The 70,190-nt window shown below is 35.7% G+C and overlaps 8 protein-coding genes across 10 annotated transcripts; 4 read left to right on the top strand and 4 right to left on the bottom strand.

Moving 5' to 3' along the window:
• Positions 1 to 20,529: 20,529 nt before the first annotated feature.
• On the bottom strand, positions 20,530 to 23,645 carry LOC111908453 (mitochondrial import receptor subunit TOM40-1). Its single transcript, XM_023904281.3, has 11 exons — positions 23,293 to 23,645; positions 22,412 to 22,493; positions 22,227 to 22,326; positions 22,025 to 22,120; positions 21,892 to 21,942; positions 21,666 to 21,731; positions 21,477 to 21,578; positions 21,321 to 21,389; positions 21,150 to 21,233; positions 20,943 to 21,038; positions 20,530 to 20,854 (listed from the first exon to the last, which is right to left on the bottom strand). The coding sequence occupies exons 1-11, from the start codon at positions 23,417 to 23,419 to the stop codon at positions 20,798 to 20,800; spliced, it is 930 nt and encodes a 309-aa protein (XP_023760049.1). The 5' UTR covers positions 23,420 to 23,645; the 3' UTR covers positions 20,530 to 20,797.
• A 2,712-nt stretch (positions 23,646 to 26,357) lies between these two features.
• On the top strand, positions 26,358 to 28,857 carry LOC111908437 (oligoribonuclease). Its single transcript, XM_023904264.3, has 9 exons — positions 26,358 to 26,521; positions 27,037 to 27,194; positions 27,289 to 27,408; positions 27,478 to 27,554; positions 27,664 to 27,745; positions 27,852 to 27,907; positions 27,999 to 28,085; positions 28,218 to 28,308; positions 28,576 to 28,857. The coding sequence occupies exons 2-9, from the start codon at positions 27,095 to 27,097 to the stop codon at positions 28,692 to 28,694; spliced, it is 732 nt and encodes a 243-aa protein (XP_023760032.1). The 5' UTR covers positions 26,358 to 26,521; positions 27,037 to 27,094; the 3' UTR covers positions 28,695 to 28,857.
• Positions 28,858 to 32,131: 3,274 nt separating this feature from the next.
• LOC111908439 (MLO-like protein 1) lies at positions 32,132 to 35,675 on the top strand. 2 transcript variants are annotated; one of them, XM_042898091.2, is made up of 14 exons: positions 32,132 to 32,541; positions 32,623 to 32,680; positions 32,813 to 33,024; positions 33,125 to 33,241; positions 33,332 to 33,401; positions 33,509 to 33,603; positions 33,729 to 33,803; positions 33,960 to 34,048; positions 34,138 to 34,187; positions 34,299 to 34,339; positions 34,460 to 34,669; positions 34,760 to 34,827; positions 34,915 to 34,975; positions 35,070 to 35,675. In XM_042898091.2, exons 1-14 carry the CDS (start codon positions 32,416 to 32,418, stop codon positions 35,274 to 35,276), a joined length of 1,479 nt encoding a protein of 492 aa, XP_042754025.1. In that variant the 5' UTR covers positions 32,132 to 32,415; the 3' UTR covers positions 35,277 to 35,675. The 2 variants fall into 2 exon arrangements, with proteins under 2 accessions (XP_042754025.1, XP_023760033.1); XM_023904265.3 differs by having other exon boundaries at positions 32,133 to 32,541; positions 33,332 to 33,392.
• Positions 35,676 to 36,883: 1,208 nt separating this feature from the next.
• Positions 36,884 to 38,351, top strand: LOC111908454 (uncharacterized). Its single transcript, XM_023904282.3, has 5 exons — positions 36,884 to 37,186; positions 37,295 to 37,373; positions 37,532 to 37,728; positions 37,921 to 37,993; positions 38,076 to 38,351. The coding sequence occupies exons 1-5, from the start codon at positions 37,037 to 37,039 to the stop codon at positions 38,228 to 38,230; spliced, it is 654 nt and encodes a 217-aa protein (XP_023760050.1). The 5' UTR covers positions 36,884 to 37,036; the 3' UTR covers positions 38,231 to 38,351.
• Positions 38,352 to 38,376: 25 nt separating this feature from the next.
• LOC111908455 (uncharacterized) lies at positions 38,377 to 40,206 on the bottom strand. The gene is made up of 6 exons (XM_023904283.3): positions 39,906 to 40,206; positions 39,790 to 39,824; positions 39,149 to 39,292; positions 39,010 to 39,060; positions 38,751 to 38,815; positions 38,377 to 38,651 (listed from the first exon to the last, which is right to left on the bottom strand). The coding sequence occupies exons 1-6, from the start codon at positions 39,980 to 39,982 to the stop codon at positions 38,541 to 38,543; spliced, it is 483 nt and encodes a 160-aa protein (XP_023760051.1). The 5' UTR covers positions 39,983 to 40,206; the 3' UTR covers positions 38,377 to 38,540.
• A 5,814-nt stretch (positions 40,207 to 46,020) lies between these two features.
• LOC111908457 (uncharacterized) lies at positions 46,021 to 47,884 on the top strand. The gene is made up of 6 exons (XM_023904286.3): positions 46,021 to 46,327; positions 46,697 to 46,795; positions 46,871 to 47,102; positions 47,196 to 47,287; positions 47,412 to 47,519; positions 47,643 to 47,884. Exons 1-6 carry the CDS (start codon positions 46,235 to 46,237, stop codon positions 47,802 to 47,804), a joined length of 786 nt encoding a protein of 261 aa, XP_023760054.1. The 5' UTR covers positions 46,021 to 46,234; the 3' UTR covers positions 47,805 to 47,884.
• A 128-nt stretch (positions 47,885 to 48,012) lies between these two features.
• On the bottom strand, positions 48,013 to 51,810 carry LOC111908456 (auxilin-related protein 2). 2 transcript variants are annotated; one of them, XM_023904284.3, is made up of 7 exons: positions 51,679 to 51,810; positions 51,014 to 51,578; positions 49,215 to 50,350; positions 49,031 to 49,119; positions 48,719 to 48,949; positions 48,455 to 48,631; positions 48,013 to 48,299 (listed from the first exon to the last, which is right to left on the bottom strand). In XM_023904284.3, the coding sequence occupies exons 2-7, from the start codon at positions 51,562 to 51,564 to the stop codon at positions 48,261 to 48,263; spliced, it is 2,223 nt and encodes a 740-aa protein (XP_023760052.1). In that variant the 5' UTR covers positions 51,565 to 51,578; positions 51,679 to 51,810; the 3' UTR covers positions 48,013 to 48,260. The 2 variants fall into 2 exon arrangements, with proteins under 2 accessions (XP_023760052.1, XP_023760053.1); XM_023904285.3 differs by having other exon boundaries at positions 48,719 to 48,808; positions 48,884 to 48,949; positions 51,014 to 51,793.
• A 12,387-nt stretch (positions 51,811 to 64,197) lies between these two features.
• On the bottom strand, positions 64,198 to 65,444 carry LOC128128413 (trafficking protein particle complex II-specific subunit 130 homolog). The gene is made up of 5 exons (XM_052767314.1): positions 65,323 to 65,444; positions 65,060 to 65,246; positions 64,706 to 64,983; positions 64,527 to 64,617; positions 64,198 to 64,407 (listed from the first exon to the last, which is right to left on the bottom strand). Exons 3-5 carry the CDS (start codon positions 64,967 to 64,969, stop codon positions 64,220 to 64,222), a joined length of 543 nt encoding a protein of 180 aa, XP_052623274.1. The 5' UTR covers positions 64,970 to 64,983; positions 65,060 to 65,246; positions 65,323 to 65,444; the 3' UTR covers positions 64,198 to 64,219.
• Between the last annotated feature and the right edge of the window lie 4,746 nt (positions 65,445 to 70,190).

Genomic DNA, 70,190 nt, shown 5'->3' with positions numbered 1-70,190 from the left:
TGTAACAAGATAGAACATGAAGTTCTTATGAAGACATGAAGCCTTTTGAAGACCTTGAAGTGTCCTAATAAGTCCTTTAGGAAATGACTTAATATTTGTTGTGGTGGCTCACAATAGATATTACTAGAAAATGAGTTTGTTTATACACTTTAAATGCATGTTTGTGATGATTATTTTTATTGTTATAAAATGTTGTATGTATGAAAATTTGTTTGCCATGCTAAAAACATTTTCACAAAAAATAACATCAAATTTCGGGTTTAGAGTTTTATATAAAGGTTTCAACATAAGATGTCCAAATTGAGTTTTTCGTTAAAAAGCGTTTTTGAATTTTTAAACTCTAAAGTAGCCAAAAATTTTAAAGATATAAAAGGTTTAAAATATATTTTTTAAACTTAATCTAAATTTCATAACTCAATAATAAAAGGTTGTTCAATTAACAAAGTTAGAAACCGGTTCCAATCCGTATAACATCGAATTAAAAGTGAATATAAATTTTAACCGGTAAAATTTTATATGAAATAAATTCAACTATATGTTTTTTGGAACACTTTAAATGTACCATGAAATATTTTACGCTTGAAATATTAATGTTACAAAATGTTTTAAAATGCTAGAATAATAAAACATTGTTAAAAGCCCTTATTTACAAAACTTCAAATCTACACAATCCATTTAAAAATCACTTGGGATTTTTGTGCAATTCATGTGGATTTTAGGGTCACCTTTTCAACTACTATGTACATTCAGGGGCCAGACATGAAACCCCGGAAGACATGACCATTTTGGAATAAAAGTTGTTCTGAAATCCAACAATCCTATACGGCCTTTCAAACCAGATTCCTCGTACCGCGAGTAGTTAAAAGTTATTATAATATAACTTTATATTTTATAATACTTAACGCATATATTGTTTATAGGTTCATAATAACGATAATGAACTCAAACATAAGCTATACTTAAAGCACGGTAAGCATAACTCTGCTTATAGGTGGTTTAGCGAGAAACCAGAATTTGCGCGGGCAGAACTTTGTCGCTGAATCTTTCTAAAAACATTCTTGTAGCGCTTCAACGCTCACCTTACTATACTAAAACTACAGAAAGAGAAGTCGAATCACGAGGGACCAAAATGCTCGGGAGATAAGAAGAGAAAGACTCTTGAATCAAGAGAATTGTAACATCCATAAAATTTCACAAAAAATTCAAACTTTTCGAACATTCCAAAAACCATTCATTGTTTACAAATTGTTTTCAAAATAGTTTATCATCAGAGAAATCCCAGAAATCATAACATAAAATGTGCGGAGGTGCACGATCAAGCATTTGCCTTCCCGCGATCATCCGAAGTACCTAAAACAATATCCCAAACTATAAGCCCGAAGCTTAGTGAGTTCCCCCAAAATACCAACGCCACATAGCAGAACGTTATCATAAACAAACAACATGCATATAGAGTCTTCAGTATGACTAGACCGCCTCGCCGACCTTCAGTCTATCTGGCCCACTCTCAGAACCTTCAGCATGACTGGACCGCCTCACTAGGCCTGTCTAGACCGTTCTCCGGGCCTTTGGTATGACTGGTATGCCTCGATGGGCCTTCCGTTTATCCAGGCCGCCCTGGGTGTGTTGGCCTAGAGCACAAAGCATGATTGCCTCAACCCACCCGCAAACATACAATCAGCACATAAATATCAAACTCCAGCTAGCATGTACAGTCAGTCATATAGATCTAACATATCACTAATCATAGCATCATCCTATATATCAGGATACAGATCTAACAGATCACTAAGCATTGCACCATCCTATATACTACGATACAGATCTAACAGATCACTAAGCATATCATCATGCGATAACCAATATATCAATCCAAAAAGGGCCAACATTAGTGCCTTCGACCCTGTTAGCATAGTGAGGAGAACTCACCTCATGAGTAGTATTGACTGTCAAGATCCAATTCTCGAATCACAGCTCTAAACTTAACTGCCTACAACCACCATGAGACTAAATTTATTAAAATCCCGAAATGTCCAAAATACCCTTAAAGTCAAACTTGGTCAACCATGGTCAAAGTCAAAGTCAACAGTCCATGTTGACCAAACTCGTCGAGTGCATTCTTGACTCGTCGAGTTCCTTCATGTCACAAAACATCGTGAAAAGCTCGAGTCAACTCGCCGAGTTACCATAGCAACTCGTCGAGTTCTTCAGCATCCAGAAAGCGGGAAAAACCTCACCAACTCGTCAAGTTATCCTATCATTAATGCATTCAGATGCTTCCAAGCGAGTTTAATGCTCCAAACTATAGATTTGGTCCCCTAGGACTGAGATACCACGTAAAGTTGCTAACTTTACGTCCATTCATGGCATCAAAGGGGCTAAAACACTCAAATAAGGCTTATCAAGTGACCTAGGGCATGAAGGATAGCCAATACTTGATAAAGATGACAACTTTTTGTCAAAATGGGGCATGAAACGTCCAGATCTGAAACCATGGGTTCATAACATGCTCAAATCCAAGAATGGTCCCAAAATAAGCTAATAATGGTCATAACTTTTAAAAGAAGAGATCTAGAAGAAGGGATGATCAAGATAATGACTTTATACCTCCAACTGGCTGTAACAACACTGAAAATCCCGGATCTAAAGCTTCTCCCTTCAACCTTGCACCACAAACTTCAAGCTCCTTTTAGAAAAGCACCAAGGAACACTCTTTAAGCTCACAAACACTCAAAATGGGGAAATATGAGCGATTAGGGTTTTCTGTGGACTGAGGGGAAGATGAGGGAGGCCACAAATGAGTCATAAGTTCTTTAAATAAGGTGCAAAACCCTGAAAATTAGGGTTTCATAAACATCTGTCAACTCATCGAGTTGGGACCTTCCAACTCGTCGAGTAGACCTTGAAAGATACACAGCTTAATATACTTCTACACGACAAGCTGGAGCCTTCTAACTCGTTGAGTTCCCCTGAAAATATAGATAATAAGCTTTTGAATTCATACCTGGAGATTGGGATGTTACAAGAATGGTGCAAGAAATATGATAGCCTAGAACCTCTTATTTATAGCAATTGAATTTTCAAAAACTACACTCTATAGATACTTAATGACCGTATAGTTATTTAAACGACTAAATACCCCTTTATAATACTATTTAAAATTGAATTAACAATATTTGTATTAAACTAATGTCGAAAGTTCTCAACACTAGTTTTATAACGACCGTCATAACTCGATTTTTTGTATATATTTTAGCAATCGTTTTCATTTACTTTTAGCATTTTTAATATTCTTTTTGCATTAAATCGTTAGATTTATTGTTTTAAATATTTTTATTCGTTTAAGCTAATTTTGTGTAGATTTGTTTAAGCAAGATGGTATTTTGGAGCATCTTTAAAGGCACATCGAATTCCTTGCAACCACAATTGAAGTCTCGTAGCAAAATCCGGAAGTGAAAAGAAAAACAACGCGATATAAATTAATTTTTCGGATTTTGACAGCTTTGCGCGGCTTTCTTCAAGCGATCAGACGGAAGGGCAAACGATGGCCGATTGAGCTGAAAATTTACAGGAGTCTTCACAACTCATCAATCTTCGACCTCACCAAAAAGAAATGGATTTAAACAAGTTTTGGTCGGGTTTTTGGCCTCGTGAGCATCAGAACAGGAAGCTGCCAGCTTTAGCTTTGGCAGCCAATTTTCAGATGTTAAATAGCCGAAGTGTATTTTCTAGCAGCCCAAATTTTAATTTCCAGCAGCCAACATGAATTATTTATTGGCCCGGTATGTTTGTGTTGGTGGTAGAAGGAAAGCAAGTCACATAAGTAGGGCATTTTTTGGAGTTAAGAAGAAAAGAACACAGTGAGTGAATAGGGAGAACAAAAACGACGCCTCTTTGGTTTCTTCTTGTCTTCTATTCCTTTTCTTTTCTTATTTTTGGAACATTGCATTTATGATTTCACAATCATAATTTGCTAATGAGTTATTTATCTTTTTAATTAGATTAGGTTAGGTTAATTTTTGTATTAAGGGTTATTGTCACGGTAGCCCAACAATGTTTAGTATATTAGTTTAAATGGTCCCTCGTGATTATTTTTTTCCTTTAAAGGGTACTAACTTGTGTTTTACCGGTTAATTTGGTACCTTTACCCATTTTTTAAGGTTACAGTGCCATGTCAGCTGCCAACTAGGCAGGTGAGACAACAATGACTCAGTGGTGAGTCGACTCATCGTTGCTAGGTGTGTTTGTGTGGATTACCAGGTGTGTTTGTGTGGTATCTTATAGCAACAAAAACCACCATTGATTCAAAACCTCCAAAAATCACAGCACCACTACCCCTTATTAGGTACACATAAATCGATGGGTTCTTGGCGATCATCTTCAACTCCACGAGATATGATTTTTGACGATGATTACGACGGAGACGAAGATGAAACCGATTTAGATGATAAGATGATTAGAGATGACCGGAGCACGTTTTCAGCTCGATGGGTTCTTGGCTAATTGGAGCGCGTTTTCAGCTCGATCCATGATCTCGCTGTCGGCATCGGACTGGATATTGAGGTCTTCCGTTAACTGGATAATCGTGTCAACAACTTCCAAATACTCAGCAGCTTCTGTAGACGACTCTTCCCATGGCGAAGAGCTCCTGGACGAAGGTTCACCGAGACCTGAATCATGTCGGAGGATAATCTTCTCTGCTGACACAAACCGATCACCGGCACCTCCCTCCATCAAATCGGTGATGTTAGACAACCGATTATCAAAACTAGAGAGAATCAAGATCATATCCTCGGTTGCTTTGGTATTGATGTTTAGGCTCTTGACAATTTGTTGAGCCGTTGCCAAGACTCTATCTTGCCCTTCTATGGTCGTCATCATCGGTAGTGGGTTTATTAATGGCGAAATTATTAAGTTGGGTATGTGTATGGGTGATAAATTAGGGTTCTAACGGAGAGGGAGGTGGAAAGAGTGTAGATCGACGGTTGATTGTGATAGTAAAATCAAGAAGCCATTGAAGAATTGATTAGCTCCACCGTCAAAGGTTATATGATACCGATTTCAAGCAACCTTTTCAATTTTATAAACAAGTTCAGTTCTAATAAACAAAATTACTCATCACAATGGTTCGTGAACCTTTGAAGATGAAGATGGCGATGGTTAGTGAAGGAAAGGAGCTACGAAACCGATTGGGGTTCGATTTCATCGAGGTAACATCAGTTTCATCTTCACCAGTCTTCATCTTCATTAGTTTCTCTCTCTAGATCTATTTAACAACTATTAAACAAGGGATGAACTTGGTTTTTAACCAAAAGATCGATATGGGTTTCTGTTTGAACCAAAAACAATGACGGGTTTTCCTAACCCTAGAAAAAGAAGGAATGCATCCCATCCACACTAAGCCTTTAATCGATCTTCACCATAACAGACTCTATGCTTGGTGTTCGATTCTACCGGAGTGAACATCAGGGCCATCGTTGGAGCCGAAGAAGACAACGACGGAGCCGGAGAAGACAACATCAGAGCAGGTGAAGATGGAAGATGGTAAGGGATTTGATCGGATTCGGGTTCTAAAGTAAGCATTACATTAGGTGTTACACATGGCAATTGAGTTGGCATTTAAACCTGCTGATTAGGATGGGTGTCACCGGGTGACCCCTTCAAATTTTCCAGAATGACCTTTTAAAACCTAAAAATACAAGTTTGTGCCCTTCAAATGCAAAAAATACTCACGAGGGACTATTTAAACCAATATACTAAAGTTTGTTGGGCAACAATGACAATAACCCTTGTATTAATACTTGGATTATGGATGAAGTTTTTGGAGCAACAAGAAGTGACGATTTCAAAAAGATTTGTTATCTTCGTTTCGTAATCGGTATTGGTATAATTTCTATCACTTTTATTGTTATTATTATTTGTCTAGTTAGTTTTTATTTTCAATGTTGGGTGAATTTATGGAACAATTAATTGATTAGGAATAGTTTTATGTGGTTTTGATGGCATGCTATGAAATATTTTCTAGTAAAACATCTGTTTATGTTCATATGTCTTTAATCATGAGTTTACATATATTAATAATTAATTGGGTAAATGACACAAAAAACACTCTTTTTACACAGAAATTCGATTTTGACACTGTGTTTTTTTGTGTGTCAATTTTGACACTGTGTTTTCCAATTTGTTACAATTCTGACCACTTGACCGGTTAACCAGGTTGCATGCTGACGTGGCATGATGACGTGTCAGTTTTGATGACGTAGCATGCTGACATGATATGCTGACGTGTCAAAATTGAATTTTTTTCTCACAAAAAACACTAAGTTTTCATTTTTTTTCGATTTTGACACTACGTTTAATTTTTTCTTTCAACTTTGACACTATGTTTTTTTGTTCCAAATCGAATATCATTTTTTCCAATTTTGTTCAATGTTGACAATTTTCTATTTGAAACCGTATAAATATTTTTTTAATACATTTAAACCGTATAAATATGTTTTTTTTTTCATTTAAAAACCATAGTTTTGTATAAATACATTTTTTTTACACTCAAACCATATTTTTATGTATAAATATGTATTAGCTATATAAAAATTATATTTTATATTAATATGAAACTTTAAAATATGTTTGAAGGTTTATAGGCGTGTAGTTTATCAAAATTTGGATATCAAGTTTGCAACCCATCAAATTTTTACATCTTATTAGAAGCTTATGGTTAGTTTGATTCTCATGATATAACTAATGCTTTGAATGTAAGAAAAAAAACACCTTGTATTTAAATAAAAATGTGGTTTTTAAACGAAAAAAATATGTTTATACGGTTTAAAATGTAATAAAAAAATATATTTATACGGTTTCAAATGGAAAATAGACAAAATTGAACAAAAATTGATAAATGATGTTCGATTGGAACAAAAAAAACATAGTGTCAAAATTGAAATAAAAAATTAAACTTAGTGTCAAAATCGAAAAAAAGTGAAAACTTAGTGTTTTTTGTGGAAAAAAATCAATTTTGACACGTCAGCATATCATGTCAGTATGCCACGTCATCAAAACTGACACGTCATCATGCCACGTCAGCATGTAACCTGGTTAACCGGTCATGTGGTCAGAATTGTAACGAATTGGAAAACACGGTGTCAAAATTGACACAAAAAATAACACGGTGTCAAAATCGAATTTCTGTGTAAAAATAATGTTTTTTATGCCATTTACCCTAATTAATTAGTTGGTTAATTTCTTGATTACGTAATAGATCTTCAAATTAACAAGCAAAAAATGGTTCTTGTGATTGTTTTTCTCACACAATCATGAAAACATTTTCTCCAACATGGTAGTGAAAGCATTTTGACTCCTCTTGTATTTGATGGCTTTTAAATCTTAATGCTAGTTAATTTTCATTAATTACATGCTTCATGGAAATTGTGACTTTAACTAAGAAAATGTGTTATGAGCTTCTCTAACCATTGTATTAACTAAGAAAAGTCTAGGTGATCTCAAGCTTCTTAGATTGCTATAGCCAAATTAGTATCCATTAAACCCATTGCACCACAAAATTATGATGATTAGTCAAATAGTTGAACTTGCGATCTATCCCGATATTGGAACGTTTTATTTTATAGATTTTGTATTTTCCATTTTTTTTTTATTTTTGTAAAATAGTTTTTATCGCATTTAACATTTTGAAAACCCCCCATATAATTTTATTTTTTTATTTCGTAGAAACCGAACGCATAGATTTGATTCGAACCAATCTCTGTGGATTCGATCCCTATTACCGCTACTACAATTCATTTTTGAATGTCGTCGTATTAAGGTTTTTTTATATTTGGTGGTCTCGACTCTCACCAGACCGCATCGTCGATACCTTTCTAATGATATATATATATATATATATATATATATATATATATATATATATATATATATATATATATATATATATATATACACGTATATATGATTTATACTTTATTTTAACTAGAAAAGTTTCCCCATGCTACGCATGGGTTGGAATGTTACAGATTTTTCGTAATTTTCCTTGTTTACTCATCTCAAAGTCAATAATGAAGGTAATTTGGTCATTTTAATGAAAAAGGAAGAATCAAATCGAACAAAATTTCGTCTACCCACCCCTAAGTATAATGAAGTTTGTTGAATGCAGTGTACTTTTACACATAAACTCAATGTACTTACAGTATAATGCCATAAAGATGACTTGAATGCGAATAAATTCACTTTGTATGAACTTCTGCAAACGAAATCTTGCCCTGCCAACATAAATTATTTTTCCATTTATCAACAACCATGACCATTATTCATCTCATTTTGTAACATGCGAGCCTAACCAACTAAGGGCAATTTGGTAATTTTGAAATTGATATAACTGGATAATTTTTTGTACCAGAGGTATTTAGTGGATTGAAACCAAGAACACTTGAAGAAGGCGATGCAGATTGATCAACAAATAACCACTACAATTAGCAAAACACAATTTAAATGATCAATTTAATCAAATACAAACACTTACACGATGCTTTTGTCATATATAAACATTTACATGAGGTTTTGGTCAAATATATATGACAATTTGATCAAACAGAAACATTTAAATGAAAAGAAAAATATAAAATAAAAACCAAGTCCAAGTTGCCTATGCTTTTATCAACCAAATTAATACAAAAAATTACATAAACCACCTCTCAACCATTTATCAATATGCAATATCTATATCATAAATAACTAAAAAATAAATAATCGGGATTCAACTATAGTATAGCACCACAAAGGAAAAGAATATATATATAAAAAAATCGATTACATGAAGATATAGAGGTCGTATTGTACCTTTCGATTGTCAACTTCAAATCAACCCGATTGTTGTTTGCCTTTTAATTAAGTTGGCATGTCAGGTCCATACCAATCTCACTTCTTAACTTCAAATGAAGTTGATCTGCCACTTTCAAACCAATACCAACCTGAAACATAAATACGAAAGAAAGAAATAAATACAAACTTATTATCAAACATTTTTTAGAATAAATGTGCAAATACAAAATAATGACTTCCTTTACTTAAAATAGCAAGATTATTCCAATTTTCTATTTTGAATCTATATGTCCTTACATGAATGACCAATACTCAATGATTCAACAAAACCACATATATGTGAACAAATTCTTCCAAAAGACTGAAGCAACTCAATTCATTTGCAAAAGAAAAATAACCACACAGGGGATCAATCCAAACAAAATCAAAAGTTCCACCATGTAACTACATCAATTTGATCACCCTCCTATACCACCAGAAGGAAAGTGATAGAACATAAAATTTGATTAAGTAAACAGGGCTTAAACCATAATTGTAGGTTTGATTCAACTTTACCAAGTAGAAACACTGTTGACCAGATTTTTCGTTGAGATTTTTTGTTGAGCAGCTGGTGTTCAAAACAAAAAACAAAAAAAAAGCACAAAAAACATAAATTTATATTCAATAATTGAATCTAATAATAAAGGTCAAATCCAAATAAATAGTAAGTTACCACAATATAAGAATTTCACACCTTTAAAATCAACAAGATTCAAAAACACTAAAAAATTGCGAAATTGAGAAACAAATGGTGGTAGGAAGAATGAAAAACTCACTTGTCTCTTAATCATGCCAAAACGTCATCTCCTTCTTGAAGCCCCGTCAATGGCTGAGTCGGAGTTTGGTGGCCACCTGTTTTCTTCTCCATGCTTATAGCTAAATGAAATGATGAAATTTTTATTGAAATTGATGAGACATCAGAAGCAGCGAGAAAGGCACTTGATTTGATTGCAGAAAATGGAAGTCAAAGCCGAAAGCGTATACACAAAGTTGGTCGTCTGTTATACCCCCTTCGATCGTTTCCCTTTTCTACGTCTGTCATACCCCTCGGATTGCTTCGATTTCGAAATCCAGACCTAATTCACCGAGGTTTTTTTTTCTAATAGAAAGGTACGTAGATGAAGCTAAAGTTCCTTAAAAACCCCTGATCCTAGAAACTTAGGGCAGCACAGAGCCAACTGTAGGATTGTTGATCGGATATCCAAAGGAGGGTATGAAGAATTGGAATCTGAGAGTCGACAGAGTTCTGAGGAACAATACATCGACCCCAACGATTGTTGTTGTTCGTCTTCCTGGTCATCGGCATACCCATCTAGAAGGCAGGTGAAATAGAAACGAAGGGGTATCAAATGGAGTGTAAAGGAGCCTTTAGCTTTTGTCGATTTTTGTTGGATGATATATTTGGCGGTGGCGGTGGCGGTGCAGCAAGTGAGGGAGGCGGTGGAGGTACCAAATCTGGTCTGCTTAAAAATTTAGGCGTGAGGGAAAAATCGGCAGCCCGTAAAAGATACGCGCCAAAACTGTAAAACAATAAAAAGAAGAGACGTTCGTTGACAAAAGCCGAAAATTGTGTGGCCAAAATCCTAAATAGTAAGACTTTAGAGCAAATTCCTAAATAGTAACAGTTTACTGTTCTTAAGTGTCCTCTCAATTTATTATATATATAAATACGTAAATATGCTATTATAAATTATAACTCGTTCATACGAACTCCGTTTTTAATGTTCTTTATATCCACACGTAGCTATCGACAAGATCTATAACTTTTGTTTAGACTTCGTCGGCTAATTTTGACTTTATTTTTCATCAATATTTTTATAAAATTAAATGATTTTGCTAAAATCATAACTCTCTCATACGGGTCCATTTTTGGCATTCTTTTTCTCAAAATTTTTATTTTAAAGAGTACTATAATTTTCTTTTTGTTGGTTTTAGCTAAAAGTCAACCATTATCTTCGTAGCTTTTTACGTCACACATTCCTTGTGTGCGACTGACTTTTATATCTTATAAAAATCATATCTAAATCATACGGAGTCGGATTTCTACGAAATTTATATTTTTGGGACCGGGAAGATGTGTACTATATATATATATATATATATATATATATATATATATATATATATATATATATGTGTGTGTGTGTGTGTGTGTGTATGTGTGTTTTGGTGCACTTCTTTTTACGATTTACGGACAATTCGACTGATTTTTCCTATTTTATTATATTATAATAATCATGAAACATATAACATTCACATAATTCTACTTTATTAAATCAAATAGGTTACAATTGTTGACCATAACTATTACTTTGGCTAAGATTTTTTTTATCGTAGATAATAAAAAAGATCATTTTTAACGTTTATTATATCTTAGTTGACTAGCCCGAATCTAAGAGTGTGACAATTGTTATGTATTAAATTTAATCATATGTGATTAAATACATTTAATCACATGTGATTATATGTATATAAACACATGATTTATATGGATAAAATCAAATTCTAACGTCTAATTCTTGGTACGCATTTAATTATAATTTATTTATTTTTGTAGAGCTACCCAACGAGTTGGGAGCCCCAGACTCGTCGAGTAGAAACGAGAATGGACGTGGGGTTTTAAGCAGTCTACTCGACGAGTTGAGAGCTCTCAACTCGGCGAGTAGGCGTGCCTGAGTGAAACCCTAACTTTGGGGTTTTGTACCCTATTTAAGCATCTTAATCCACACCTTATGGCCTCATTTCCATCCTCCAAGTCCAAAACCCTAATCCACGAAACCCTAGAGCATTTTGTGAGTGTGTGAGCCATTCTTGTAATTCCCAGTTTCTTGTACATATTTTAATTTAAGTTTTTGCATTTTACTATGGGCCTTGACAAGTTGGAGGCCCAACTCGTCAAGTAGATGTGAGGTTTGGGACGCGGGTGGAAGATTCTACTCGCCGAGTCAGAATCCCCGACTCGACGAGTATCCCTGTCTGGATGAAACCCTAAATGTGAGGGTTTGTACCCTATTTAAACACATTAAGTGGCCTCCACTCCAGCCTTCATCACCCTCAGACCCCATTCTTGAAACCCTGATCAGTTGTGAGTGTTCCTTAGCTATTTTGGTGTCATTTTTGTGATTTGAAGCTTGGAGAAGAAAGGGAAGGATTGGAGGTTCAAGGAGAAGGCAGTAGGTCCAGATTCTTGGTTGCATTTCCAGCTTGTTTGAGGTAAAAAGCTTCAACCTTGACTTCCCATTTGTTAGATCTTCTTTATGGCTTGAATCTTGTCTTTTTGGGGCATTTCTAAGTCACTTTCGGGTGTAGAGTGTATAGTAGAGTGATGACTTCAAATCTTGAACCTTGGAGGGTTCTCATGACATAAAGGTGCCAACTTTATTTCCATAAGAGCCCCATGCATCTTGTAGGCTTCATTTTGGACCTTTTGAGCTTGAAGACCCATGCATGGACATAATGTTCGTGATTTTACGTGTTATATCGACCCTAGGTGGTCATATCTACACTTCGGATGCAATGAGCTCAACTGAAACCGACTGTATGGGCATGGACTTTGTGGGACTCGCCGAGTTGTTCATAGAACTCGGGGAGTCAGGTAATGGTTCCACAACCTTTCCTATTTCTAAGGAATCCTGTTGAGTCTAGAAGAGGACTTAACAAGATGAACGTGATTATGGTCTTGAAGATCAAAGGACTCGACGAGTTCAAGGATGAACTCAGCGAGTTCAAGGCAATGTCCCGATTAACATGAAGATGAACTCGACGAGTCCAAGGAAGGACTCGACGAGTTCAAATGGAAAGTCTTGATTATGTCACAAGGAGAAACTCGGCGAGTTGGAGGGAAACTCGGCGAGTTGGAGGGAAACTCGACGAGTTAGATCGCAACGATGAGATTCTCTGAGTTATGGAACTCGACGAGTTGGTGGACCAACTCGGCGAGTTGAGCCAACTAGAAGTTGAATTTGACCATGATGTTGACATTGACCATTGACCTGAGTTGAAACTTGATTAGGGTTAGGAGTATGTAATGGTAATTAAGGAAGTTTGTTATGTGTAAGAGCTGAGGAGTTGATCCTGGCGTCGAGGGCAGTTCAGACATTTCACGGCATTGAGGTGAGTTACCTTCTAGTAGTTGTAACACCCATAAAATTCGAGCCAATTTAACTTTTTGAATCATTTGAAATCATTCAATTATTACAATTTGTTTTCAAAATAGTTTGTACATCAGAGTTCCTAGAAATCACAATCATCAATCGAGGAAGTGTACGGTCACGCCTTCGCCTTCCCGCGGCCATCTACTGAACCTGAAACAATTAACTGAAATTGTAAGCCCGAAAGCTTAGTGAGTTACCCCCAATATACCAACGCCATATAGTTAACCATATCATATAAACACATAAGAAAACAACATGCATAATGAGTCATCAGTATGACTAGACCAAATCCCGGTCCTCAGTCTATCTAGACCGCTCTCCGAGCCCTCGACACGTTTGGACCGCCCTCCTCGGGGCCTTCAGCCTATCCAGACCGCTCGTTGGGCCTTCGACCTAACTAGATTTACCCGGCCCGAGCCTGCAGTCTACCCGGTCCGCTCAGGGTGTCTTAGCCTACTGCACACAACAGGACCCTCCTCAACCCTTTCCCCGAACCAATAAACATGTGCACATAAATATCATGCGCTAGCATGCAATAACAGATAGTCATACATATCTAACCGATCTCTAACATAGAAACCATCCTACAAACAGGATATCAATCAAACAGATTACTAGCATAGCAACCATCCTAAACCAGGATGTAATCTAACATAGCAACCATCCTAAACCAGGATGTAATCTAACATAGCAACCATCTTGAAACTAGGATGAAATCTAACATAGCAACCATCCTAAACCAGGATGTAAACCATAAAGGGTCGGCCTTGGTGTCGTAGACCTTGTTGATCTAGTGAGGAGAACTCACCTTGTAATGTCGGACTGAACCACGAAATCGCTCCCGAAACACTGCCCCAAACTCCAACACCTATAACCATCAATGATCCAATTCATAAATACTCGCTTATCAATTATCCTCAAAAATCAAACCGGTCAACCCTTGGTCAAAGTCAAAGTTAACGGTCAAGGTCAACAGTCCATGTTGACCTCAACTCGTCGAGTACCCTTAGCTACTCGCCGAGTTCCTTGCATAACTCACCAACTCGCCAAGTCACTAGAGTGACTCATCGAGTTCCTAAGGTTTTCAGTCGTAAACTCCTTGGCCGACTCGTCGAGTCTCCCTTGAAACTCACCTAGTTCATACATGTCCAAAGGTTGGGAAAACCCTAGCCGACTCGCCGAGTCACTCATTTGACTCGTCGAGTCCACGACAATCTTCATCGAACTCGCCGAGTTGACCATGCAACTCGGCGAGTCCCTTCAGTCCTTCATCCATACAGAATCTTCTTCATGAAACCAAGGCTCCAAACTGTAGATCTAGGCTCCGAGGGTGTTGTTATCATGTAAAGTTGCTAACTTTACGTGCATGCAAATCTCTATGGAACTAAAACACTCATAACTAGCATTAGGAGAAGGTTTTGGACATGAAGGAGCGTCAAAGCTTCGTAAAGCTTGAGGCTTTCTGTCCACAAAGCCTAGGGGAGTCAAGATCTGAAACTTTGCCCTTGTGACAAGCTCAAACCTGAAAATGACTCTATCTTGCCCTAGAAATGACCATTTTCTTTCACAAAGGGGAGATCTAAGGAATGAAATGTAAAGGTGGTGTCTTTATACCTTAATCTTGATGCCACTATACTGGAAAAGGCTGGACCTACAAGCTCTTTCTTGTCCCAAGCTCTCAGCTCTTCAAGAAATGCTCTGATACACTCTCTTTTGGTCTCACACACTCAATAATAGAGACTAGCTAGCTATTAGGGTTTTCTCTGGACGTGAAGGTGACAAGGGAGGTTGGGAAGGAAAGTTAAGGACCTTTAAATAGGGTGCAAAACCCCTGAATTAGGGTTTCATCCTCTAGCTCCTACTCGTCGAGTCCCTTCTTGGACTCGACGAGTAGGTCAATTAAACACGTGGACTAACCCGCTGCTACTCCGCGAGTCAGGAAACCAACTCGTCGAGTAGACCTTGAAATCATGAGAAATTATAACTACAAATTGATACTCGGGAATCAGGGTGTTACAGTAGCGGTGGATCTACGGCCACAATGTTGGCCCACTGGTAGGAGTTGTATGTTAGATGATTGTCTTTGTTATAATTATATAGGTTGCTACTACATGATATGTTTTATGTGCTAGCATGATATAATGTTATGTGATAGTAACAGTGGGGGAATAGTCCATGTGACACGGTCGTAAGGACTTGAGGGTAGGTCGGGCACCCTAGAATTGCCTGGCATGGTAGATCAAGCACCCCAGAACTGCTTGACATGGGTAGGTCGGGCACCTAAGAAATGCCTAACAGGGTAGGTCGGGCACCCCATAAATTCCCGGCAGTATGTATGTGGTATAATGGGGGAACTCACTAAGCTTCGTGCTTAAAGTTTTCAGTTTTGTTTCAGATACCTCTTCTTCGAAGAGGAAGGAATCGACACGGTAGCAGCGCATTACTCACACACACATGATTTCCGCCTTATAAGATTCTTGGGATTGTACTCTGACATTATTACTATTTTATGTTATCGTTTGAGACACGTGACTATGTTTTATGAAATGATATGAATCTGAGATGTTTTTTAGTAAACTATTTTATAAGTTAATTAAAAACAAAAAATTTGGCCTTGAAAATTGGGATGTTACAATTCTTGAGTGATTTTGTGTGTTCTTCAAGCTAGAAGAAGAAGAAGGAGCTAGAAGGTTCAAGAAGAAGATAGTAGATCCAGAGACTTCCTTCCATCCTCATCATTTCCTGGTAATCAAGTCTCTAGCTTGACTATTAGTTCATTAGATCTATTTAGTTCCATTTTATGAGGGTTTTAGTTCAAGAATCTCGATCTTTGGGACATGGACGTCCCAAGTGGCTTACCTTCCAGATCTGGAACCATTAACGGTTTTTAAGACATAAATGTGCAAACTTTATGCCATTAGAGCCCCATACAAGCCTTGTGGACGTTATTATGGCCTTTTAAGCACCAAAAGGCCATGCATGGAAGTAAAGTCTGAGATTTTACGTGTCCACTGGGTGTCTTGGGCCTAGATCTCGATTTTCATGCTTTGGGTTGGAGTAATAAGGCTTTTGGACAAAGATATATGTCTTGATGAACTAGGGTTTTAGCTAAACCCACTAAGGAGTATTATTAGCGGGTTAAAGTTGGAAACTTTACCCTTAAAGGGGCATTTTCAGTGTGTAGAGGAAATATGGACCTTAGATATGGAGAGTAGGGGCTTAATCTGTTAAGATGGCCCAAACAGACAGAGGAAATCGTCGAGTCCATAGAGGAACTCGACGAGTTGAGTCGTGTTGACCCGTTTTAGTTTAGGGAAGAACTCGACGAGTCTGTGAAGGGACTCGACGAGTTGATTCGCCAAATCGCGACTGTGAGTAGCCATGGAACTCGACGAGTCAGGGGGTGACTCGACAAGTTAGATCGTGACTTCAGGGTTCTAGGACTCGGCGAGTTGATGGAACAACTCAGCGATTCGGGTCAACCCTGAATGTTGACTTTGACCAGAATGGTGACCTTGACCATGGGTAAAATGGTCATTTTACCCTTAGAAGGATTCTCAGTTTTTGACTAAGTGATTATTGTGATAATGATAGTCGGGGAGTCGTTGGAGTAGCCATCAGAGATTCCTCACTTGAGATTTCAGCAGCTAGCTTGAGAAGTGAGTTTTCCTTCAGTAGGAACGGGTATAAGGCACCAAGCCCGACCCGTTTATGTATGATAGTATGTTCCGGATTAAGGCCTGATGCCAGACGGGGCCCGATGTTGATTTATAGGTTTTTCCGGATTTCGGTTTGATGTCGGACGGTACCCGAATAATGTTAGTATGCTTGATGTCTTTGTGATTCTTGCATGTTTATGTATTTATATGTTTCCGATGTTGATTTATATGTTTTTTGGATTTCGGTTCGATGTCGGGACAGTACCCGAATAATGTTAGTATGCTTGATGTCTTTGTGATTCTTGCATGTTTATGTATTTGTATGTTTCCAGATTTTGGTCTGATGTCGGGGCGGTTCCCGAGGAATGTTTGCATGTTTCCGGATTTCGGTCTGATGTCGGGCGGGGCCCGAGGAATGTGTATGTGTTATAGCTACGCAGTTATGCTTATGATATGTGTATTGGTAGTTGTGCTCATATGTATGCTACGCTTTGCTCAATGTCAGGTGGGGCCCGATGTCGGACAAGCCGATTTCGGGCAGTGCCTGATGCAATAGGGCGGGGACCAATGTATGTGATATGTGATTGTGTGTTTATGTGTGGTATGTGGTAGTTTGGGGAGACTCACTAAGCTTCGTGCTTACAGTTTTTTGTTTTGGTTTCAGGTACTTCCGCTAGTAAGAGGAAGAGCTCGGGATGACTGCATGACACACACCACAACTTCTAGCCTGGGAGGATTCACTCTGATATTTTGACATATGATTTTGATACATTGATAGATGATATGAGATTTTTGAGATACATGATTTATGACATTTTGATACTTGTGGTTTTGTTATTATGATGTTGGATGAAACATGGTTTTCTTAGATGATTTAAAACAAAACTTTTGGACCATATTTTAGGGATGTTTCACAAGTCATATCTATATAATTCATATGTGATTAGATACATATAATCACATGTGATTATACACACGAGAACAGTTATTAAATTAAGATCACGAAAAAAAAGTATTTCCGATATAAATCATATGTGATTAAATATATATATAATCACATGTGATTAGATACACGAGACAGACTATTAAACTGAAAATGGGAAAATAAATATTATCCACATAAATCATGTGTGATTATATGTATCCAATCAAATATCATTATTTGGGCAAGATTTATTTTATCTCTTTTGATTCAATAACTTTTCTCTTGTATTTAATCACATGTCACTATATGTATCTAATCACATATGATTTATATGGACAAAAACGAATTTTGTCAATATAAAGCATATGTGATGAAATACGTATATAATCACGTATAATTATATACACAAGAACATTTATTGAATCAAGAACATGAAAAAAAAAATATTTTCCACATAATTCATATGTGATTATATATATATATATATATATATATATATATATATATATATATATATATATATATATATATATAATCACATGTGATTAAACCCACCACCTAACACCACCACCGCCCAGCCGCCCACCCTCCACTGCAATCCACCACTCACCCATCTACCCACCCTCCTCACACCACCTACCACCCACCCCCAAGATTTGTTTTTGCATTCTCAATTAATTAATTTTCTTGTGTTTTAAATCATATGTGGTTAAATACACGAAAACAAATATTGAATCAAATGTAAATAAAATGGGTGGTTGGTCTTGGATGGTAGGTGGCGGTGATGGGTGACAGTGGAAGGTGGTGGTGGTAGGTATTAGGTTTAATCGCATGTGATTATATGTATTTAATCATATGTGATTTATTTGGAAAATATTTGTTTTAACAAATCTTGTTTATATAAATCATATGTGATTAGATACATATAATCACACGTGATTATATGTATTCAACCATATGTGATTTATATGATTAAATACATATAAAAAAAAGAACATATAAATCACACATGATTTATGTCATTATATGTATTGAATCACATAAAATGTTAGCGGTTGTCGGTAGTGGGTAGTGGTCGTATGGTGGTGATGGGTGGTGAAAGTGGGGGTGTAATGGAGACATGTGGTGGTGGCGACTCGTGGTGGGTTTTGGGTGATAGTTGGTTTGTGGTGGTTGTGGGTGGTGGTTGTGAGTAGTGATAAGTGGTGGGTGGTGGTGGTAAAGGGCGGTGGGGGGTGACAGGTAGGGTGGTAGTGGGGATAGTAGTTATGGTAGGTGGTGGTGGTGGTGGTGATGGGTAAGCGATGGCATGTGGTGGTGATGGATGGTGGTGACGTGTAGTGATGTTTGGTGGTGGTTGTCGTGGTAGGTGGTCGTAGTCGTGGGTGATGGTTAAGGGTGGTGGTGGTGGTGGTGAGGGTGACAGTTTGTGGGTGGGTCGGTGGTAGTGTTGATGGGTGGGTGATGTAGGGTGGTGGTTGCATGTGGTACTGTTGGTGGTGGTGGGTGGTGGTAGGTGATGGGTGGTGGTAGGTGGTGGGTGGTGATGATAGTAGGTGGTGATGATGTTGGTGGGTGGTGGTGGTGGGGGTAATGGTGGTGGGGGTAGTGGTGTTGGGTGGTGTAGGTGGGTGATGAAGGTGGTGGTGGTAATGGGTGGTGGTTGGTGGATAATGGTGGTAGCGAGTGGTGGTGGATGCAGGTGGTGGTGATGTATGGTGGTGGGTGGGTGGTGGTGTTGGTGGGTGGGTGGTGGTTTTGGTGGGTGATGGGTGAGTGGTGGTGGCGATTAGTGGTGATAAGTGGTGAGTGGCGTATGTTAGTGGTGGGTGGTTGGTAGCGGTGGTGTATGGTGGTTTTGGTGGGTGATGAGTGGGGTGGTTGTGATGGGTAATAGAGGTGGGTGGTGGTGGTCTTGGTGGGGGTGGTTGTGGCGGGTGGTGGTGATGGGTAATGGAGGTGGGTTGTTGTGGTGGGTAGGGGTGGTTGTGGTGGTGGTGGGTGGTGGTTGTGGTGAGTGGTGTGACGGGTGGTGGGTAGGGGTGGGGGTGGTGGTGGCGGGTGTTGGTGATGGTGGTGGGTGGTGGTGCTCGTGGTTGGCGGTAGATGGTGCTCGTGGTTGGCGGTGGCAGGTGGTGATGTTGGTGGTTGTGGTGATTTTTGTGAGCGGTGGATTGGCTGGTAGTGATGGGTGGCGGTGACGGGTGGTGGTTATGGATAGTGATGGTGGTGGTGGGTGGTGTTGGTTAGTAGGTTTTTTAATTTTATACTTATCTTTTGATTTATATTAATACTATTTAATTATTTTATTTTAAAAAAATTGTATGGCAAATTTGTTCTCAAATGTTTTTGCGGTACGAATTTTTCGATTGAACAATTCTCATATTCAAAGCTATTAATAATTAAATTGTAGTTTTTGTCTCATTTTTAAGTCGCACCTATTCTACCTAATTTCAACGTATGCGACCTTTTCAAATGTCAAGTCATTGCAACGATGAAACCATTTATAATTTATTTTGATGATGATTGGAATAATTGGTTCGAAGTGCAGGGCACCAAATTAAAGAATGGAACCAAAACGAAAACGAGAAAGTATTTGTAACTGTTTATTAAATTTGAATAATTTAAAAACAAAATACAATTCCATTATGATAAAGAAAATCAATTCATTTCCAGAGTAGAGCTCGGTCGCTGACATGTAACCTGTTTTTTGAAAGTCTTTGTACCAAAAAACTTAAATATTTTGAAAATTTTGAAACCGATACTCAAATATATGAGAGATATATCAGTTATTTAGTTTTGTAAGTTCCGACATATTTGTTGGTCTCGTCTAAAAGCATATCCTAAAGCCTAAAGGTGTGGCAACAATCGGATATATATTGCCAATTAGCATATCATGATGCATTCTACTACAGCTTCAAATAGGAAGTCGAATGAATTATATATTAAAAGCTGCAAATTTTGACAAGTATGGATTATGCTCTAAAAAAAACTGTCTATGCAGCTGCTGCAATTGCATAGTAAATAATGCTTGCTCAAAAACCAAGTACAAAACTTGACTCTTTGATCGTGTTTTTTTTTTAAAAAAAAAAATCATACCATAACCATGTATGACAAGTTTTTGTTTCTCACTCAAAAATAAGTTTAAAATCCTCCTTGGTTTACTTTTTCCCACCTGGCCTCCTCGTCTATTCTCCAACTGTCAGCCCAAACCCAAACTTGTAGTCTTTCTTCCTGTGGTCTAGCTGCATAACAGAATTCACAAACACATTACTTTCATGTGTTAAATATGAGATCTGAACAGGGTATTTAAGACATTTCACTAATAATCACCTCGGCTGATAGAATGAAATTCAGACCCATATTCAACCTTTCTTCAAGAAAAGCAGACGCACACCCATTTGAGTCGATCTTTCCTCTAAGACGACACTGTCAATACCAAAACAAAACTAAATAATAAATACAAATAACAAAAATAAAATAGCAATAACCAATTTTAATTTTATTGAGGATTAAAATTGAATGATTTGTTTGAATTACCTGACGAAGTATATAGTCATAGCCAAAGCTGGCAGTGACATCTCTTGACATGTAATTGTACATCATATCAGTTGCTAGAGAAACCTATGCAAAATGAGAATCACAGGTAATTATTGATAATTTTGAATTAAATCTCATAACATAATTATTTGAGAAATTTGAGCTGGTTACCTTTTCAGACACTTTCTGAACATAGCTAAGAGCAACCATTCCAGTGCTGGCTATTTGTCCAGAGGCAACCTGCAACAAATTAAGGAATTAATTTCATTATATATTTATTTATATCTAAAAGGACAAATATATATATGTAAGTGAGAGCAAAATTACCATTTTGTCCGTGTTGTATCTTGCAGCATAGCCAAGACCAGATTTCCGATGCTGACCAGCCCAGAACACCTCCCCACCTAAAGACAGGTGAGGGGTCACACTCTGCAAGCAGAATATTAATAACCCATGAGAAAATGCTGATATTAAAAAAATAAAAAATGAAATTATAATAGATGAGGGATCTTTTACCTGGATATAACTAGCTCCAAGAAGGCCACCATTTCCTAGTTGGAACTGTGTCCTGTAATCACTACCCTGCATCAAGAAATAACGATTCATCATAACAAAAATGGACATTTGCATCAAAACAAATTAAAATGTATCTGAATTTTGAAGGTACAATGTCATGCAAGAACATAAATGACAAGATTTCTAGATATCATAACCATAAAAAGCCACAAGATGAATAATGTACCTTATAGTCAAAGTTGAACATTCCATGTGACATGTGAGGCTCATTTGTAAGCTGATATAAAACCAAAATTGGATTAACAACATACTTTTAAAGATTTAATAATCAGCAAAATACATGGTATGCATGTATATACCTGAGCATTGGCTTTCATAGTAAGATTTTCAGACAAGTCACACTTCACTCGGGCACTTAGTCGCCCATCAGTCAAGATCCTTCCAAAGAGCATCAACTTTCAATCACCAAAACACCATCATCAAAGTGAGATTGATAATTTGATATCTATAAGCATAAAAAAAAGTGATTACAACAATGGTGGTAAATGAAATGTGACTTACCTTTGGATCGATAAAGTTAGCACCAAACTCATAGTTTGCAGTAGGGATTTTAATTATATCAGCAGATTGAGAAGGAAGTTCTGTAGGCCCCATAACAATACTGTAAATTAAAAAAGAAAACTCATCAAATCAGAAGTAGATTAATCCATACCAAGTCAAAATAAGTTAAATGTGTAGCTGGCTACCTGTGACTTAGTGAGAATCTCTGATTCAGACCCTTGGTAAAGTCAACACGCATACCCTCAAAAAGTTCAGGCTTTAATGACACTGCATAGGAGTAAGTGTGTTCAATATAAGGAATAATAAACATATGATTGATGAGAAACATCACAATGCCTACAAAGCTGATAAGAAAATAAAGGGTTACAGTTCCTTGTGTCAACAAGAAACAAGACAATTAGAGATAAGAGATTAAGGGAGTCGACAAATCATATATGGCATATATACCCAATTGATCATCACTTCATTTTTAATATCATTAGATATGACATAACATGACATGCAATTGATCATTTCTTATCTTTAAACCCAATCACATAAGATATAAGAAATTGATATTCACAAGTGGTTATTTCTACATTGTCAAATCTTTTTAAGGGTATTTGGAATTTATGAAATCTAAGCCCAACATTAATTTACCACAGATCAATAACTTTGAAGTTTGATTATGATAATCAAACTTTTTCCCAAGGGCCAAGGCTGTTCACTTGCATTTTGTGCGATTAATGAATCTAGTTCCCCTTTAAAATTTTCTCTTGAAAGTACAAATGGGATAGATGGAATTAATACTAAACTGGTAGATCACGCCATATAAGCTCCAAATTCATAGATAACGCAACGATAAAAGATATTTTTTAACAAATTAACTATTTCCAGTCTTCAAAGTAAAGATATGCCTGATGTGGTCTAGCTAGGGTTTAGAATTAGGGTTTAACAATACTCGAGACTCACATATACACAACGATATCACACCATCGCTTATTTAATCAATAACCAAAACAATTAACAATCTATTAAAAAACAAATCAAATAAATGAGTAAAGCTGAAGATCATTTAGATGCTAACTCATAGCCTCGCGGTGAATTTCTTCGTAAGGAATAGGGCACGGCAGGTCCATGTAATCAACTTTCTCTGGCTTAATAGCTTCGGCCGGTGAAGCTGTTGCGGGTGGCTGAGGAATAAAAGCTGCCATTGGTATCAACGTTGATTTTGAATGGATTTCGATTAGATTTGAGTACTGATGAGCAGTAGAGTGGTTCGTAGAAGCTATTTTTTCTGCTCTATAAGGTGATTGCGGCCATTGATGTTGCAAGAGAGTATGTGTGTTTTCAGTGAATGGAAGGAGTACGATGATACCGCCCCCCTTCTACAACTTTACAAAACCCTGATGAATACCAAGGTTTGCTATAAAAAGTTCGGCTTGCTGGCAAGGTCGGCTCAGCCATAATCACATTAAAATATGACAAAATTACACAAATAGTCCATACGGTTCTTAAAAAGTACCACATATACTTTTTATGAGAATTTTTTGACACATATGATCAAGATGAATTCAAAAAATTGGTGTTGTTTTTATGTATATGAGGATCTGATTGATATATATTTTGGTTGATGTATTTAATACCAGTGACATTTTATCTAATTTACAAAAAATCAACTAAAAAACCAAACCCTAAAACCTCAAACCCAAACTGTTACTACACGTTAAGAAATAATCATTCTTTAAATAATATAATAATAAAAAAGACGCAAAATTGACTTACGTTGGGAATGTCTTGAAATCCTAATAGATGGTTTTGAGAAGTGCGCATCTGATACCACCATCACCAACCATAAGCACTTTTGCACATTAAAACGACACAAGCATCACTCAAATCAATGGGAAAACAAACCGAATATTTAAATAGATGCATAATATAGTGAAAATGCATACTTTAATTGCAGATAGTTGTTGCTTAGACGCCACTAAATGTTACAAAATAGGGGATGAATAGATTGTTTGGATTCTCTGAAAGTCGTGATTCACTATCAAATTGAAGTATTTCGATGGTACAGATCGAACACTCAATTTGATGAAATTCAGAGAATGAAATCTAAGAATGTATGTGAAAATGTTCTTCAAGATGTACAAGAAAAATGACCAAAAAACGGATATATCATTCTTGTCTGAAAACTGTCAATAGACAGTTACAAATTGTCATAAAACTATCAAACCTGTCATTAAACGGATCTCAGGGAAAAAGGAAAAAAAATGACCATTTTCGATCCCAGCCAGGGGCTCTGCCCTTGGACCCCGCCAGGGAAGCTGCCCCCGGACCCCCGTTCGTTTAAGGGCTTCGCCCTTAAATAACAATGTACTTTGAATCTTGCAAAACTTGAACAAGTGTGCACTCCTACACCATCCTAACTTGTTTAATATTCAACAAGATTACTTTTGATCAACAAATTTAATCATATTACACTTAAATAATATTGATGATATAAAACCGCCAACACTAAATATAACAACTTGTGGAACCATGGTGACATGCGTGTGAGAGAAGAAAGATAAATGGTACAGGAATCATAGAATGCGAAAATGGGTAAAAGTTAAAGGAAAGGGCGCCAAAAGATCACCCCTAATATGCTCTTGCTTTTCTCGTCTTCCCACTTCTATGTTCACAAAACCTAAATGAACATTAATCCACCCCATAAACTTGCCATACATATGAAATTATAGAGAAACACACCTAAATAGAAGTTGTGAAGGAGAATATGGGGAAGAAGATTGGCGAAAAAATAGAACATCCTAAACCAACTTGTACAGAATCATGAATCTCCCTCGATAACCTTAATTATATTTATATGTAGAAAGTTCCAAGAGAACAGGGGAAGCAGTTAACGAAAGATGCCTGAGAGGGTACGGAAGGGGGAAACGTGAGAGGTATGAGAAATCGATTGCTCCGAGGTAAGAAGAATTGCCTTAATAACTGTAAATTAGGGAGTTTATGCAGCTGTTATTTAATCTTGAGAAAATCGTAGGACTAAGCTTTTAACGACGGTTTTTCACTTGTCGTCGTCAAAAGTGCTAATAATTAAAAATGACAGACCACATGTTCTAAATTAATCGTTTCAGATTTGTTATTTACATTTGGATTGACTAAAAATATATAAGTTGTATTTTTTCTCACATTAGCACAAAATATTTTCAAACAACTATCTCTACTCAAGTCCGAGATTTCCATTTCGAAACGCTTAAAATCGTCGTTTTTCAATCAAATGTTTGATTTTAAGTATTTGCATCATATATATTTTCAAATTGCTATGTTTTTTTTATATAAAAAATTTTGTTAGATTTTAATAAAAAATGAAATATTTTCTCAAAATTTCAAAATTATTCATCAAAATCAAACTTATTATTTACATCCCAAAGTTTTCTCTTTTGGAATACGAAATGTCAACCCATGATGTATCCTTTAGCTAAAATATTTTTGTTGGTTTCCAAACTTTTTAGGTCACTAAAAATTGGTTAGATTTTCATTTATTATGGAAAAAATTGACAATAATAGTATTAATTTTTTCCAAGTATTTTCCATACAAGAGATAAAAACATTCAAAAATGCAAAAAATAACCATGATTTTCGTAGATAAAACCACTTATGAAAATCGTTTATTGTCAACTTCGAACATTTATAGTTTTTTTCATATAAACTCCGTTTGAATTGAGTTTTTTTTTTCATTGTTTCTTTATAACAAGGAGTTCCATGCATATATTATTACACTTCAAATTTTGATGTTAGAAAACTTTAAAGTGGGCTACTTGGTTGAAAATATGAAAAAAAAAAAAGACCGAAACTTTGATATGTGTACATTTCACTCTCAATTTGGATATTAGAAGTCATAGATTTTATCTTTAAAGTAAGTTATTCGATGAAAATTAAAAAAAAAATACCTTCAAAATTTTTGCATACGAACTTAATAATAGTTGTAGACTATCTGGATATATATGTGACTTACAAAGCTTAGTCGCCTATAAAAATTATGGTTATTATGATAATTTTTCTGATTTAGTTATTAAATAAAAGAAGGATAATTATTATGATGGCCTATAAAAATCATGTTATTACTTAGATAATTTTCCTGATTTTTAGTTATTTTATAAAAGAATCTTTAAAAAGATAATTATTATGATTAGATAAATCGTCTCGTTTGAATAAGATTTGACTAATGTTGCAGTAAATTAGGTAAATCCTCAATGTGAACTTGAACAAAGATCATCTTCTATCTTAATTTCCCTCCCGATTCTTGTCTGAAGGTAATTCTTTTCCTCTCTGCGTATCTAATGTCGACAGATGCATTGAAACTGCTCGTTGGGTTTTGTTTTGGAGGATAAACGAAACCCTAGACGTACTTATGCTCGATGATTAAGTTTAAGTTTACTGCATATTTGTTATTATGATGATTATTATTATTGTTTCATTTTGATGACAACTACCTGGTAAAGGCTTTGAGTTCATTCGAAGGTGATAAAACTTAAAAGGCAAAGTAATCATTACTCCCAAAATTAGAATTGAATTCTGCCATCTGAGACTCTGAGTGCCGTTGGATTGTTGTTAACTTCGAATTTCAGAAAGTATCATGATATACGATTTTGATAACTATATTGAACTTGATTAAAAGCATAAGTTTTACCAACACAATCTAAGTTTTAAACTCCAGAAAACAATCTCAGTTTCATGTTGTCGTCTCTGATTTAGTTAGGTCTCAGTTGATGCTACGTTTGCAGTTGACTTTAGCGTTTCTGAAATGAATATGGTTTGCACATTGCAGGCAATTCAATCCTTCTGTTGCCAGTTGTCACAGGATCTTAACAAGTATTTAGTCAGATATGAGCGATCTCCCAAATGTATCTTCTTTGCTAGAATTAGACGTCAAGGATGATGATCAACACATGGCAAGTGCCACTAATAGCACAGAGAAAACCAATGGTACATGTTTGAACTGTTTGCTGAAGATCTATGCTTGTTATCACTGCTTATTACAACCCTGAGTATTTATTTTTTAAATTAATTGTTGATACAGGGAAATCAAAGGAAGAGAATGACAGTGTTGAGGACGTGATTGAAGAAAATGATCAAAGGTTTGACATGTTAAAAGAACACTACAAGTTGCCCCTAGTATGGATTGACTTAGAAATGACTGGTGGGAATTTACTTTTGGTGTAGATTTTTATAGTAAAGAATTAAAAATGGAGGTAATTTACATTTGCAGGCTTGAATGTTGAAGTAGATAGAATATTGGAGATTGCTTGTGTGATTACAGATGGGAAATTGAAGAAGCTTATAGAAGTTAGTTGCTAGTCTGTCTGTCCTTTTTATAATTTCAGCCATTCTCCTTTTTTTTTTCTTTTTTTTTTTTTTTTTTTTTTCTGAATGTGGTTTGTGTTCTTTCTTTTAGGGTCCTGAATTGGTCATTCATCAAACAAAAGATTGTCTGGATAATATGGGAGAATGGTGCCAAAATCATCATGCAACTAATGGTAAGTAGCCTCCACCTCCTGCTTTCTATTTCTTCAATAAAATGTGTTTCTGTTCAAGAAACCAAAAACTAATTAGGCTTAACAATAACATTTCAATTTATAACAGGGTTGACTGAGAAGGTGATACAGAGTACAATCAGTGAAAAAGAAGCTGAAAAGCAGGTGACCTCAAAGTCAAACTTAACTTTCTCTTTTTGCCTTTACAATGCATATATTAATCTAACATAGGATTATGATGCTTGTATTGGTGTAGGTTATAGACTTTGTAAAGAGACATGTCAGTGCATATACTCCATTGCTTGCAGGAAATTCAGTTTATGTTGATTTTATGTTCTTGAAGGTAAAAAAAAAAAAAAAAATGGTCCCAAATTGCAATTTTTGTCCATTTTTGTCCCATTGACACACAGTACAAACATGGCCTTACACAACACATTATAAAATTTATGTTTCAAATTGTTGTTTTTTATTGCAGAAGTATATGCCTGATTTGGCTAGTCTTTTCTCTCATGTTATTGTGGATGTCAGCAGCATCAAGGCTTTATGTCGTTGTTGGTTTCCACAAGGTGACATTTCATCATAATAGCTTATAATATCTGCTCTTATTGATAAATATTTATACTTTGTGTACACTCTTGATAACGTTTTATTGGCATGAGACTGTAAGCAGTTTCTTACCCTGCAATTTGTTTTCAGTTTTCAAAGAAAACTAATTATTGAGATGAATCATGAATGTAAAATTACCCAACTGTCCCCAGATTTAACCAATTGTTTTTATTTATTTATGAAGTGTTCAAGTTGTATCTTTGATTTTGATTGCTTTTTGGTTGTAGTTAAGAAGGGTTTTCGGAAGGAGAAGAAGCATAGGGCCATGGATGACATCAAAGAAAGCATAGCACAACTCAAATACTACCAGCAAAATATCTTCATATCGCCAAAGTCCAAGAGATAATATCTACACGTTTCAATTGTTCCTTAATTTATGTGAACAAAATTAATCAACAATCTTTAATTTTTATTTTACCAACTAGTAATTGAGCCCGCGCTTTGCCGCGGGTTTTTACGTGTTTTTGTTGCGTATTAGGAAAATAGAGGGGATAAAATCATATTACATATATAGGACGGGGGATAAATAGGAAAGTTCAGAAAATGAAGGGTGAATGTGACATTTTACAAAGTTAAATTAAAAAGCGAAGGGATGGAAGACATAATTTTACAATATCGAGGGGTTGCAAGTAACAGATTATATAAAGTTGGGGATGAAAGATGAAGGGGGTGAAAGTGACTTTTTATAAAGTTGAAGGTGGAGAAGGTGAAAGACATATTCTAAAAATTAAAGGAATGAAAAATTTTCTACAAATAGAAGGGTTGCAAGTAATGTATTATACAAAGTTGAGGGGTTAAAGTTACACTTTACGTGTTGACATTATGTATTTATCTGATAAGAGAGTCAAAGTAACATTATAAAAATAAGAGGGTGGAAAATGCATTCTAAAAGGTAGAACGACGAAAAATCGTATTTATATATACTACAGGATAAGTAGGATAGTTTAGAAAACGAATGGGTGAAAATGATATTTTACAAAGTTGAAGGTAGAAATGATGAAAATGATATTTATAAAAGTAAAAGGCTGATAAATATTATTTATTAAAATTAAAGGGTTGAAAATGACTGGTTATATAAACTTAAAGGATTGAAAATATACTTCATGCATTAATGTACTTTTATATTATGCATAAAAGCTTATACTTTTAGCTACTCTAATAATACTCACATACATGAAGTTTGTTTTTGTATATATTTATAATTTATGCAACTTATATGAATCATGCAACCACATTGCAACTGTTTAAAAAATTGAAATGAAACGTGAAATGCATTATATAAACAAAGATTTTACCCCAAGAACTTATGGCAAAGAAATCTTTGTTGCTTTGAGCAAATTGATACTACAAGTATTTATAGATCAACGAAGTTAACATTGTTTTCTTGGCTGAAAGTTAAAATTACTATTTCTTTTGTAATTAACATGATCATTAGAAATTATTTCCCAGATCAGCAACCTAAAATGTTTTCAAAATTTTTCTCTATTTCTTGAATAATAAAATATATCAAGTCGGGAGTTTGCTTATTCCAATCAGGTATATGTTATAGATCCATAAACTCTTGGAGATAAACATGCTTCGAATACATGGGTCTTTGGTTGTGATGTTTTTAACTTGTTATTTGATCAGAACGATTTGAAGGCACAAAAATAATTTGTATTCGATCAAAGTGATTATAATTATTTAAAGGTCATATTATCGGTATAATGGTTTCTTTTATAAAATGGGAAATAGTACCATTCGGACGCCATAACGGGTAAATCGTGAAACACTAACTTGTAGTTAAGTTTTGAACATTGGAATTTCTTACATAATTTCACATATCAACCACTAGGCTTTTATGACGCCTACATTCTTTTTAATCTAATGAGCTTAATGTATTAAACAAACAACTATGCACAAATGTTTTTAACTAAATCCGGACAATAGGACTTAAAGAGCGTAAGCCAAAAGAATGACTTAATGTGTTAAAACACTAACTGTTTACCTATTTGATATTCGTCGTTTTTTTTTTTTTTTACTTTCAACTCCTCTTACATTGAAATTATTGAATATTATGAAATTTGTGTTTTTGGAATTTAAAAGTAGAATAGTCATTTAATTGCATTCATACAGTTTTTCCAGTTTAAGAAACAAAACATATTTTATATATAGATACGTTAATCTAACACACAACATTACTCATTGCAAAACTTAATGGATCAATTGACAAAATGAACTTGATCGGTTCGTTTCGGTTCAGTTGTATATAATGAAATTGACAAAATTTAACATCCAATAGATAATCGGATTAGATCGACTCCATCAAAATTCGTTGGATTTCAACCGATGAGCACCCACACCAAAATTATAATAAAAAATGACGTAACATATAAAGTAGTCTCACAATGTTTACTTGTGTAAAATAGTATTTTGGATACAATAACAAATTTAGATTATCCAGTTTTGGCTTTTAGCATGTTTTTTTAATTATTCCCTTAATTTTCTTAAAGCTACAATATTGATATTTATATTAACAAAAATATAATTATTGGAATTATAGACGATTCTTAAGATATACTCATATACCAAATAATCTATACTACCTAATAAATAAAAATAGCTAAGTGTCAAGTGACACAATTCTAGAGTATGATTCTAATGAAATTATGTGACATCCTTAAAAATTCATTAATATTTAATACTTTAAAAAATATATAAATATCAATATTCATATTTTGAATTTTAAATGCCAAATCAGTATTTAAATTTTGAAATCATTAATCATTACTTTTTACATATTTATCTTTTATAAACAAATATAATATCGTCTCTTTTTATATCTCAAATATTGTCCCCCTTGAGCAAAAAGAAATTTATATATTTTGAGTCACTAACTCCAAACTTACAACTTAAGTCCTTGAAGTATTGGTTTCTTATTACATTTTGAAGACATAATTCTACCCAAATCATATAAAAAAATTATTAAAGTAACTAATTATTTTTTAGATTTATAGGATGTATATTTCTTTTTTTCCTTTCATTAAAAGATAATAACTTTTTTTTTTAGATTATATATATTATCATACAATCATTTTAACCATTTTTTGTTAAAAAAACAAAAAACAAAATAAAATTATGAACCATTCAAGTCTCTTTATTGACAATCTTACACTGACAATTATACTTCACTATAATTTAGTATTGAATTCTTAAAATTTTTTATTTTATCAATTTACTTTCATTATCTATCTTGTAAACATGAAATTTTATCTTGTAAACATGAGTGTCTAACATAGTAATATGTAAAAGAAAAAAAATACTATTTGAAGACATCCTTTCGTATTCAAAAGATAAACATAACAATATATAAAAATATTGATTTTGGTTATTTTATCTATATTAATTTCTAACTAATTACAATCTATGAAACACATAATGATTATTATAGTTGTGTACCGGTGGTTATTTCTTACGAGTTACGACACATAATGATTATTATAGTTGTATACGAAAGAGCTTATAGCCCAGCGGTATCAGGTGCTGTCCTCCCTCTTTGAGGTCGAGGGTTCAAGTCCCGTCGCGGACATAGGTGGAATAGGTGTTGTTAGTTTAAGAGTAGATTAGATTTGTCGGTAAAAAAAAACATATTCATATAAAAAATAATTCTATAAAAATTTGTTTGTAAAGAAAACGGTTACATTCGGTTTCCTGATACAAACATGCTTCGTAACAATTGCGACAAAACTGAACGACATGTTTTAATTTCGAACGCCGATGTATCGCCGGAGTATTTAGCCGTTTCCATGCTGGTCGGTCTTTATTTGCTTGCATTTAAATTCTTATTTCCTAGCATCTCCTACCATGATCTGTTCATCTTCTCATTACACTATAAACGACGTTAACGTATCGTTTCAATTAACTTTTCATTCCGCGTATCGATCGAAAGTCAGTCTACGATTTTCACCTTAACGGCGATGATCTCTGCACTCTTTTGTTAAACTCAACCGAAAATGACGCATCGATTAGAAAATAAACAGTTTCAATCGTATTTAAATCCGTAATTACAGTGTAGATTGATCTAAATCATGGCGGGTGATGGAGGAGAAGGGACGTCGTTGGAGTTTACACCTACATGGGTTGTAGCCGCCGTCTGTACTGTCTTCGTCGGCGTTTCCCTTGTCGTCGAACGGCTACTACACTACGCCTGCAAGGTTGGTTTTAAACTTTTAATTGACATAGTTTCTCCTTATTCAAATTTGTGTAAAGTTTAGTTTCTTCTCTGATTTGTGTAGAAATTGAAAAAGGAGGGGCGCAAGCCACTGTTTGAAGCTCTGCAAAAAGTCAAGGAAGGTATTCTTCTTTTGGAAAGTCAAATGATACACTCAATCTCAATTAAAATTTATGCATCTTCTTCAATGGTGTGCACTAATCGGGCATAACTAGGCGTTGAGCTCTATCAGTTTTATTGTTTTGTTGGTGCAGAATTGATGCTGTTAGGGTTTATTTCACTACTATTGTCTGTTTGTCAAGATAGGATTGTTAAGATCTGTGTAAAGGAGGCGACCATGGAACACTTTCTTCCTTGCCCGTTAAAAGCAAAAGAAAAGATGATTGATCCAAAGTCAAAAAACTCATCTACTATTCGCCAATTGCTCGGAGATAAAGAAACTTCAGTGGGTTATTGTGCTCAAAGGGTAATCAAATCAATCTAGCTTTTGTGTACAACAATGAGAAACTTAATTTATCCAATAAAAGTACAAATATTTACACTCTTCATTCTCCGGCCAATTACAGAATAAGGTGCCATTGTTATCAGGCGAGGCCCTGCATCATCTTCACATCTTTATTTTCATACTAGCAGTTGTACATGTGACGTTTTCTGTTCTCACTGCTGTATTTGGAGGGTTTAAGGTTAGTAAATAGTATTGTCTTCTGGAAACTGTTTTCTTTGACTTGATTGATTAGTGTATCTTTTGTAATAATTAACGTATTAATTAATAGATACGCCAATGGAAGCAATGGGAAACATCTATCAGAGAAGAAAATCCCAACACTACACAAGGTGATTCAGGTTATATCGATCACAATATAATATAGCTACTATGGATTTCATGATCTCTCTAATTTTTATACTTCCATTTCATTTTATGAATCTCAACTGTGATGATTTAAATGCAGTTCAAGAACCGACAATCACAGATGTTAGAAATCATGATTTCATCAGGAAACGGTTCTTGGGTTTTGGCAAACGTTCAGCTCTTTTAGGTTGGCAGGTAAGGTATTATCATATCGTTGTATCAGCTTCACCATTAATTAATTATCTTTTTCCCCCGATTTAAGTTGTTCTTCAAATCTTATTAATTATGTTATCCTAACTAACTAATGATCAAATTTGAAGCATTCTTTCTTCAAGCAATTCTATGGATCAGTGACGAGGCCAGATTATGTAGTTCTTCGATCCGGTTTTATTACGGTTTGTATTATTCTTTTAAAAAGTCTAGTAAATGCTAATGATCATATGATCATGATCTTGGTTTTATATATATATATATATATATATATATATATATATATATATATATATATATATATATATATATATATATATATATATATATATGCATGGCAGACACATTGCAAGGGAAGCCGAAATTTTAATTTTCACAAGTACATGATACGTGCACTTGAAGATGATTTTAGGAAAGTTGTAGGCATCAGGTAATTAAGTGCTTTCATTCTAATTTTACAAATTCAAGCTCATTGATGGAGTATGCTGTGCTAAATCTAATTTATGGTTTCATTTGTAGTTGGTATTTGTGGATATTCGTGATCATATTCATGTTACTGAATGTCAATGGTATATGCAACACTTTTGCCATTTTACGTTTTATTTATCTAGTTTCACTACTGTTCTTTTGAACTTTGGGGTGACAAAAATAATTAATTATTGTTTCTTGGTTTCGTGCAGGTTGGCATACGTATTTTTGGATAGCTTTTGTTCCATTAATCGTAAGTTGTGAAATAAATCCAATATGTTGGACCACAAGCTAGCTAGTAGGATCTATTAAAATCTTCTACTTAAATACTGTGATGAAATAAAATTCAGTTGTTTATTATTTTTTTGTTCAGTTGCTACTTTCGGTGGGATCGAAGCTTGAACACATAATCATTCAATTGGCTCATGAAGTTGCAGAGAGGCATATAGCCATAGAAGGCGAACTGGCAGTAAAACCTTCAGATGATCATTTTTGGTTTCATCGCCCAAAGCTCGTCCTTCTCTTCATACATTTTATTCTCTTCCAAAATGCCTTTGAGATTGCCTTCTTCTTCTGGATATTGGTAACTCTACATATACCAAATTAAACGCTCCTACCAAATATCAATCTACTCTAATAAATAAATCAAATGTTTCCTTTTCTTTATCAACAGATTCAATTTGGATTCGATTCGTGCATAATGGAAAAATTGATTTACATTATCCCCAGACTCATCATTGGGTAAATTAATTAATTAAAACATTGTGTTTGGGATTCAAAATGTGGTAATGATTAAAATTCATTAATTTGTTTTTTTGTTTGGTTTAGGGTTTTTATTCAAGTTTTGTGCAGTTACAGTACTCTACCACTTTATGCGCTAGTAACACAGGTAATTTGTTTCGTCTTTACTTTGTTGTTTTTAAGGTCAAACTTGTAATTCCGACTCTACAAAGAGATGTGAAACGCATGATACTATGACGCAGATGGGAAGTAGTTTCAAGAAGTCGATATTTGAAGAGCATGTACAAGTAGGTCTTATTAGTTGGGCTCACAAAGCCAAGAGAAATAAAGCTCTAAACGCCACAACAAACAACTCTGCCCAAGATGGCCCTGGCGGCGGCGGTGGCGGTGGTGTCGAGCTGGAAGGAATTCATATTGCTAGAGATCCACAACGATCTACGAATACATGAAGATTTTAACTTCACATTTGCCTCCCAAACCAACTCATGAGCTATTTGAGATCTAGAGCTCATCAAGATTAACCTATAGGATGATGTGTGTCGATGATTTTATCTCTTGATCATGGTTTGAAACGAAATCATATCTGCACATCAAGATCATGATTTTAACTTTGACCCGTTAATCGAATAATGATTAATTGGGAACATGTGAGGTCATTATAAGTTTTAGTGATGATAATTATGGAACAAAAGTCATCAATCAGATATATAAATTATCAATGATAGTATTAGTTGTCAAATTAACTATGAAACGAAACTATATTATCTATAATTAGGAAATGGACAAAGCATATGATTGATGTAAGCATTTAAATTTTAATGATAAACCTGATGATAGTATATGTTCTATGATACTATATGTTCTATTAGTTCTAATTATAAGATATATGAAAAGAGTCCTTATGGAAAGAATGAATGATCTAACATATATAAAATGTTAGAGAACCATGCTGGTTCAATGTGTGATATCATAGAAAGAAATTTGAGAAATGTTAAAACCTCGGAAAAGAATATAGAATGAAATGTACATATTCATATATAATCATTATATGATGCCTAAAGAGAAATAGTTTAAGTCTAAAGTAAACATTGCCACAACAATAATATACGATTTTATATTGGCATCTTGAAATGTTTGATATAAGTACTCAAGTTTTAGCTTGTAGAAATCAATTGTTAGTATGTGTTGCACTTGTTTGACATTCTGAATCAAATAACATGTGGATTTTACTGTGATTATTTGGCGTCCTCGGTTTGTGGCTTTTTGGATGATGTTCCTTGCATACGGGGAAGAATGCCACTCGTTGGAATAGTTTTATTCTCCTTAAGCTTAGTATTATGACTTGGAGATTGAGTTTAGATTGCGCCCGCTAAAGCCAGTTTGGTGGACGAAGGGTTTGATGTTGATTTTGTGCTTTATCCCCTTTTGTAACACCCACAATGAGAGCTTATGTCATCTTCCTCTAAATTGTAATATGGGCAAGTCTATTCGTTTTGTAGCTTTTGGTTTGACTATGCAAAATAATGTGAAACAACGCAAATTTGGTGGTTAAAAGGATTAAGTGGGTCGATATCACCAAATTTAATGTGAATCAAGGCAATTGTTTTGATTGTTTTGATGCAGTTTCATCACGGTCCTTTGGGTTATTTAGACATTTCAGAACTATATTATCTTTAGATAGACAAAACCTAGTAAAAAATAAAAAATTATTAGATTGTTACTCAATCTTTTTCTTTTTTTGGATTGTTAATACAATCTCTAATTTAAGATGAATTTGGTCCCTCGGTTGTAATTGAGTTTTTTTTTTTAGAAAGTAATCGAGTTTGATTAATCTGTGGCGTTTTTTTATTCGTTACGTTATAAATGACAATATTTCTTTTTCAAAGATAACATTGAGTCACACCTGACCTGACCTGACCTGGTACAACTTTCAACTGGTTCAACCCGAGTTAAAACGTAAATCAACAACCAGCAAAGAAATTAGTTATCGCCTTCTGATTCTCCATATACAAACAAACAAAGGGGTCCTAAATTTAACCCAGTGGTACCAAATCCTCCAAAGCAGTTTGTGGACGACATTAACAAACTTACCCCCCACTCCCCAGTTCTCTATGCACCTCATTCTATTCTCCCCCTCTCTCCACAATTCAAACCCTAACAATTTTGGTTCGGGGAAAGCAGGTTTGTGCTTCAAGATCATACAAAGACGATGATGAAGCAGTATGTATCATCATCATCACCATCGCTAAAAATAGCAACCACCGGAGGATTAATTACGTTGTCGAATTTGAATTTGCATTTTCCATCTTCTCCACACTGTTGTCGAGATCCTAAATCTAGTTCCTCTTCCTTCCCTCTGGTACCATTGCTGTGAATAATCATATCTGATAATCACTCAAGCACACACACCGAGAGTAGTTTATTGCTGATGGTGAATTGTTGATCGGATTTTGGTGTCCATGAACAGATTGCAGCAGCTAAATTTGTCATTTCGCATCGGAACGCCGTTTGCTACGCAGTTCAAGAGTCATCCGCCGCTTCTACTGGTATTCTCAGCAGTGTCAGACAACTACGGTTTAGTTTCTGAATTTGCACAATATTTTTAGGGATGCTCGTATTTCGGTTTATGGTTTATCCTTTGGTTGGTTTCGGTAATGGTAATCATCTCGAATAAAATAAAATTACTGTTTGCATCATCTTTTAGTTGCTGCCGAAACTAAAGAGGATAAAGAGGGAGAATCCAAAGCGGCTGCTGCTCCGGCGAAGCCAAAGGCTCCGGCAAAAGCCCCTGTTAAGGCGTTACCGGAGATGATGAAAGAGGACGTGATTCCTTCCCTAAGATCGATTCTTGAAACTCAACAAGATATATCCGAACTTGAATTGTTTTTTGAAGACAACAAGGTTAGTGGCCATTTCATCTTTATCATTATCATCTTACTGAAAAGCGTATGTAGTAATTAGTATGTACTACTAGTGTAAATCAAAATTTGAAATATATAAATTGGAGAGGTTAAAAATTAAAGTGTAATCTTGATTGGAGTCTAATAACAAGTTATTAAGATGTATGTAATGTATGTTCCCTTATGCAAGCAGCTAGAAGGGTCCTTCATGAAGAAGGGTATACCATATTCATTCTGGGCTTTATTCCCAGATGGTAACATCACAGGTCAGTTTTTCTTTATTCATTAAAAAAGCAAACTCAAGAACACCATTTGATAATTAATTATCTGTATCTGTAATCCAAACAGGTCCAAAAGGGTTTTCAATATCATCATACGGGTCAACTGCAAGCAATGTGGAACCTTTTCTGGTGGATGAGAAAAAAGTGACATCAAAACTTCTTGTTTTCTGGGTTGAAAAGCGTTTAGCTGCTCAAGGAATAATTCCTGTCTGGACAGATTAAGATCATGTTTCTAACTGTTCATACTCAGCAACAAACCATATACATGATAATGTACAAGTTTTTCGGTTCTTGATGCTGTAAACACAATGTTTATAATAGCATTCATTCGCTTGGATCTTTATTTTTTACTTGTATATAACTAAAACTAAAAAAAGTATCATCATCCAATTGCATTAAAATCTAGAGTACAAATGATCTGTCTTTAAGATCAAATCCAACAGAAATTCAAGTTAACAACACATACAACAGCAACTGAAAGATATTATGGGCCAAACAACCGAAAGCTCTGACTGTGTTTACTTGTCAGAACTCAGAAATGGGTGTTTGAGTTATGGCTTCGCATTGCTTGCCTCAGTTCACCTAAGAAATCAATCTGACCCCCTGAAGCTCCAACTCCAACTCTGCCCGTCTGAGAAATCATCTGAAGAAGAAAAAAAAATACAACAAATATGTTTTAAGTTAGAGTGATAGAGAAGATGAATGAAAAACATTTGTTGTATTATTTTATTTTATATATAACCTGATGAGGAAGTCGAAATTGTCCCCATGCTGATGCACTGCTTCCTGAATACATAACCGGTCGCTCTACAAAACAAGAAAAATATACATAAATAAATAAGTTTGTTTCTATCTGTTTATGCTTTTTTGCAAGATACTTTTCTTTTCACAAAATTGCAAAAAGGGAAGAAAAAAAAAAGACCTCACTTTGCAACTAAATTTTAAGGGTTTGTCCTTAAATTGTTCATTCATGAATGATGAAAGCTGAGTCCTTTACTCACCGGCTAAATCAGTTGAGGGATTTTCATATGCATTGATAGCAGCTGCCCAACCTGCAATAATGAGAGAGAATTATTGTCAATATTTAAAAAGTAGACTTGGCTTCAATTCAATGAATGAAGTAATTAAGGAAGTACATACGGTTGTTGAGGAGTTGATAAGCTTCACTGCTACAGCATCCTTGCAACCCAATTAAGCGTGGTGGATCAGCATGATCCAAAATAGGAACATTTCTTTGATTTTTATCCCCATCATTCCCATAACTACCTGCCTTTTCCAATCTATCTGCATATAATCAAAATCACCCAAATGAAAGTTATATAAGAGTCTAACACAAAATCTGAATCTGATATAGTGATTGATCTCAATGAATCTGACATATTTGCTGCATTTTCTCACACTAGTTTTCCAATACTTACTATAGTTATAACCAAATGCAATGTTTTCCATTAATAAGAAGGATAATTTGCTGATTTCCATTCCTCCGATCTAGAATATGAGGATGATTCAGGTGTTCTTCCTATCTTTTAACTTTTAAGGCAACAATAAACCTCAGATCATGGATTCATGGGACACGGACATCAAAAGATAAGTTGGCGACTATCTACAAATCAAAAGAAGCATACTTGCTACACAAAGAACGACTCAGCTGGGAAAAAACTATTAGAAAGGAAAATTACACATCCCAAAACCCTAATATCTATTTATGCAAGTGAATTCAGCTTCTACTATCACGATTTAACGATAATAAAGAAGTTAAATGATAAGCAAAAGATGTTTACCTCCTCCAGACTTTCTCCTTCCAAGGGATCGATTCCTAAATATAAGCAAGTGAAACAAATAACGCCGTTTAGGTCAAAATCAACCAAATCAATGTAAACAGAGAGAAAACACATACCTTTGATTAGGAGGAGCATAGCGTTTGATGCTGGCAATGTTGACCGTAGATGATGAATCGGCAGGTGTTTCGAGCATTGTTAGGTTTAACTTTTTTTTTTTGTTTTTTTTTTTTGCAAAAATCCCCCAAACACCACCACCGGCGCTATATGTTATATATACACAAAATGATTTGAAATTTTAGTGGTGTGTTACATGTAAATTAAAGAAAGCATGGGGGGATTTAGGGGACTAGGGTTCTTGACAGTGCCGCCGGCCCGTCGATGTAGAACACCCGGAGAGAGGAAAAGGGGAAATACAAGAGGAATTCGATTATTTAACGACTTCTTGACGATGAGTCGTCCTAGTACCCGATCCAACGCTCCACAAGGCGCGTGAGGGCAGGGTGTTGTGTTAAGAGGATATCTACGTAGTTAAATGCGATATTAACAAACCTAACCCTTAATAAAGGAAACCATTCACAAAATTAACCCTTTTTTTGGTTTTGAAAATCGGAGCAGTTACGTTCACTTCAAGGTTATTAGGGTTATTGGATGATCCATAACAACTAACATAAAATGTATTTTAGAATCTGACATCCTACATTCTAGACTGACATATTAAATTATGGACTTACATCATATATTTTGATATTTCGAACACAAACTATATATTGTCCTCCTACATTTTTGGACATTTTTACATACATAATGGAATCTTTGCACTACACATCCTTTGTTTTTCATCTTTTGTTTTACTTACAACCAAGAATTCAAAATTGTTTTTTTCAATATTTGAAAATGAATTCATCAAATCGAATATGCAAAAAAAAAGCTTTGAGAGCTCCTTGTTTACTTTCATAATCTTGAATTAACCGGCCTGAAAACTTTCACCAACATGAAAAAAAAAATATTAGGAATTGTTTTCAGTTCTGTTTTGTGTTAACCAACCCGGAAACTTTCACCAACATTAAGAAAAATATTAGGGATTGTTTCCAGATATGTTATGTGGCTCTAAGTTGTCTAGTAATATACTTTTGTAAAATATTAATCCCCTTTTATTTACAGTTATTAATTTTGTTACGATTGATGTTTGCAAAAAATACACGTTCACATATTTTTGGGTTGCATGTCTTTGCATCATAGTGTGTATTTTTCGAATTACATAAATCAAATAAGAAACAAAAGCATTTAAACAATAACATTATGATTAGACCATGGATCATGATTTAATCAATTAATAGCAACCCTAACCCTAAAATGAGGTTTAAAAATACATTTTTTTATTGTCAAGAATATGGAATAGGATCCAAAATAATTTGTTTAAGAGTATTGCACCCCTTGATTAGTAAGTAAGCAAGAAACCCTACCTCTGAACTTGGAGAATTTCAACTAAAGAAATATGGTGGTTTCTTCGGTGTCATCGAACACAAGAGATGTGATTAGGACGATTTGCATAAGGTTTTAGACGCATCTAATTACTTATTCACATCTCAATAAATAATAAATTAAATTTTCTACTAATATTTATTCTTGTTTTTCATTTTAGGTCAAATTTGTAACACATACAAGCTCATGTAATCAACTGTGTCACCATCATGTTGCGTAGTGAGCAGTGTTGCAAAAGTCTTTTGGCATTTCGAGGTCGGTCAACTAGCGAGTAACGAGTACCCGGGGAGTACTAGGATTTGGTAAATTATAAAAAAAAATGAGAAAACTATATATATATATATATATATATATATATATATATATATATATATATATAGAGAGAGAGAGAGAGAGAGAGAGAGAGAAAGAGGTAGATTCAAATTTTCTCACATCTATTGTGTGCTAGAATGCACCAATAAGAATTGAGTAAACATTAAATGTATATTAAATGATATCCATATTTATAATTCCTTTTTATGGAAACTAACTTAATTCGTAATTAATGTCAATAATAATATTCTTTCAGAATGAAGTCATATATAAAATAATAAGAGTGTATTTTAGGAGAACGAGAATATATTCTACTAGAATACACCATTCTTCATATTCCATACAACTTTATTGTATTTTAAGTGAGTGAGTCCTGAAATAATGTTATTGCTAACATAAAAACCTAGATACGAATTCATTCTGAAAGAATGTTATTGCTGACATTAATGACGAATTTAATTAATTTCCATAAAAAGAAAATTATAATTATGGATATCATTTAATATACATATAATTATGGAAACCATTTAATACCTATCATTATTTAATTATATAATAATATAATTTTATTAAATTTCTATTGGTACATTGTAGCACACAATAAATGTAAAAAAACACTTTAACCTAACCCTATATATATATATATATATATATATATATATATATATATATATATATATATATATATAATTGTGATGTATGAGGACGATTATAGTGAAATTCTGAAAATCATCGAAATAATCAAGTTAGAGGTTGAAGTTTAAGAATCTTGGACAATTACAGTGCAAATATGATACAAAACAACATAGTATGGTAGAGTTGAGTACCTAAGATTATATATTGTTGTAACGTATATACTAGTAATGGGCATATCCCTAACACATGTTACCAATGATTTTCATATGTAGTATCATTCTTAAAGGGGAGCTACTTACACTCAATGTTCATAATGGTTTCCATGGACATAAACCATTAGACCATACATATAGTATTTGACTAGCTTGTGCATGACACTGAGTGTTAAATCTTAGTCCTGGTTCTTGATGAGGTTAAAAGAATGAATCGGGGACGTTAGTAGCCTTCATAACCATTATGTTTGTGCAAATATAATTTTCCCTTATTCATGTCTTCCCATATATTAATATATTGGGTATTTTTTTTAGAATACGGTTGTGGCTTTGTGGTGTAGCCGTGTAGGTTTGGTTGAAGTAAAGTAGTGGAACATTTGTTCTAGTAGACATGCAAATCGTATATAATGTTTTATCTTAAACAAAATTTGATAGACTTTAATATCAAATTGAGACTTCAATATCAAATTGAGTCTCAAGCTATCGAGACTCAATGTGGTTGGCTAGACAACATTGGTCATGTGAAATGGGCAAAATCCTTTCTCCATAATTTGTCTCAGTGTAACGACAGTTCATATTATAGAATTAATCAACTTGTTATCATTAGTTGAATAGAATTTAACGATAACAACGCTCACTGGGGTTATATATGAGACGGTTCAATGCATTTATATATAACACAATGATTTTCAAGGTAAATAATTATACATAGGGATATATGTTTTAGCTGTCAAATGACAAAAATCCTATTTTTTATATAGGGATTTTTGATGCCAAACACTTGCTAAACATGGTTTGCATAGTGTATTCAAATGTAATATGAATATAGTTATGGTAATTCATGAAATAATAATAGAAAAACAAATTTATGTTGGGATGTGTGTTGAATATAGTGTCCTTAAAACAAATCACTGTAATAAGATGTTTGTTTCCTAGTATACAACAATTACAACGATTCTTCAAGACACCGAACCTTTATATGCTTAGATGTTACCTTTAAAATAACAACAAATTGTAGTAGTAGATAGGGGCAGAGGAAATGAATCAATCTGATTTTCAGTTTTTTTAAAATTAAAATTGGTGGCAGAGAAGTTGTATTCATATAGTCAAACTATAACCGCTCCTTGATTACACAATATAAGATTGCAACCAAAATCAATATTTAATTATGTGTTTAATAAGGTTTTAAAAGTGAAATTGCATTAAAGTTTCTGTTATGAAAAATAATTACTTAGTAAAAAGAAAAAACCCTTAACTTTTATGGTTGGCCTAATGGCGCATTCGTGTTTATAGAACGCGTGTTCACACCCAAGTTTAGTGAACTGAAACCATTTTGGTTTGCATTTGCACCTCTATGTGGGCTAGAAAGAGTCTTGCTATTAAGGTTAATAATTCTTTAAGTCTTTTAAGGCTAATAAGTCTTTATATATATATATATATATATATATATATATATATATATATATATATATATATATATATATATATATATATATATATATATATATATATATATATATATATATACACCCACTTCTTTTTCATATTCTCACCTATATGGGATGACTTAAATCCAATAAACCTCTTTATACAATTCATCCAACTGCCTCACAATAAAGATTAATTTCTTTTTCATATTCTCACCTATATGGGATGACTTAAATCCAATAAACCTCTTTATACAATTCATCCAACTGCCTCACAATAAAGATTAATTTTTCATTTATTTAAAGTCTGATTTAGGCGTATAATATACCAACATGAAGGTATCAATGAGGAGAACACAAATATATAACTATTATCTATTTTTATAATGAATGAGGTTCTGAATTTGTGTTCATAAAAGGAAAACCCATTTTTCCAACATCTGTATCTTGTAGACGGTGTCCATGTACAAAGATATAGTGCATGAAATCGATCGATAGGTGGTGGAAATTGTTTTAGTTGAAGAGGGTCATGTAGAAATATGTGGAAATATGTAGCAATAAGCCTGTCAAACCAACCATCAAACTAAAATATGTATTGACCCAAACACGAATCGAGTCTTCCTATTCGGTACAATACTTGGTCGGTACTACCCAGTTCGGTTACAGTTCCAGGTCTTTTTCCCAAAAGTACTGACCGCGAACCAAATTCTTGATAGTCTCCTTAGATCTCTTGATCTCCCAGATTAAATTCATTTCTAACTCGTCTTTTCTCTTTCATAAGAACTCGACTACCACCGTCCACCACAATCTCTCTGGTGGCATCCTCCCACTGGAAACCACCAACGACCTTTGCCCATCGAAAACCATCGCCAACCATGTGCATCGCGTCTGCCTACTTCTCGATTGTTGCTTTTTCGACGACTTCCTCCCAATAGTAGGTGTTGCTTCTCCGACAAAAGCAATAGCTTCGAGTGCTTGAAAGCTTTGCCATATTTTCTGAGTTTGTGTCACCTTCGCGATGTTTACTGGTAAGACTTCCATTTATTATTACTTTTTTGCTTGGAAGATGTTGGGGTAGAATCAAATTCCATATAGTTGATTTGTGTTGTTTTTTCTGAGCAAGAAAACTTATATCGCTTTTAGAATTTGATTTTAAAAGAATACTTGCGTTGTTTCCATACATATTTTATCTTTAAACTTCTATTCAACTTCTTGTGTTGTTTTTTTTCCGAGTAGGCCTGACAATTCTCGACATTACCCGCTACACGACACAAAATAAACGGGTTTGGGTTCAGTTTTTCAACCCGTCAACCCGTTTATTAAACATGTCATATATGAGTTTCTAAAAAAATATACGGCTTGACCCGTCAACCTGTTTATAATTTTAATAAAAAATTCTATATTTTTTAAATTGTATTAAGTATTATACACTATACAATTTATACTTTATACTAGTATAGGATACCCGATATCATTGACCATTTTACCAATGGGTAACCATTTGTTGATTTGCATCGCGACACGTTTGACGTTTGCACTAAATAATGTCAGTATCTTACAAACAAAATCGAATAAGCCCTCTCCCGGTCTCCCATATGTGATGAACGACAGACTAAACTTACGAAGAACGACGACATGAATGATTGAATCATTATCGAACGACGTCGAAGCATACAATTGAATTTATTTATGTTTGTGTTAATGTTTTAGTTTGAACATGTTTCCATTAATGTTTGTAATTTTCATTTGGATGTTTAAGACTTAAGTTTCTAAATTTCGGATATGTTTGCATCAAAAATTTATTCATATTTAATTATCAATTTTATTTATAGAATCCGACTCACGAACCCGCCAACCTGTGAACCCGTATAAATAAGTGGGTTGACGGGTCATATATGAGTTTTTGTTCCAAACCTGCCAACCCGTGACTTGTATAGTTAAATGGGTCGTGTTCGGGTTGGTATATTTTGACCCGCCAACCCGAACAAAACACAGTTGTCAGACCTAATATCAAAAGTAATAATGTATTTTGTAATTTATATTATGATATTTTTGTTAAAATGTTAAAATTATAATATATTTTTAATAGATATGTTCAGCAACTTTATCAAACACTAATACTGAATCATTCAAGTTTATTAAGCACAAAATTATTTGGTGTTGGTCGGTTTCTACCAAAGCCCTAAATCCCAGTATACCGATTGAAATACGGGTCAAACCGATCAAAAAACTACCGATTTGGCCCCGTATCTTGTAGCGCGCGAGAACTGCACAACTCCGAATCCCAACTCCCTTTCTTCAAACCCTCGCACAACATCACAAATTTGGTGCAAATTATTTAGTACTGTTGGCAGCAGCAGGCGACGGATTGGAGCAATGGTAGCCGGAGAAGAAGAGCAAAAAGCTCCAACAAGGTCCTCTATCAAATCTCATATCGCGTTTAATAATTATCCCAAATGGAAAGACAAGGTGAGTATGGATCTTTGTTGAAAATTTGCGAATACCTTATTCTTGTTGATTCATGATCATCTCAATTTGTATTTAATTTTGCGAATATTTTTTCCATTAACAACTCTCCTTCTGGGCTGGAATGTTCAAATTGTAGTTGATTAGTCAAGTAAATTTCACAATTTGGAGAACGTTTTCACCAGAAGTAAGATTCACAATCGTGGGAAATAAATGTGAAAACAACAGAAATTTTCTCGAATTAGATAACTGACATGAATCTACATCATAGTTTAAGATAAACATCAAGTGCTGATATACTTACATTTGCGAAATTTCTCAATCACATTGCTTCTATTTGTGGAATTATAAGTTTTTATTCTTATATTGTAGCTAAGGGAGAACTGTTACAACAGGGTTCGAGCGGACCGGAATCGGCTTCTATGGAAAATGAGGTTACCTGATTCAAAAGACCATTCTCTTAGGCACGAGGTTTGTCTTGCTTACATTGTGGTGACTTAATATATTTATATATGGTTTTCTTTAAATTAAGTTTTTTCATTGCAGGAGTTGATTAAATCAACCTTCCAAGACATCGTATCTGATGAACTCAGAAAAATTAAAGAGACACCAATGGAAAGCTGTTCTGAAACTATGAATCCTGAACCAGAAACTAGTGATGATATTTTATGGGAATATGATGGTCTTCATGCAGCATACGAAGGTGAATGTGAAGAAATCTTGTTGGAAATGCAGAAGATTTTTTATGAGGATCTTGAAAGTGAACAGATTGGAAAAGGTTAAGTGTTGTTTATATCTACATATTGTGATATTGTTACGCTCTTTAGCAATTATTTTGCAATTTAATTTTTCTTTTTCTTTCTATTTGCAGAACCAGATGGGTATATCAAAGTATGGGAAGAGGAAGAAGATGAATATTTAGCTCGTGCTGTTTTTGAGAATATGCAGCTAAATGATGACAAGGTATTATTACCAAGAGTTGGTGTGTTTTAAGTTTTAGGTGTTGATGACTAGGGTAAAATGCTTAGCAACCAACTATTTTTTTGCCATTTAAGGGTAACTAAGTATGAATACATTGTGGCGATAGGTGCAAAAAGCGGTTTGGTGTCCCATATGCAAAAAAGGAGAATTGCAACAAAGTCGACATCTTATCTTTTGTCCTCTTTGTGAACTTAAACTCAATGGAGACAACGAGGTAGTTATAACTTCATCTTTTTTACATTTACAAGTTGATGATTCTATGCATGTTTACATTGGTTTCACATTGTGTATCATCAAACTTGAATATTATTGATTGCAATTTGCAACTCATGAATAGGTGAATCTAGAGTTTGTGCGGGATAGATTGGGTGAAGCTCACGGGCAACATTTGGATAGGGGATGCAGGCTGAAACCAAAATTCAGTATCCGCTCTAAATTTGATATGACTGCCCTCTACATGGAGTGCCAGGGTTGTAATACCTTTGAGATTGTAATATAACTTTTTTATTTTTATTTTCTTATGGTATTGTGCTAAAGGGTTTTACTTAAAATCTTGGTTTTTGCATCTCTTGTACATCATATTTTCTTTGCTTCTTGTTATAGTATTGTATTTTAAAGAAATAACCTATCCATGTAGAGGGCAGTAATATATAAAAATTACAATATTTTAATAGAATAGGTATAAACATGGTACATCAAGAAGAATGTGCTTCAAAAATCATCCAAAATAATATTCATCTCGAAACTAATACACCGAGGCTCGACTGTTAACAGTTTTTTTTTAATACATGGGAAGCTCAAATAGGGAGCAAAAAGAATCGGCAAATACATATATTCAACCTTCCAACCATAACATAACAAAAAATAATAATATAATATACACAAATACAAGACCATAAAACATTGGCTTTGCCACGTGTCATGTTTTGGAAGCCATGCCCCATAAGTGGAGGATTTAAAAGAGTTCCTCCGAGTTGAACTTGTTCCAAGCCTCCTATCGTCATATCAATCAAACTCAAAAATTATGATTGATTTGATTTTAACGGACAATTTAAAGATGTTCCGAGATGAATATTGGTTTTAGCCTTTCTAACAAGTTTGGGTAATTAATGTTGATATTAAATAAATAAGCAAGTAAGTAGGTAGTACCTTAAGTATATCGAAGACCTTTTCAGCAACATATTTTTGTTGAAGAGTAGCTCCTTTTTGTTGAACTTTATCAGGGTGTATACACAAAGTTGCCTTTCTGTAAGCTTTTTTCACATTGGCACCGGTTATCAGATCTGTCAATGAAACCGCTTGCCACCCACATTCAGGCCAAAGTACCTGCAATCAATTAAATACATAATAAAAAAATCTTAAAACTTCAAATTAAAATCTAAAAAGCATAAAAAAGAAAGAAAGAGACGATACATATTGTAATGAGGATAGAAGTGCACGTAAATTTCCCTCTCTCCCTGCAGCCCACCGCTTGATTTCAGTATCTAAAGCCCCACCAATTCTCTGAGAAATAATATTAATGTTTAAAAAATAAATCAGACAAAGAAGATAAATATTATTAAATAATAAAATACTTACATGTCTTTCTTCCTGTTCTCTCTGAGATTGAAGATCCCGCTCATTCTTTTCAGCCAATGCTTTAACCTAAACAAATCACATGTCATGTCATGACTCACGAGGAGGGTTAAAATGGTAAAACCATTATTAAGAAAACTCTTTACATACCGTACGCTCTTGCGTACGTTGCTCTCTTTCCAGTCTTGCCCTTCGTCTTTCCTCACTTTCCCCTTCAACTTCTACTTGAATTTTTCCACCTTTGATTTTCACCACAAAACTTTTAGCAACTATAAAATCACTCACATGGAGCCCATGTGTTCATGTTCTTCTCAATCATTAAACAAAAACATACCTCCACACATGGAGCTAAGATCGTCTGCGACACTGACAGTGACAGATGATTTCTTTATGTTGGTGTGGGCCCCTTGTTGTCCTCTTTTTGGGGCACTGCTTGATCGAGAACCACTGCTGAAAAATGATTCAAATTCATCATCCATCTTTTGTTGGTTGATTCTAGAAGCTGCTGTCCTTTCTTGAGCACCTCCTTTTCTAGCCTCAACAGCAGCCTTCTCTTTCTCCCGTGCATCAGTGGCTGCCCGCTCACGGGCTTCAGCTTGTGCTCTTTGAACAGCAGCTCTCTCCATCTTCAAACGAGCTTCAGTGGCTGCTCTCTCACGTGCTTCCCTTGTTGCCCTTTCTACTGCTTGCTTACCCTTTTCTCTCTCTTCATCTTGTACAGATTCTTTGTTTCTAGAAGCCTTTACGTGTTCTCTTTCTCTTACTTCCTTGGCGTGTCTAAATTTAGCTTCAGCTCTGTCCATGGCTTCCTTCATTGCAGCAGCAGCTAAGATCGAGTCCATCTCTTCAGCTGAGTGGGAATCAGACAGGGGGCTAGTGGCTGCAGCCTGGAATGGTGTAGGACTTTGAGGGTATTTAGAGGAATTTGGTGAAGATAAACCATTTCCAACTTTTCTGGAATTTGAACGTAATGAGCCTCTTTCTGATTTTAAAATATGCCTTGGAGTTGGAGGAGGGGGTCTTGAAGGTGGTGGAGCATTTGTTGGTTTTGTGAACAGAGGTATCTCTGACACGGTGAGCCATATATCATCAGCCACCTGGATATTTTCTGATTGAGAACTTGAAGGTGGTGAAGTAGACTCATCAAAAGATCTATGATGGTTTCTGGGAACTGCTGGCATCTCCTGTGATCGACTCTCGGAATATCTAAAAGAAGCTTTCTGTGTTGAATCTTTACTTGTGAAGGCAGCTGCAGATTTACCTGAAGTACCATTACTTGCTGATGATCCTCTGGTTTTTGGGCTATCAAATTTACTGACATTGCCAATCTCTTCTAGTGGATCGATGGAGAAACTCTGGTGTGAATTAGCAGTGGTTGAGCTAGACTCATGAACCACAAACAGATTATGCATTGTATTAGAAGTTTCCTTTGTATTGGTGGTTGATTTTGGGGTGGGCTCTGAATTTGATCTGTGAGAAAAGAAAATGTTACAAAAATTGTGGACCATAAAAGCTTATTGAGTAACAATATTAGCATAAAAGAGCTTTCATGGAAGTAACTAGTAAGTAGTCAAGAAGAACAAATAGCATGTTTAGGTTCAAACTTCAAAGTAGTGGGAGTTCATACCAAGTATTTGACTTTGCTTACTAAATTCCTGACAGTGCTTTTCAGAAACCAAAAGTATAAGTAAACCATGAAGGCCAAGTCTTTCCCCAAACATGTGGAGTTTCCCATAAGCATATCCCTTTGCACCATTGTTAACTATCTCTTAGAACAAAGTCACAAACATTGTGCAAGATATTGATACTAAATATGATGCAACTTCAATGATAACTAACAGACACTTGAACCTTCTTCAGTAAATATAGATAATCCGCACTTTCCAGTGGTAGAAACTACTCATATTAGTTTGACTTCAATTTTTGGATCCATATATAAACCTAACAATGTTAATGGCACTTCTGTTCTGGGTTATACTTTAAGACTAAGAACAGATGAAATTCAACAATATAAGTTAATGTGATTTGTATGCCCAGTATAAACTAAATGATAACAATGCATAAATCTTGTCGGTAGTAACTAGTAAATAATGAAACAGAGACCTAAATCGCATATCAAAAGAGGCATAGTACCTGTTACTGGTCGCAGGTCTGCCACTTCCAAAGCCAGGAATCAGATCATCAAAACCACTAGGACTCTTACTACGATTCTGCTTGGTAGGTGCAACTTTCTGTGCTCGACTTGGATTCCCCTTAAGATCATCGAAATGATCACTCTGTTGATTCCGTTTAGACGGCGATGTAGACATCGATGCGAAAATGTTTTCTTCGTATCTCGGAGAAGCAGAAGAAGACATCGATTTACTCTTTAATCCTGACAATCCGTCGAAAATGTCGTTATCATAAGCCGGTTTATCGTAAACGGGCAATTTCACAGATGTAGCTTTGCTTTTAGCTTCCTCATTATTCGTGGGGGCTGAATTTTTGAAGATCACATCATAATCAAAATCTGTCATAGCCGATGTCGATTTAGAGCTGTTTGTGTGTTTAGGCGGACCACCAAACACGTCGCTGAATATATGATTCTCTTCAGTGGCGGTAGCTGATGAGGACGGTTTCATCGGGGTAGATTTTCCTTGAGGCCGAAATCCTAAGTCTCTTGCCAACATTCCAAAGTCATCCATTTGATTCACCGGATCTGGCGACAGATATTTGAATCACAAATACGATATGAAGTAAATTATGTGCTATACAGCTACGGATGCATAGTGCATTTGCTGAAATCGGAAGTAACTAACCGGAGGTTAATTAGGTTTAGAGCTGTGTCGGTAAATTGACGACGGTTGATTTTCACGGCGGTCGTTCACTTCTTGATTTCTGTGTGGACTCTGCTCGTACTTCCGCAGTATCTTTGGGTGTTTCCTCTTCCATTATTTTTATTCAAAATCTTACATAAAAAGTAATAATAAAATAAGTTAAAAAAATAACTTTGTAGGAAAAAAAAAACACTACATAAATAAATTAGGGATGTCAACGAGACCAAACGGAAACGGAAGTAGTTACCCAGTCATTGCCCCGAAATCAGTTGTTGCCCACACCCTCAGTATCGCCCTCGGATCCCCCGTTTACATAGCCCCCGGTCCCGCCCCCGCTCCCCCGATTCTATATGAGCATTACACAAAAACAGAAAATCATAATTACCAATTTACCATATCAGCATCAAATAAATAAGCATTACCATATCATCATTACATACATCAACATTAGCATATGAGCATTACATAAACCAGTTACAAGTTCATCTGAGAAACTCAAAACCAAAACATATGACATAACTAAGAAACTCAATGATAAGTTCAGTTTTAGTTAAATCATAGAACTGTGAAAGAATCAAACCCAACACATAAACAATAAATCGAACACAAGAATTGTAATGTAGAATAACTCTTATGAAGCTAATATACTCACGTATGACACCCAAAACATAAACAATGAACCAAACTCAGTTGAATCGACAGAAATCATAAACAATGAACCAAACTCAGTTGAAATCGACAGAAGAAGAAGACTGAAAAAGGAGAAATCAGACCAGAAGAAGTCGTTGAAATCGAAGTTACTGGCTCGTTGTGTTCGTTCTTCGTTGGACGTTGAAGACGGCGTCAGTCGATTAAGACCGAAAGAAGTCGACCAGTGGCAGTGGGCACTTTGGGCACTTTGATTTCGTCGATGGGGTTGGTCGATTGGCCGATTGGGATCGCGTCTTGGAAGGTTCTGGATTCTCTCATTTGCTCAACTCTTGAACAATTGCAGTCCAGTCCTTATTCCTCAAATTAATTCTAATTAACCCGTAGTTAATTTCATATTAATTCATATTAATTCTTAATTAGTTATTACTATTTCTAATTAATATATTAATCATATAATATATTAATAAATCATTTATCTCTCTCGTATTATCAATCCAAGTTATTTCCTGATTATGAGGGCAACCCAAAAAAGACTTTAGTTTTATTCATCAAGATTATACCAATTTAGTTAAGACCTTAGACACTTAATCTAACATGTATCTCACTCATTCCTTTCTAAATTATGGCAGTGCTCTATCATCACAACCCCCGTTGCAACTACACCCCATGACCTCCGCTTCATTTTTATAAAACAACACTGCCATCGGCGCCAGTGTGAATTCAATTAGATTGAAAGGTCAATTTGGTGATTCAATTTCTGTAGGGGAGCCACCACCAAAATCATTGAGTTCCCATCCATATGAAGAACCACCACCAACATCTGAGTTTTATGATTTTAGGAAGGATTCGTCGAATTGAGTTCCCATCCAGACGATAACCTCCACAATTTATTGTATCTCTCATACCTCATATTCATTTATCTTTGAGACCAATCAATGCTGCCAAAAACATAAACCAGATTAGGGAATCAACAATCAATGAAAGAAGAGACGATTATGAGATGAGTGAGTGGACAATTTCTTAAACCTAAGGTTTCACAGGGAGGACAATGTCCTTACAAGCTTGAAGCTTTTCATCTCCAATGAAAGGCCTTATTGTAACGCCCGGGTTTCAGGGCTAAGCATTTTTGTCAATGTAATAGTCTAGGTCAACTCTTGTAACTCTTTTTTTGAAGTAATAAAAATGAAATATTTGAGTATTATGTGAATTATGTGTATTTATGTGCTTATAATTTAATTATAAATGTATAATTAATAAATAATAAAAATAAGCGTCAAAATTAAAGTATAAGATAATCTCGATATCTCTACATAAAGTTGTAGAATATGTCTCAAGGTTTCCGTGCATATAAGGAACGCCGAAATCCGAGTTATAACGAAGAAGTTATGACCCGTCGAAGTTTCACGACAGAACCGGCACGATACCGGGAAGCGTGAATAGTGAATTTACGATAGAGCGAGATTTAGCCTTAGTGATCTAAACGAAAGTCGTAGAATATGTTAAACTAAGAACATCGATAAAAAGAACACCCAAATCTGACTTCGTATGAAGAAGTTATGAGATTTTAAACAGACCAATCTTGTCCCGGCTTGTTAAAAATATAACTTTAAAAATAAAGTCAAAATTAGCCGACGGAGTCTAAACGAAAGTTGTAGAGTACGTCTTCACCTACACGTGGATATAAAGAACGTCAAAAACGGAGTTCGTATGAACGAGTTACAAATTATAATAACATATTTACGTATTAAAATAAAGTATAAATCATGTATACGTACACATATATATACATATGTATATATCATTAGAAAGGTATCGACGATGCGGTCATTATAAGACTAATGTTGAGTTCTTTCGACATTAGTTTAGTACAAATATCATTAAATCCATTTATAATAGTATTATAGAGGGGTGTTTAGTTGTTTATATAACTAAAAGGTCATTAAGTAATTATGGAGGGTAGTTTTTGAAAATTCAATTAGTATAAATAAGAGCCTTGGGCTCTCATATTTCTTGCACCATTCTCTTGATTCAAGAGTCTTTCTCTCCTTATCCCCCGAGCATTTCGGTCCCTCGTGATTCGACTTCTCTTTCTGTAGCTTAGTATAGTAAGGTGAGCGCTGAAGCGCTGCACGAATCTTTCTTAGAAAGATTCAGCGACGAAGTTCTGCTCCTGCAGAGCCCGACTCCTAGCTAAAACCCCCTTGTAAGTAAGTTATGCTTACCTTATTTTAATATAGCTTATATTTAAAATTAGTATTGTTATTATGAACTTATAATAAATATTTGAGCTATTATTATAACTTATATAAGTGTCGTTATAATATTTTTTTTTAACTACTCGCGGTACGAGGAATCTGGTTTAAAGGGCCGCATAGGGTTGTTGGATTTCAGAAGTGCTATATGCCAAAATGGTCCTGCCCTCCGGTGTTTTATGTCTGGCCCCTATCTGTACATAGTGGTTGGAAAATATTGTTTAACGCTTATATAATAATAATAATACTAAGACTAATAGTTGGTCACGGTAAATATTAGACTAAAATTTAGCGATAATAATGTTAGGTTTCGTCGAAGGAAAATAGAATCGTTAGAAGCAAGCGCTGCCCGATTTTGGAATCATCACCTTAACAAGTGAGTGCATAGTTACTTTCAGCTTACACATAGATATGAAGTATTTTATATAAATTACGTGCTATATGTGCATATTATCTGAATACTTGCTATCTATGCTAGATGAACATTGTTATACATGTTTTCAATGATTTAAACTGTATATGTATTTTATATCTACGAAAATGTTGGGGTAAAACATGGGTAGATGTAATAGCTGATGTGTGATAAAATGATGAGAGACCTCGATGTTGATGTTGTTGTTTCTATCATCTAGCGGAGTATGGATGACGACCACGGACTCTTCTAGACAGTCCAGTGGAACGCTAGCAGGCTCGCAACCTGTAGGTGTTTGTGAACGATATGTTCACCGGTGTACTCCATCCCCCACATGGTTGCCTTTAGGACATTTATTGCTGAGGAATCCCCTTAGCAGTAGTGTCCGTCCCGATGATGATCCTTAGGCTAGGTCCCTTATGATAGGTGTTTAGGGACGTAAAGTGAGGATAACGGGAACGGGTAATCGGGTTATTGTTGATTGAATTAATAAACTTATTTATTGTGGGTTGAAAACCCTATGTGCTCACCAGGCTCCCAAGCCTGACCCACTCAGTTTTATGTATTACAGGTAGTGGCGCATGAGCATAGGTGTGATGTTTTGGACGAGGGATTACGGATATACGCCTGTAGATATGAAATAATGTAGTAAGGCTTATATTGTACTGTTTATGCTTTTGATCTGTACGAACATGACATCCCGAGTCTTTTAATGAAATACATTTCTATGGAAATGCTTTTGATAAATCTTTATCATATTTTTGTTTTGGGACAAATTCCGCAACACTTTCATTTAAAATGTAACTCTGATTTTTAAAACAAAGCATAAACAAACCGGTCTTTTCTGGCCGTGATTTTGGGGATGTCACAGTTGGTATCAGAGCATTAGTTTAAGCGAACTAGGAATTTGTAGGATTTCTAGACTTAAACTTAGAATGCTAAGCGATGATTGTGAGGTGTGAGCACTAGCTTATTTTAGGAATTGTGCCTAAAATGCTTTTATGTGCTAAATGTTTTGTGCATAATATGCTGTTAATTGTTCGGATCTATGGTCTGTTGCCGACCGGATCTGGAAACCTTATGTGTTTAGGATTCTAAACGTACGACTACGATATTAGAACTAGCATGTAAACGTTTCGGAGTGATAAGGACGATTTAAACGTCTATCCTAAATAAAGATCTAAATTTACCTTATTCGGTGTATAGATCAAGATGGCAAGGACCCGTAGCGGAAACGTGAACGCGAATGGAGATAGGAACCAACCCCCAGTGGTTCAACAAATACCTGTCGTAGAAGAAGTTGCACCTGAACCAGTCACGATGGCCGGAGTGCAAGCGATGATCCAGGCTATGTTGGATCGTCAAATGGAGGAAACTAGACGTTTGCTCCAGCAAAATCGAGAGAAAGGCACTATTCAAATCGAACAGCCCGAGTTGAACGAAGGGCAGACTGAGGAAGGAGACTACAGTGGAACTGTTGGTCAAGTCAACCAACCAATAGTTCAAGAAAATAACCAAGATGACGGATTCGAGAGAAATGGATGCAAGTACAAGGATTTTCAGACTTGCAAGCCATCGACTTTCACGGGAAAGGAAGATCCAATCGGAGTCATGGATTGGATCTCGGAGATGGAGTTAGCTTTCATGACATGCGGTTGCAGAGGGAAACTACAGACCACGTTTGCAGTGCGTCAGTTTCGAGGAGGCGCTGTACGTTGGTGGAATACTTTGGGGAAGACTTTAAGCCCCAACAAACCCCTGGAACTGACATGGGCAGAATTTCTGGTACAATTCAAACGAAAGTACTGCTCAGCTCAAAACCTGCTCGAGCTAGAGAACCAATTTCTAACCCTAAAGAAGGGGAGCATGTCAATCGATGAATACACGAACAACTTCACAGAAAAGATGGAATTTGCCTTGCGTCTTGTTCCGGATGAGCTGACGAAAATTGATAAGTACGCAAAGGGATTACCATGGGAGTACGCGGTGCCAGTGCGTCAGGCACCTACTTTGGAGGCAGCTATCTGGGCTGCCAAGTCTGTGGAGGATATGATTAAGGGAAGAGCTGCCAGCAAAGTCGAGGTTGGCGAGAAAAGGAAATTTGACGGATCCTCAAGGTCCGGAAAGAAGGGTAGATTCTCGAAGTTTGGTTCGAGAGGAGGAGGATTAGAAGCGAAGTGGTGTGACAAGTGCAAGAAAAAGCACTCTGGGAAGTGTGATGGAGGGGTCACTTGTTACAAATGCGGAAAGCCCGGGCACTATGCCAATGAATGCACGTTCACTAAGAAGGTCTGTTATGAGTGCAACGAGGAGGGGCATATTTCAAGGGATTGCCCGAAGAAGAAGGAGACGGGAAGACCCAACATACCACCGAAGCCGAAGGCAAGAGCCTTCCAGATGACGCTCGAGGCTGCAAAGGAGGCAGCAGACGTCGCTTCAGGTACCTTTCTTGTAAATGGTTTGCCTGCAAATATACTATTTGATTCCGGAGCCAACTACTCCTTTGTATCACATAAATTTGGTGGGAAATTAGCATTGCCTGTAGAAAAACTAGATAATGCCCTGATTGTAGAAGTTGCCAGTGGCAAATTCGTACCTGTTAGTAATCGTATTAGGAACATCGTCATTGACCTAAACGGAAACGAATTCCACGAAGAGCTATTACCCTTAGAGTTAAACGGTTTTGACATCGTTTTGGGTATGGATTGGCTTAGCGCTAACGATGCTGAGATTCAATGCCGAAAGAAGATAGTAAAGGTGAACCCACCCGGAAAGGAATCATTTATGGTGTACGGGGACAAACGCAGAGTGAATTCTGGAATCATCTCCCTGATGAAAGCCAGGAAATGTTTGTCAAAGGGATGTGCATCATACTTGGCATTCGTAATCGATGCCAAGAAGGAGAAGAAAGAGGTGCAGAATATACCGGTTGTGTGCGATTATCCGGAAGTCTTTCCCGAAGATCTTCCCGGATTACCACCTAATAGACAAGTGGAGTTTCGTATAGACTTGTTACCAGGAACAACACCGATAGCAAAGGCACCTTACCGATTAGCACCGACGGAGATGAAGGAGCTCATGACGCAACTTCAGGAGCTGTTGGACAACGGTTTTATTCGACCTAGTTCATCACCCTGGGGAGCTCCGGTGTTATTCGTGAAGAAGAAAGACAGAAGTATGAGAATGTGTATAGACTACCGAGAGCTGAATAAGGCAACGGTGAAGAACAAGTATCCATTGCCGAGGATTGATGACCTATTCGATCAGCTGCAAGGTTCGAGCTACTTCTCAAAGATCGATCTTAGGTCAGGATATCATCAGCTAAAGGTGAGAAAGCAGGATATTGAGAAGACTGCATTCAGAACGAGATATGGACACTACGAGTTCTTGGTTATGTCATTCGGGCTAACCAATGCTCCCGCAGCATTCATGGATTTGATGAATAGGGTTTGTAAACCATTCCTCAATAAATCCATGATAGTGTTCATCGACGACATTCTCATCTACTCGAAAAGCCAAGAGGAGCATGGCAAGCATCTACGGGAAGTATTAGAAGTGTTGAAGAAGGAGAAGCTTTTTGCAAAGTTCTCCAAATGCGACTTTTGGATACGGGAAGTCCAATTCTTGGGTCATGTTGTTAACTAGGAGGGAATAATGGTTGACCCCGCAAAGATCGAGGCTGTGATGAAGTGGGAACGTCCGAAAAGTCCCACGGAAATTCGAAGCTTTCTAGGATTAGCCGGATATTATCGACGATTTATCCAAGGCTTTTCTTCGATAGCTGCTCCATTAACAGCTTTGACTCATAAAGGAGCTACATATACGTGGAGTGAGAAACACGATGAGGCATTCGAGAAACTAAAGAAGAAGTTACGTGAAGCACCGATACTTTCTCTACCCGATGGAGTCGAAGATTTCGCGGTTTATAGTGATGCTTCTGGAGTCGGGTTGGGTTGTGTTCTGACCCAAAGAGAAAAGGTGATAGCATACGCATCTCGACAATTGAAAGAGCACGAAAAGAACTACCCCACTCATGATCTGGAGTTGGCAGCGGTAGTTTTTGCCTTAAAGATATGGAGGCATTACCTCTACGGCACGAAGTGCAAACTCTTCACTGATCATAAGAGTCTCCAGTATCTCTTTAATCAGAAGGAGTTGAACATGAGGCAACGACGCTGGCTAGAACTTCTCAAGAACTACGACTGTGAGATACTTTACCACCCAGGTAAAGCAAATATTGTTGTTGATGCTCTCAATCGGAAAGTCAATCTGGAAAGGAAAAGGCCAAGGGCGTTAAGAATTGAAGTCGTCTCGACGATTGTCGAAAGTATCAGGAAAGCTCAAGAAGAAGCTTTAGAGAAAAATGACCGAAAGGAAGAACGTTTGGGAAGAACGTTAGTGTTTGGTACAAACAATCAAGGACTGAAGGTATTCCAAGATCGAATTTGGGTACCTAAGACGGGAGGAATAAGAGATCTTCTGATGGAAGAAGCACACAAGACCATGTACTCGATTCATCCCGGTAGCACTAAAATGTATAGGGACCTAAAACCCTACTACTGGTGGCCGACGATGAAGCTCGATGTTGCGAAGTATGTGGCCGAGTGCGTAACATGTGCGAGGGTTAAGGCACAACATCAGAAACCGTATGGGAGTTTAGAACCTTTACCTGTACCCATGGGTAAATGGGAAGACATCACCATGGATTTTGTGACTAAACTGCCCAGGACGAAGAACGGTCACGACATGATTTGGGTAGTCGTGGATCGTTTCACCAAGAGTGCACACTTCATAGCAGCCAACGAGAAGTGGTCTATGGATAAGCTCGCAAATTCTTACGTGAAGGAAATTGTAAGACTTCACGGTGTCTCTCTTACGATTGTATCAGATCGTGATAGTCGTTTCACGTCAAGGTTTTGGAGGAGTCTACAAGAGGAGTTAGGTACAAAGTTGTGTTTGAGTACTGCTTATCATCCGCAAACTGGTGGTCAGAGCGAAAGAACGATTCAGACACTGGAAGATATGCTGAGAGCATGTACCCTCGAATTCCAAGGGAATTGGGACGAGCACTTACCTCTGGTAGAATTTTCCTACAGCAATAGTTTTCACTCGAGCATCAAGATGGCTCCTTATCAAGCCTTGTATGGGCAGAAGTGTCGTACGCCGTCTTGTTGGCTTGAATCCGGAGAGAAGCAGTTTATGGGCCCCGAGATAGTCCATGAGACTGCTGAGAAGTTGAAGGTGATTAGGGAAAGGATGTTAGCAGCCCAGGATCGTCAGAAGAGCTATGCTGACAAGAAAAGACGACCGATAACTTTCGAAGTTGGGGATTCCGTTTTGCTTAAAGTCTCACCGTGGAAGGGACTTATACGATTTGGGAAACGAGGAAAGTTGAGTCCAAGGTTTATTGGACCATTCAAAGTTCTTCAGAAGATAGGGAACCAAGCTTACAAGTTGGAATTGCCCGAAGAACTCAATGGTATTCATAACACTTTCCATGTGTGTTATTTGAGGAAATTCACGGGAGATGTTCCCGACATAATTCCAATCTCAGAGTTAAGGATGGATGAGAATAAAAGGCTGATCGAAGAGCCTGAGGCAATTGTTGACCATAAGACTAAGAAGTTACGACGCAAGATGGTCGACTTGGTGCTAGTTCGATGGAAACATTCGAATGGGCCGAATCTCACTTGGGAAACAGAGGATGACATGATGAGTCGCTATCCACATCTGTTTGCTGATGCATGATTCCGGGACGGAATCATCCTAAGGGGGAGAGAATTGTAACGCCCGGGTTTCAGGGCTAAGCATTTTTGTCAATGTAATAGTCTAGGTCAACTCTTGTAACTCTTTTTTTGAAGTAATAAAAATGAAATATTTGAGTATTATGTGAATTATGTGTATTTATGTGCTTATAATTTAATTATAAATGTATAATTAATAAATAATAAAAATAAGCGTCAAAATTAAAGTATAAGATAATCCCGATATCTCTACATAAAGTTGTAGAATATGTCTCAAGGTTTCCGTGCATATAAGGAACGCCGAAATCCGAGTTATAACGAAGAAGTTATGACCCGTCGAAGTTTCACGACAGAACCGGCACGATACCGGGAAGCGTGAATAGTGAATTTACGATAGAGCGAGATTTAGCCTTAGTGATCTAAACGAAAGTCGTAGAATATGTTAAACTAAGAATATCGATAAAAAGAACACCCAAATCTGACTTCGTATGAAGAAGTTATGAGATTTTAAACAGACCAATCTTGTCCCGGCTTGTTAAAAATATAACTTTAAAAATAAAGTCAAAATTAGCCGACAGAGTCTAAACGAAAGTTGTAGAGTACGTCTTCACCTACACGTGGATATAAAGAATGTCAAAAACGGAGTTCGTATGAACGAGTTACAAATTATAATAACATATTTACGTATTAAAATAAAGTATAAATCATGTATACGTACACATATATATACATATGTATATATCATTAGAAAGGTATCGACGATGCGGTCATTATAAGACTAATGTTGAGTTCTTTCAACATTAGTTTAGTACAAATATCATTAAATCCATTTATAATAGTATTATAGAGGGGTGTTTAGTTGTTTATATAACTAAAAGGTCATTAAGTAATTATGGAGGGTAGTTTTTGAAAATTCAATTAGTATAAATAAGAGCTTGGGCTCTCATATTTCTTGCACCATTCTCTTGATTCAAGAGTCTTTCTCTCCTTATCCCCCGAGCATTTCGGTCCCTCGTGATTCGACTTCTCTTTCTGTAGCTTAGTATAGTAAGGTGAGCGCTGAAGCGCTGCACGAATCTTTCTTAGAAAGATTCAGCGACGAAGTTCTGCCCCTGCAGAGCCCGACTCCTAGCTAAAACCCCCTTGTAAGTAAGTTATGCTTACCTTATTTTAATATAGCTTATATTTAAAATTAGTATTGTTATTATGAACTTATAATAAATATTTGAGCTATTATTATAACTTATATAAGTGTCGTTATAATATTTTTTTTTAACTACTCGCGGTACCACTACTAGAAAAAAGGCCTTTTACGACGCTCATTGCGCGTCGTAAAACGCTCAGACGACGCGCAAATGCGTGTCAAGGAAGGCCCTGTCATAAAGAGAGACGACGCGCATTTACGACGCGCGGTTACGACACGCAATGCGTATCAAGGAAGGCCCTGTCATAAAGGAAGACGACACGCATTCGCGTGTCGTAACTTTACGACGCGCGTGTTAATGACACGCAATGCGTATCAAGAAAGCCCCTGTCAAGAAAGGCCATGTCATAAATGAAGATGACATACATTTTTGCGTATCGTAAATTTAAATGTTTAAAAAAAAATTTATATATTTATTAATTTTTAAATTAAATTTTCATTTAATTTCTTATAACAGAAATAAAATACCATATACAAAAAATACAATCCATTGCATAATATAAAATAAATTGCACAAATTATAATGTCATACAAAAAATCATTCAAATGTTAAACAAAAATAATACATTGCTAACATGTGTTATACATTCCTATAAAACTAACAAATAATCATACAACTCTGTTTCTTACTGGAAAGGAAAGCCAAACATGATTACAAGTCTCCCTTAATCTTGAACTTCGCCACCACCGACGTAAGAAAAAAACTGCGTATAAATATCAAAAAACAAGATATGAGCCAATCATTCTATGACTCAAGGAAAAATATCATTAGAGAAATGTGAAAAAAATATGAAACAAATGAATGAAAGTGCATTGCTATTTCTTTAATACTTACTGCATAGAGTAAGACTTGGACATCATCTATAGTTTTGAAGGACATTGATGTCTCCCTATGCTGCACATATTAAAAATAAAAAAGAACAAAATTAAGTAACATATGGATTCATATATCTATCAATTGTATTGTAAATTGTAAATTAAATAAATAAGCATGCTTATTTATTTTTGCTTGTGTCTCGTTTCCTCCAAAACTTCTAGATACGTTGTGAGCATGCTATAAAAATTGATTAACATGCAGGTTGTGAGCATTAAAGAAGCTTTTGAGAAAACTATGAGACAATACAATTGTGAGTTTGCTTTTGTCCTTAACCGTGCTTCCAATCTTCATCTTGTTGAGGTTTGTTTCAGGGAGGGCAAAATATATATTTTTATATTTACATAAAGGAAAAAAGTTTGGATTAGAAAATGACATGTTTACCCTTGTAATGAAAAGTTGTGTTTCAATTTTGGTCCTTATTTTTGAGGTTCTTGTAAAGGTTTTGGTCCTTGAGTATAGCTGATTTTTTCCACTTTGGACCCAAAAATAGTCATTTTCGTTGGAGAAGAGGCCAAATATGCAAAAAGGAAACTGTAGGGACGAAAAGAAAAAAGAAATCTATATTTAGGGACAAACAATTGTAGTTGGTTCAACTGAAGACTTTGATCCTTCAAAAGGCAAGACTTTAGTTGACCTTCTAGTCCTTGTTGTTTCACTTTGTTGTGATTTTGGTCCCTCTTACTCGCACCGTTAGTAAAATGACAATTTTACCCCTAGCCCCTTTCTTATAAACCAAAAAAAAAGCAAACCATAACTTACTTGTGTAAAAATTCAAGACCCCCTACAGCTCTTGATTCAGTTCCCATCAATTCAATTAATCCTTCCCATTCCTGCATATATATATACATAAGGTATTAATAAAAATCATACATACATACATACATACATACATACCTACATACATACATACATACATAAGTGAAGAGATTTTTCACTTAAAAGCATATAACCACTTCAGAAGTTGTAGGTCTAGTTGATGGTGGTTGAGTGCACATCAATGCTATCTTGATGATCTCCACAACATGTTCTACTGCATATTCACTAGGATCTAGTTTCTCATCCATTAAATTCAGATGCGCTCCACTCTCATGTAGATCCCGTGCCTATCATACACATAACAACAGAAAGGCTAGTAAGAACTTCTCACCTAAGCTTAAGGTCTCACTGAATACAAAATAAATCATTGAGTGTTTGAGATACCTTCATCATTAAAACCATAAATGAAAAGAACGGGTTGAATGAACCAACCCTTAATTATGAGATGCTTACATGATCAAGGAGATTTTGAGTGACTAATTGGTAGTCAACATCCTTGTATCTCTTTCCACTAATGATTTCTAGGACCACCACACCAAAGCACCTACAAAAGTCACGATTTCATCTCTAGGCAGGAATGGGAATGGGAATACAGAAGGAGGAGCTGAGAGGTGGAGGGGAAACACAGACCAAGTGGGGCCCAGCTGGGTTGCAACTAATATTACCCTCACCAATGTCCGGTAACTCCAGTTGTGGGGGCCGCATGTACCCAGCAACCAATGGCACGCATAGGATTGAAATCTCTATTCGTGAACCTGTATACATTAAGTTTATTTTTAGACAACAAGGTTTCGAAATCAAGATATAAAATTTATTAATTTATTAAATGTTGAGATATTGAAAGAGGATTTGGATTATAAAAGGTTAGTAGTACCTTGCTTTGTGGAGAGAGGTGCATGGCCTCGCTTCCTCCCAGCAATCATCCAGTTTTCAGAATTTGCGTTTATTTCATATACTACCTCATCCTGTTCGCAAATCAAATATATGATTTAACATTTAAGTCATTTTTACTTTTTTATTGCCAAAAAAAAAGTAAAAATTTTAGAAACTTACGTATTGTTCGTCCTCGAGATACTTCAACCTTTCAACTCGCCACTTCATAGTAAAAAGTTGGCCGACTCTAAGGCCTTCTGGAGGAAGGGGAAGAAAACCAACTGCCAAACAAGGTTCCAACACTGGTCTTTGTAAAACAAGAGCACTCTTAAAAGTCAACATCTGTGAAGACTCATCCTCAAACATAGGAGTATGCGATCCATGATTTCTATCCCCAGATATTTTATATTTTATATTTAATATCGTATCACTATCAGGATTCATATCTTTCGCTTCATCTGTAAAAAAAAAAAAGAGAGATTGATTATTTTTTCTAAAGATGAGTGATAAAATGAGAAATAAAATAATGCTTGCCATTTGTGGGTAGGGATATAGTGAACAAGATTCCGGCTCTTGATGTAGAAGGAACTACAAGTGGAAAGAAGGCGGATGTTGGTCTTCCATTACTTTGACTTTCACCAGCAAGGGTAAAACCGTCTTTTAGGTCCAGCCAAGAATCGTGTATGGTTAAGTTAGCCTTCACTTGTGAGTGGAGTATCACCTGGGAATGTGAGTAAATAATTATTATTATTATTATTTTTTGCATTTAACCCTAACAAGACTTGAGATCAATATACCTGCAAAAGCAAGGTGCCATCACTGCATTTATCTGCTACACGTGTGCTGACATGGAATGGGTTGGTGAAGTGAACAGCTATGGTCCTACAAATAATGGCAAAAATGTTCAGGTGCTACATAACCACTATTCCTGCAAAGATTTAACATTGGTTATTGAAAATTTACTTTAATCAAATTGAATTAGTAGTTAAGTTATATGTACTTTTAAACATACAAAGTCCCTGAGAATTTTGTGCTAAGATGAGTCGTATCTTCTGGTAGCAGTCTTATAAGCCCAAAATTTGCTATTTTTTGCTGCAATTCTCTATCAAGTAGAATGTTGCTAGTTCTTATATCTGTATGGATGATTGGAACATGGTACTTTTCATGTTGATATGAAAGACCCCCTGCTTCCTGTAAGAAAATCTTTCTGGTACCCATATATAAAAGAGCTTGATCGTCAATGTGGAAAGGGACAGCTAGCTGTTGAATTACCACTCTTATGGTCTAAATCTGAGCTCAATTATCTACAGGAAGTCCAATAAAGGTATATATATGTTCCTATCCTAAGTTTTGAATTTAAGAATAGACACCCCTATGTTGTTAAATATAACAAACACATTACACATACATCCCTCCTATCAGGCTGAAGTTGTTGAAAGAGCAGAAGGCATCAGAAAAGAGTATAATGAGCTTGACACTGTCTGGTTCATGGCTGGATCCCTATTTCAGGTTGTTTAGCTTTTTCCTTGGTTCATTTTAGTTATTACTAATGCCTCACCCTGTAATCACATCCAAATTCATAATCAAAAATAAATAACTAGAATAAAGAAAGTAAAAGAAAATTTTAATATTATTTTAAAATCAGCTTCACCATGGCATTAAAATGCACGCTGGGATCTTCTTCCAAACATAATTATTTGGCTTAAATAATGCATACCGACTTTGCTAGAATATATATGGACAGGTACTTGAACAAATCCAGCCTAAATAAATCCAGCCTAAGAAAGAACCTAGCCTATCAGAATCAGGTACTTGAAAAAATCCAGCCTGAATAAAAGCAAAAAAAAAAAATTAGAACTAGTTGAAATAAAAAGTTGAGTGGGAAAAGAACAAGACAAAAAGTTCTTCATCATGATAGAAATACAAAATACTAATAATGTTAAAAAGGAAAAATGATCATAAGATGTGAAGGAAGATCAGGAAAACAGTCATCGAGATGATGCTTGGACCATGCTATTTGGCACCCAACAAACCTACATAGTCAAAAACACATTAAGGAAGAATTCAAGGCATGATACTATTGAAACTTAAATGACAAAGATCAATCCATGCAAGAGCATTCTTAGAATGTAGAGCACAAACCTTCAATGAAATCAAGCCTCAGGAGCTAAAGAAGAAAGAAGAACAAAAAACCAAGTTGAGGTTGTGTGGCTCTGAACTTATGTGCTCCTTCAACAACCATTTGTCAAACCACATCCTGTAATAAAAAAAATACAACATGTTTAATTTGAGTAACAATAGACATGGTCTACTAACAAAACCTGTAAATAAAAAAAATCAAACCTAGTATAGATTGCAGATCAGTGCAAAAGAAGAGTTGAGGTGTCAAGTTGATACAGGAGAAGAAGACGTCGACTTAGTCAAACCATTTATAGTGTTTCCTATTCATGCCCTAACCTAATTCACCCTAAATTTCAAAGAAATTGATCAAATTCTAGCATAACTATTAACCCAATCGGGCACATGAACTGGTGGATAAAGGAGAAACCGAAGATTGAGAATTCTAAATCACAAACTAAGATCAAAATCATATGGAAAAAATCTGAAATCATAAACTCATATGGGAAGAAATATGTGAAAAAGAATTTTGAAGAAAGAGAAACCGAATATAAACATTACCAGAATCAAAAGAGAAACCAGAGGAAGCGACAAATTCTCTCAATCCCTCCTCCGATTTCTTAAACTCGTGCATCATTGTATCGCCACTGGAGATAGAGACATAGAGCCTCAGGCTGCCATTGCTGCTTCCCAGCATGCAGTTTCACCTCGATTTGGAAACAGAGCACGAAACCAAATATGGCGGAGATCATCTTTTGGGCCGAGAGTTGTTTCTTCTGCTACTGAAGCGAGAACTGATCTCACGGAACTCGAAACGCAGGTGAAGAAATTGGTCAGCGACTTGAGCAGCGCTTCCATTGATACAGTCAGGAACGCCACCGGTGAACTCAGATTACTTGCGAGACAAATGAAATTGAAAGGTGAACTCAGATTACTTGCGGGATCAAAGATTTGGTGATATTGCGATTTTGTTGTGGGAGAAAAGAGGATTTGTGATGATATTAGGGTTTTTTTGGGTATTAGAGTAAGAGAGAAAGAGAAAGAGAGAGAGTGAGTGAAAGAGAGAGAGAGAGAGAGAAGAAAGATGGAAATAAGATAAAGGATAACAATGGCGGCATTTCAAACTTTTGGGATTTTCTTTCCCCCCAGCTGCAAAAAAATAGAACGCGCCTTTCATTTAAAAAATATAAAGCGACATTTCTAGACGACGCCCATTTTTAATTAAGTGCCCTCCGTGTTTTTAATTTTTTTTCTTGGACATTAATTTTAGGGCACGCACAAAAGCGTGACCTCTATCCTTCAAAAGTTTGAAGAGATGACATTATTTTTAGAGCGCGCGCTTTTGCGTATCGTAAATCACCGCGTGTCATTGTTTGCGCGTCATTAAAGGCTGTTTTTCTAGTAGTGTACGGGGAATCTGGTTTAAAGGGTCGCATAGGGTTGTTGGATTTCAGAAGTGCTATATGCCAAAATGGTCCTGCCCTCCGGTGTTTTATGTCTGGCCCCTATCTGTACATAGTGGTTGGAAAATATTGTTTAACGCTTATATAATAATAATAATACTAAGACTAATAGTTGGTCACGGTAAATATTAGACTAAAATTTAGCGATAATAATGTTAGGTTTCGTCGAAGGAAAATAGAATCGTTAGAAGCAAGCGCTGCCCGATTTTGGAATCATCGCCTTAACAAGTGAGTGCATAGTTACTTTCAGCTTACACATAGATATGAAGTATTTTATATAAATTACGTGCTATATGTGCATATTATCTGAATACTTGCTATCTATGCTAGATGAACATTGTTATACATGTTTTCAATGATTTAAACTGTATATGTATTTTATATCTACGAAAATGTTGGGGTAAAACATGGGTAGATGTAATAGCTGATGTGTGATAAAATGATGAGAGGCCTCGATGTTGATGTTGTTGTTTCTGTCATCTAGCGGAGTATGGATGACGACCACGGACTCTTCTAGACAGTCCAGTGGAACGCTAGCAGGCTCGCAACCTGTAGGTGTTTGTGAACAATATGTTCACCGGTGTACTCCATCCCCCACATGGTTGCCTTTAGGACATTTATTGCTGAGGAATCCCCTTAGCAGTAGTGTCCGTCCCGATGATGATCCTTAGGCTAGGTCCCTTATGATAGGTGTTTAGGGACGTAAAGTGAGGATAACGGGAACGGGTAATCTGGTTATTGTTGATTGAATTAATAAACTTATTTATTGTGGGTTGAAAACCCTATGTGCTCACCAGGCTCCCAAGCCTGACCCACTCAGTTTTATGTATTACAGGTAGTGGCGCATGAGCATAGGTGTGATGTTTTGGACGAGGGATTACGGATATAGGCCTGTAGATATGAAATAATGTAGTAAGGCTTATATTGTACTGTTTATGCTTTTGATCTGTACGAACATGACATCCCTAGTCTTTTAATGAAATACATTTCTATGGAAATGCTTTTGATAAATCTTTATCATATTTTTGTTTTGGGACAAATTCCGCAACACTTTCATTTAAAATGTAACTCTGATTTTTAAAACAAAGCATAAACAAACCGGTCTTTTCTGGCCGTGATTTTGGGGATGTCACACTTATGTATACTGCTACTTTGACACAACAATCCTCCATAGCTATTGCTTTCATCACATTAAAACAACATTGGAAGCAGATTTCTACAAACAACTATAGATTTAGAGAATAAAGAGAACTTTCCATCTTATGTACCTATTCTTTGTCCCTTCAATCCTTGCCAAAATTCTCCCATTTGATTGTAATTTTAAATTTGTAGGTCCAAAAATAATGGTCTAGGTAGTGGGTGAACTGATTAAAAAATGTAACATCCCACAACCATGACAACTTTTTTTTTATAAAAACATTTCCACAATAAACCATAAATAAACAACCATTGTTTCCAAATCGTATCCAAGAAAACAGAGTATCAAGTCAATCTCTCAAAACATAAGGCAATAGGAGGATGTGTACGTGTAACACTAGAATTTGATAAGTTCTATATTTAATGTAACGACCCAATTTTCATGCCCAAAAATTTCATTTAAAATAAGTAGTTTGTAAAACATTTGTAGTAAAGCATCATTCGATCATATCATTTCATAAAACATACCTCGTATCTGAAACCCAAAACATGAAAATAATAATAATGTCAGAGTACAATCCCAGATCATCTCATAATGCGGAAAACAAATGTGTGTGTGTATGATGTGCCGTTACCGCGCCAGCTCCTTCCCCTTCGCTGAAGAGGTACCTGAAACCAAAACTGAAAAATGTAAGCACGAAGTTTAGTGAGCTCCCCCATCGTACCACATACCATACAATCATATCACATACATACTGCCAGACATTTTTAGGGTGCCTGACCTACCCGGTACGGCCATTCTGGGGTGCCGACTTACCCGTACAGCCATTATGGGGTGGCGTCCTTCCCATGTCAAGCCATTCCGGGGCGCTGACCTACCCATGTCGAGCCATTATAGGGTGTTGACTACCATTTGGTCCTAACAACCGAACCTCGGGGACTATTTC

The sequence above is a fragment of the Lactuca sativa genome, chromosome 9 (assembly GCF_002870075.4).
Source record: "Lactuca sativa cultivar Salinas chromosome 9, Lsat_Salinas_v11, whole genome shotgun sequence".
NCBI lineage: Eukaryota > Viridiplantae > Streptophyta > Magnoliopsida > Asterales > Asteraceae > Lactuca > Lactuca sativa.
This window is presented reverse-complemented; position numbering and strand designations above follow the sequence as displayed.

Coding starts and splice junctions, on each gene's coding strand:
- LOC111908453 (XM_023904281.3), bottom strand. CDS start 23,419: ATGGCAGCTTTTATTCCTCAGCCACCCGCAACAGCTTCACCGGCCGAA. Junction 21,943..22,024: donor CTATGAAAGCCAATGCTCAG/GTATATACATGC, acceptor GTTTTATATCAG/CTTACAAATGAGCCTCACAT. Junction 21,039..21,149: donor ATGACTATATACTTCGTCAG/GTAATTCAAACA, acceptor TGGTATTGACAG/TGTCGTCTTAGAGGAAAGAT.
- LOC111908437 (XM_023904264.3), top strand. CDS start 27,095: ATGAGCGATCTCCCAAATGTATCTTCTTTGCTAGAATTAGACGTCAAG. Junction 27,409..27,477: donor GATTGACTTAGAAATGACTG/GTGGGAATTTAC, acceptor TTACATTTGCAG/GCTTGAATGTTGAAGTAGAT. Junction 28,309..28,575: donor TCGTTGTTGGTTTCCACAAG/GTGACATTTCAT, acceptor TTTTGGTTGTAG/TTAAGAAGGGTTTTCGGAAG.
- LOC111908439 (XM_042898091.2), top strand. CDS start 32,416: ATGGCGGGTGATGGAGGAGAAGGGACGTCGTTGGAGTTTACACCTACA. Junction 32,542..32,622: donor TACTACACTACGCCTGCAAG/GTTGGTTTTAAA, acceptor TGATTTGTGTAG/AAATTGAAAAAGGAGGGGCG. Junction 34,976..35,069: donor TTTATGCGCTAGTAACACAG/GTAATTTGTTTC, acceptor ACTATGACGCAG/ATGGGAAGTAGTTTCAAGAA.
- LOC111908454 (XM_023904282.3), top strand. CDS start 37,037: ATGATGAAGCAGTATGTATCATCATCATCACCATCGCTAAAAATAGCA. Junction 37,729..37,920: donor TGTTTTTTGAAGACAACAAG/GTTAGTGGCCAT, acceptor TTATGCAAGCAG/CTAGAAGGGTCCTTCATGAA. Junction 37,994..38,075: donor CCCAGATGGTAACATCACAG/GTCAGTTTTTCT, acceptor TAATCCAAACAG/GTCCAAAAGGGTTTTCAATA.
- LOC111908455 (XM_023904283.3), bottom strand. CDS start 39,982: ATGCTCGAAACACCTGCCGATTCATCATCTACGGTCAACATTGCCAGC. Junction 39,293..39,789: donor AAGGAGAAAGTCTGGAGGAG/GTAAACATCTTT, acceptor GATTATATGCAG/ATAGATTGGAAAAGGCAGGT. Junction 38,816..39,009: donor TCCCTCAACTGATTTAGCCG/GTGAGTAAAGGA, acceptor CTTGTTTTGTAG/AGCGACCGGTTATGTATTCA.
- LOC111908457 (XM_023904286.3), top strand. CDS start 46,235: ATGGTAGCCGGAGAAGAAGAGCAAAAAGCTCCAACAAGGTCCTCTATC. Junction 46,328..46,696: donor ATCCCAAATGGAAAGACAAG/GTGAGTATGGAT, acceptor CTTATATTGTAG/CTAAGGGAGAACTGTTACAA. Junction 47,520..47,642: donor AACTCAATGGAGACAACGAG/GTAGTTATAACT, acceptor ACTCATGAATAG/GTGAATCTAGAGTTTGTGCG.
- LOC111908456 (XM_023904284.3), bottom strand. CDS start 51,564: ATGGATGACTTTGGAATGTTGGCAAGAGACTTAGGATTTCGGCCTCAA. Junction 49,120..49,214: donor TCTTAGCTCCATGTGTGGAG/GTATGTTTTTGT, acceptor TGAAAATCAAAG/GTGGAAAAATTCAAGTAGAA. Junction 48,300..48,454: donor AGGTCTTCGATATACTTAAG/GTACTACCTACT, acceptor ATATGACGATAG/GAGGCTTGGAACAAGTTCAA.
- LOC128128413 (XM_052767314.1), bottom strand. CDS start 64,969: ATGAATCCTGATAGTGATACGATATTAAATATAAAATATAAAATATCT. Junction 64,618..64,705: donor ATCTCGAGGACGAACAATAC/GTAAGTTTCTAA, acceptor ATTTGCGAACAG/GATGAGGTAGTATATGAAAT. Junction 64,408..64,526: donor ACCTCTCTCCACAAAGCAAG/GTACTACTAACC, acceptor TAATGTATACAG/GTTCACGAATAGAGATTTCA.